General features: G+C 37.3%; 2 protein-coding genes across 2 annotated transcripts in view; both read left to right on the forward strand.

The window, feature by feature from the left end:
* Nucleotides 1–24,643: 24,643 nt before the first annotated feature.
* MAN2B2 (mannosidase alpha class 2B member 2) lies at nucleotides 24,644–58,886 on the forward strand. The gene is made up of 19 exons (XM_072406468.1): nucleotides 24,644–24,834; nucleotides 29,901–30,047; nucleotides 30,768–30,873; nucleotides 31,807–31,979; nucleotides 34,047–34,162; nucleotides 35,556–35,733; nucleotides 37,383–37,578; nucleotides 38,087–38,277; nucleotides 39,823–39,976; nucleotides 40,946–41,076; nucleotides 42,165–42,430; nucleotides 45,329–45,520; nucleotides 47,257–47,509; nucleotides 49,393–49,503; nucleotides 49,598–49,790; nucleotides 51,443–51,574; nucleotides 52,919–53,031; nucleotides 55,852–55,975; nucleotides 57,300–58,886. Exons 1-19 carry the CDS (start codon nucleotides 24,709–24,711, stop codon nucleotides 57,383–57,385), a joined length of 2,988 nt encoding a protein of 995 aa, XP_072262569.1. The 5' UTR covers nucleotides 24,644–24,708; the 3' UTR covers nucleotides 57,386–58,886.
* A 6,137-nt stretch (nucleotides 58,887–65,023) lies between these two features.
* The window catches only part of LOC140327824 (uncharacterized), an 11,259-nt gene continuing 4,193 nt past the window's right edge, over nucleotides 65,024–72,089 (forward strand). The window contains exons 1-2 of the mRNA XM_072407141.1: nucleotides 65,024–65,101; nucleotides 69,803–70,165. Of these exons, the coding sequence (XP_072263242.1) occupies nucleotides 65,053–65,101; nucleotides 69,803–70,165 (412 nt within the window). The 5' untranslated portion in view covers nucleotides 65,024–65,052. The remainder of the gene's footprint in view (nucleotides 65,102–69,802; nucleotides 70,166–72,089) is intronic.

Genomic DNA, 72,089 nt, shown 5'->3' on the forward strand with positions numbered 1-72,089 from the left:
CATCCCATGGCTCCCAGACCTGTTCGAATTTAGTGACAGGGTTCCTGAGCAGGGCAGTAAGGTATTCCATCATTCGGATATCCTGAATGCGGGCGTATAGTTCTTCTATTGTTTATTGTTAACTGATGTACATCATATTAGTTATTTATTTTTCCCTTTTTTTCTTTCATTATTAAGTTATTGTATGTAAATTTCGTTCATGTGTAAATCCTTCAATAAAAATGTTAAGTTTCATGTTCTTCGAAAAATCCACTGAATCGATTCTGTATTAGTTCTTCTGTCTGCTTTTAACGCTACGTAGGTTCTGCCTGTGGATATGGTCACTTAGCTCTGCACACAGGTAGACACAGTTTTGTCATGCCAGGGCAAAGCTTGTAGGGACTGGGATCGATTCTTGGAGATGACTATGGCTGGCAGTTTGCCCGCAGTTTTTAAAGGACATCTAGGATCATGTATATAATTTTTGTGGCAATACTCTGCAATTCTCACTCACTTCTGCCTTGTTTTCACCATTTTCATACTGTTTTTCCAATACAGCATTTTGCACCTACAACTTTGTCCTCCAATGATTTGAATTACCTGGAAAAGTTGTTCAGGCTTCTGATTTTCAAAATCATTTTCATGTTGTAAACTATTGCACTGTGCAATAGCAAATGTGTACATGTGCTCATTGTGTAGAAGAGTTATTAGCAAGGCAAACAAAGAATATAACAGAATGATGATCCTATAGACAACACAACAACAGGAGTGGGTAACACTATATATCCTAGGTGGGGATTTGGTAGAAGCATCTGGATAGGCTCTCTGTGATACAAACATCTTGCTGCTTTCACAAATGCTCCACAGAATTGAAAAGATCAGCCAATTTTTCATTGGCTGACATCCATCATTCCGGCCTGGGGTGAGAGCATAATGAATGGAAAACATCCAGAGGAAATGGCCATTATATGTAAAGCATTAGACTTATAGGAGAACTTAAGTCACTGTATGAAAAATTTCTGACAATTTTTTTTTGCAGGACAGACACTGTGGAATTCTATAAAAATATTTTTACAGGCTGCTAACATTTTTTTTAATAATAAAGTGATCTGCATGTGAGAAACTCAATTGCATGCTGTGGGTGATGGTTGAAAATACCAGACAAGACACATAACCACTGTATGAGCGTTCCCAATGATTGCTGGGTTAGAGGAAATACCAGTAATAATGACCAACATCAAATGTAGATGCTTACAACCTATTGTATTCAAACAGTTGTAGGGACAGTGAGCAAATGTACATTGCAGACAGTGGCTATCTGTTATCTACTTTTAGGAGCTCCAAAATGTTGCAAACCAGAATATAAATTTTGGTTTGGCTGAACCCAAATATAAGCCTCTGTATGGCTGAAGTTAAGCCTGATCTACCTTGAAATGATAAGATATCCTTTTTACTGCGTACTGGTGTTCTGTTATTTAGATTTACTCTCAGTTCCGTTTCTGTTGACAACATTTTAACAGACAGGAAACTTTCCAGGGTAACTTTCCATTAACAACACAGAAAAAATAAGAATGTTTTTCTGTAGGATGTCAGAAATACCCAGCATTGGACATTGATTTGCACAGCTCAGTGTACATTTCAAAAACCATTGCAAACAGCCAGGTAAGTATTTCAACCTGACTTCTTGCAGTTTGCTATTTTTAAAGTTTAGTTCCAATTTCAGGCCAAAATACCATTCCAATATATTAATACTTATGTGTGTTACTACATGTGTTGCATGTACACAGAACATCAAGAATCTGGATTAAGTTTAAATCTGGCACTGCTGTCAGAATTTCCAATCCATTCTCAATTTATCCAAAATTAGAAAAAAAAGGTTGTTTGACCGGCAATTAAAAAAAGTGCATTTGTTTTAGTACATGTCATACCTTTCTGATTCTGTTCTGTTTTATTAGGAATCTATTTACACACTTTAGCACATTTTTACATGTGAAGATGTGTTTTAATATAGGGAAAATACAACACAATATAAGAAAACTTACCACATCACTGTGCTGTATGGAGAGCTAATGGAATAAATACGTTTTGCTTTGTGCTGAGGTTTCCATGCAGTTGGAGGTATTAGGTCTGTCTCTGTCAGCCATGGTGTGATCACAATATACGAAGAGACTCAAATTGTTCTATAGAGTACAGTTTCAGTCTTCTCATATGGAAAAAAAATGTATCACTTAAGGTGGCCATACACTGATCAATAAGTGCTCTTCCAAGTAAATCATCAATATCTGCCCAATATTGATTACTAATCTGGCATAACCACCATGCACCCATCCACCATGGTAGCAGAGCCGTCTGTCACCCATCAAGAGAAATTAGGAAGATCTAGCTACAGAAAAAGAATATCTTTAAGACCCAAAGGAAAAACTGCATTTCTGTGCCCGCGGCCCATCGCACCATACTAACTGGGAAGGTGGCAGTACTGTCATAGGTGAATACAGCTGGCATATTACTTATTTTTAGCAAACCTTTCCTGAAAACATTACAGAAGCTGAAATTGCTGACAACTTGAATATACTAGTTGTCTGCTTCCCATGCTGATCCAATGGCTTTGGTATTTTCCGAATCACTGAGCCAGAACAAATACGCAGCTTAGGGGGCGGCAAAAAATTAAGGTTTTATTTCCTTACTTGTTCTGGGCCTATGATTCCAACTACTGAAGAAGAAGAATATCAGCATAACAGACAACTCTTAGATTGTAAGCTCTTTGGTGAAAGGTCTTCTCCTCCTGTATCATTGTTTGTATCTGGCTGTCATTTACAATTCTAATTTAACGTATAGTGCTGCGCAATATGTTGGTGCTTTAAAAATTAAAGTTTATTAATAATAACTTGTAATTGCAAAATGAGGAGTCAGCAATGGCATCCACTATGTTTCTATTAAGAAAGGTTTTCAAATGTTTAAAACAATAATCAGCAACACTTACGAAAAATCTGAATAAGTTTTATTAGACATGGGACCCGTGGATTGAATTTGGCAATGTGTAATCTCTAGGAGTGGAACCCCCTCCATACTCTTCTTCACCTAGTTGGTTTCCCCAAATACCTTCCCCCTTTCCCCCCTTTTGTTTTTTCTCTCCCGTTCGTAATACATATTGTACCCAGGAAAAAAAAAACTCACGTGAATCGTAAATCCCCTTCCCTTCCTAAGTGCTAAACAAATATATCAATTAAGCTTTAATTCGTAACTTCATTATGATAACTTCCATCTCTTAACAAGTGTCCACTTTTCTTCCAGTGAAATTTAATTAGGTGAAAAAAGAAAAAACAAAACAAACAAAAAAACACCCTGGGATAATTCTGATATAGAGTAAGGAGACCTTGAAGATTTTAAGAATGATTATGCTATAATAACTCCTGATTAAACTTTTTGTATACATATCAATGAATAATAGTTTTTGAGTTTTATTTGAATATGGAAATCTAGGCTAGTCTGGACACTTAAGAAATTATAATTACTTTTGATGACCCCCTTATACTATGTTTCCTTTCCTTTATTAATGTTGTTTATTTTACTAATGTTTGTAATTTATATTTGGAAAGGTAATAAACTTTTTTTTTGAAAAAACGTAATCAGCAAAACCAGCTTCTCAGAAATAGGAATACCATTAAGGAAAATGAAACCCGCAATTTAAGTGGTCGCTGCCAACCAGTAAAAGTTAAATGTATCTGTTTACTTGCTTGATTTTATTATGCCTCCTTAGATATAACATTAATGTGACCCTGCAGCCTGTTTGGTTTGTGCTTTCCTAATAAGTAGCTAAGGTTCCCACCGTCCCCAATGGTCCAAAAACATTTCTTTCCAACAGACAGACTGACGAAGAAGTGATCGCTTATGGTAGCTTTAGGGCTTGTCCTTAATTTCTGAAGCCATCATGAAAAATAAAGACAAACCCTATAGCGTGGCCTTAATTTTTGTGGAGAAAAAGGTTTGCAGAGCAATACAGATATTTAAATATACAAAGTGGAATTACAGTTTGTTATACACATAATTTTTCTAATAATAAATATAGTGTTTTTGTATTTTTTATTGCCTGCAATTGTTATTTAGGCTCTTTTATTTTCTTTTGAACTGCAGCCATGTATGACTGGACTGGTTTTAATTACATTGACATTTCTGTGTGCACCACCCATGCACAATCTCTTGTTGGAAATCTTTTCTCTACACATGGCATTGGCCTGGTTCCTGACGACATGACTGTTAAATGCTGTCCCCAGAGTAGCTGTGCCAAGGAAAATTAGCCACAGACATGATTTCTAATCGACAGAGAAAAATACTTTGTATTTCCTGTAGCTGTTAGATTTTATAGCTCTTTTCCAACATAATAGCCATAAACAAATCACTTTAGTCTTTAACCTGGAACCATTTACAAAGGCAAACATAAAAGTGTTACCGTAGCGGTTTATCATGAGATTCCTTTCAGCTCCTACATACAATGCATTTCATGCTTTAAACGGCACAGATATTTTCTTTTCTTTGACATATTGGATACAAAGTTTTCAGCTTTTGGTAAATTGAATATAAACCTAATCACTAAAGTCTCATGTCATTTTAAACATTTATTTAAAAAATAATTTGTAATCATTGTAAATCTGTTATCTTTAATAATAACAAGATTTTGTCTTTGTATTCCAGTGGCCGTCCTGCGCTGTGCCCCTGACACATGTGAAAAGTATAAGTAGCCATGCCAATGCACAAAGCACAGTTATGTTTTACTTATAACCCAATTAAAAAAAAAACATGCCCTTTGCAATGGTGCATATAGTTACTAAGTTATATAAAAAGTGTGGAGATAATAATCATAATCATTAAATACAAAATAGAAGGGGATATGGTAAAAAAAAGCATTTGAGGAATAAACATAACAAGACAACTGTTTATATGCAGTGCTTTGGAAAACTAAATGCCATCCAAATAGGGTTTACAGACCAAAATGAGATTCTTGTAGCATAGAGCTGATAGGAAAGAGAGGGTATTATATTGTAGGTTGAAGCTGATGTGGAAATGTTGAATGCACTTTATGGGCAGGGATTATCTTCAAAGCTTCTCCTTTGCACCACCACCACTGCCACCAGCAATAGGTTTCTTCCTGCTTTGTAAATAGAATACAGATTCTTTTGGTCATATGTATAGAAATCATTTAGTAAGGTGTGCACAAAAGAATTGTTACATTAAACAAATCAAATTTAAAAATAATTATATATTGTGGAGATTAGCTTCAAAACGCACTCGCTGCAGAGAGATACTTCCAACTTTAGTTCCAATATAAGGGCGATTTGACAACTTTTTATTCACAAAAGCACAAAAAAAACAGAAAAATCAAGTGTTTTCACAGAGGATCCAAGTCATCAAAGTATTACATGCAAAAAAAGCCCAAAAATTTAGCCTCCTGGCTCTGGTCTATTAGACCTAACTGTAGGAGACCTACTCACAGCTTACAGGGAGCACACAGCCGCTGAAAGTTCCCCGTTTTCAATAGCAGGTGCCTTTTTATTATCAGAGACCAGGTGCTTCATAGCCATCCTAAATTTCTAGACTGGAAATGGGAGGAGTGCCTGGCCCACGCATTCCTTTCAGGACACTCCGGGCCTGGATCCCAAATAAAGAGCTGCAATTCTGCAAGAATACAATTGGTTATTATCCTTTACAGGCATTTTAATCCCTTCTCCAGGGGCAGATGATGCCTGCAAATACCCTGCAAATTTGGTATCAAATATTTCAACACAAATATACAAACTTTATAGTTCAGAAAAGGGAAAGAAAATGGAAAGAAAAATTAGAAAAACTATGCAAAAAAAAAAAAAAACTGTTCTATCAAATGTCACACTTGGGCGATAGATGATTGTAAAGAGATCTTTATTGTTTTCAGATATTCCCCTCCTATTGTGTGTTACTCTCCCCACCTCCTAGATTGTAAGCTCTTCTCCACCTCCTGTGTCACTGTCTGTATCTGTCTGTCATTTGTAACCCCTATTTATTGAACAGCGCTGCATAATATATTGGCGCTATATAACTCCTGTTTATTACTATTATATCTGGTTTTCTCTTGCTCCATGCTCAAATCTACCTCTGGGTCTGTTCCTTTTAGGAGACATTCTTATAACCTGGCCATGACATCAAATTCACACCTGTTATGTCTATTGTATGAAAGTGGATCTTTCAGTACAAAATAAACTTCCTTACAATGTAATATTAATTTTTCCCAAAGTGATCTCTTTGAGTAAGAATTTAGGTTTCATTCGAGGACCTGTTGTCACGAATGACAGGGAGGGGAGGGTAACAGGAAGGTGTATAAACTACTTGGCCTCAAATACCTAGGGAAAAGGGAATGGTCACCCCTTGCAAAACCCTAATCCAGCCCTGACTCCTAACCATATGAGCATCCCCAGAAGGTAGGGATACCCATACCCAGGAACCTAGGCCCTGCTAGCCCTGCACAGCCCTAGCAGTAGGGTCTGGATTGAGACTGCTGGTCCCTTCCCCTATGAAGGACCCAGTGTCTCCCTGAGGCCTAGTAACCAACAAATACCTAAACAAAACACCAATACACCAAAAGAACAGCAACTTATCTTATAAGCAGAAATCAACAGGAACTCAGAATGGCAGGACACTCCAGCTATTCACACCCCAGTAGTGAATATTAACCGCACAGCATGAAGTGTGAGGCCAGACTAAATGGAAGAGCAGTAATGAGCCCCAGCTGCACCTGATACAAGGGGTGTGGACATTACAAACAACAACACAGCAACAAGTAAAACCAAAGAGGCTGTCAGATAATCACACATGCAGCTTGTCTGACAGATCCTCAAACTTCTGTCACGGAAGGGACCGTGACACCTGTAGCACGTCTACACACTGTATGTGTGAGATTAAGAGCTGCATCATCACCTATATTCCTTGGACTAGGTAGTTATGTATTTTGTTTTTTTTTTAGATATAGCTATAGTATACTATTTTTTTTCTTCCATTACCACTATTTTTTTTAATAGGGGGCTCTATGTAGATTGTACTAAACCCCTATGCATCTGGCAGTTTCAGTGATACTGCTAGATGGAACCCAAAAGTATCATTGACACCAGATTCTGTTTGAAAACGGAATACTTTAGCTTGCATTGAAATGTTTTAAATGCACTTTGATAAGCATTGCTATCTATTTTTTAATGAATTGATGTTCATAATTTGTAACTCGTTGCATTGATGTGCAGGTTTTCTTTCGGTTTACAGTAGTATTAAAAATACATTATTTTTCATCCCTTAAGGCAGACCTTCCATGCAGTGCCTGGACCTTCCATAATCCTAAAACACCTGCCTGCGGGTACAAAACAATCATGCCTTAACTGCCCGAGGCTGTCTGTAGAACCTGGCCTAGTCATTATACTATTGACACCCCATGCTAATCTTATTACATATGTGCATCACAAGTTCAAACTCATTTCCTGGAGGGAATAATTATATGTTACTGGTGCACACTCCAAATGTATTTATTAACAGACTTGTATTTCTTTATATCTGTAGAAGACAGACCGCGCTTGTCTGCACAGCCCATCTGTCTCATTACAAATTCAGTGTACATACCGCACACTCTAACATTAATTGTATTGACACGTAAGCCTGAGTGCTGGCTGGGCAACTTAGAACCATTTGTTCATTATGGAAAACCTGTTCTTTACAGACATGCTGACTGCATGGGTAAATGTGCTGACAGCACTGGGTGGAAGGTGCATTGCATTAAAGTGAAACTACAGCCTCCATCTATTAAATTTGTGGTTTATTATTATTACAGTATGGTTTTGTAGTTGTTGCTTATTAGTCAGTTACTTCAAACAGCTGTCACAACGGCACATGTAATTTTAAGTACTGATTTTATTTGTCAATGAGTACAGTGATGGATAAGACAGTTTTGGCCAAGCTTGTGGAAGATCTTTGGCATGAACCAGACTATCTTTTAAAGGGCCATAAATGGTACAAACCATGTCTACCAACATTATAGTACACAATATACATTGTGAAAGTGCCAGATACTAGGAAAATTATGACCTAGGTTAAAAATACATTTCATACGTGCGCATGGGTGTTATGAAGAACGGTTGAATCCAAAGTTGAAGAACAGAAATGCCATAAAGGATTAGGAAGAGGAGGGGATATGGGAGTTTAAAGCTGTGTACACACAAGCAATAATTGCCATTGGAAACGAACGATCCACAACAGATCGTTGGATAATTGTTAAAAAAAAAGTGCCCAACGCATGGTCAATGTGCAAAACAAATGAGGAATCTCGCTGGAAACGAACGACCGTCCTGGCGGATCTGATTGAGCGATGATACTTAGTAATATATTGTGTGTACGGTCATTCAGTGATCGTGGATTGTTCTGTGATACACTTTCTCCTGTGCATGTTACTTCCTGTATCTTTCAAACGATTGTTCACAAACGACCGTTCATACGATAGTATCTAGTGTGTGTACGTTATTGGTGAATTATATTTGAACGATCGTATCGTTACAGCATGTACAGAATTGTGCACAATACAATTGTTCAAAATTTTTGTGAATAATAGTTGGTTTTCAAACAATAATTTTTGCACGTGTGTACCTAGCCTTAGGCTTTGCATACTGTTTAGAGTCAAAAGAATGAACACCTGAGAATAGAATAATAATCTCATCATTGTGCTGTTTCCACTCCATTGTCCAGTCCCAGGCTGGGGACAGGTGGGTGATCAAGCTGCATTGTTTACTGCAATAGAGAAAAATTAGGTCACCAATATGGACATACAATCTGGCTGGTAGTAAAGTAATGGCATAGATGGGTGCACTAAACTTCTTCCTGGGCACAACTATATAACCTAACATGTGTAAAAAAGTTCAAGCCTGTGTTTATATAACTGTCTGCTTAAAGTGCAGCATTAAATTGAAACTAACTCCTAACCCTTAAAAATTGCGGGTTCCAATTGAAATAAAATACTCTTACCCAAACTGCACAATTTTTTAAAAACTCTCATGTGCCCTCGTTCCCTTGCAGGCATCACCATTCTCTTCTTCTCATTTTCTGCGTTTCGATCCTTCGTAATTTCCACGCATACCTGCCATTACTTCTAGAAACAGAATCTTTTTTTTTTTTAAATGGTACTAAAATGGTTTGGTAATAACTTGCTTTCACTTTTTGCTGGAGCCTTCACCCATAGAAAATGTGTCTTAGTTTTCCATAATGATTCCTGATGTATAGAATGCAGGAAATAAGCTTCTGATTGCTAAGTAAACAAACCAGGAATACTCTCCCAGACCGATGAACTCACAGTAGGCAACAAAATTCATTTGGTATTACATGTATGTCTCGTATTCTGACCTAACACTGAAGAATGGTGGTTTCAAGCACTAACGTACTATCGAATCTGTTAAACAGATGTAATTATTTCAGAACAAAGATAGGTAGGATAATTATAAGGGGCATCAAGAAGCAAAGAGAGAGTTTTTATTGTATGTAAGCTCTGTATTAGGTGTTGGAATGGCCATGGGAACTGAAACAATATAGCATGAAATATCAAATATATGGAGAGAATTTAAAGAAAACCTTAATTATAAATCTTTTAAAATACCAACTGAACTTTGCTCAGTGAGCTCAGCTTGCCCAGCAGCATCTACTTATGTCATCTGCAGATTTAACATATGACAGGTTAACATCTTTTTCTGCACACTTTATTCATGAGGCTAAGTGTTTGCAAACACCCCTTTGGTGCCTGTAGAACTGTAAGTCGTAAAGGTTAAAGTACATTAATATTGTGCCAAATCGCAGTGATTTAAAGGATAATGTGAATGACTGTTGGGATGTAATCACCCTGGAGACTGCAGTTAATGGAAATAAAAGATGACACAATAAAATTGATATAGTTAAGGGCAGCAGCTCAAGGTCTGTGTTCTAATATTGTTCTAATATTGTGAATGGTATAGAAAGTCAGCTAGTGGTCTATTGTGTAGCAGGGAGTGTACACATGTTTGTCAGAGCAATGTGTGATAACCTCTTATGGATAGCAAGAACTCTATCTATCCTATTGGTGACATATAAAAGCATGCTGGGGAATCGTACAACTGAAAATATAGGAAAATGTACTCACACCATGCCACGTAGAAAGAAAGCACAATATAAAAAGAACCCTATGTTCAATTCTTTCCTTACCTGCAGTACAATTGGAGGCATTGTAAATTCTGCAGCTCCCCTGGCAGTAATTAAAAAAAAAGGTCCCTGCATTAAAGCTTTTCTAAAATTAAAAGTATATCCAAAGCCAAAAGCAGCTCACCAGTCCTTAGATGTTGTAGCTGCATTCTTTTTTCTTGTTCAACTTTTTTTTTTTCTTTCTTGATTTTCACTTTGTGATTTAGCCAGTAACATATTTCTAGTTTGGGAGTTACACACTCAATGTATTTATAAAGGAGTCTCTTCTTTCTAGGTGGTCACCCTACTAGGACAGGAGATCTTTTAAGACTCACAGCAAAGTCATACCCTTTTTTTAAAAAAAAAAAAAAAAAATTCCTTATTTAAGGGTTATGGGATAGGAGAATATTATAACATAAATAAGTATGCACACTTTTTAACCTTCTGAGCGGTAACCTAGAGTGTGGCTCGGGTTAAAAAAAAAACAGCTGATAGCGGTAACCCCGAGCCACACTTGCGGATTTTATTGATGAATCAGGGGCACTGTACCGCATAAGACAGGACACAGCCAAAGCGGAAACCCAGCCTTAAAGCAATGTAGGAAATCTTTACCCAGTTGCCCACCCTAGTCTGGGTTATCAGTGTCTAAGGTTACCTGGAGCACCACTTTTTGTCTAAGACATTCATCACTATGTAAAAGTCTTTCAAATTCTACATGGAGGGGGATTTTAATTTTAGGGTGGATGGTAGGCTTCAATGAGGGCATCCACTGTTAGGGCAACTCCAGATTTGTAACCTAATTTTTATCAACAAGAGTTTTATGTCTATAACTAGTGGCTTAAAGAACACGTGAGTGGCCAATTACCATGCCCCAGTGCTGAAGAAATGAAATATAACATTGAAATGAGGATTGGAAAATGTAAGAGTTATTCCAACTGTCCTGTCAACTGTCATACAAACAAATTAAAAGCACAATTAAATGCAATGTTTAAATGCACATAAAAAATGACTCACCGCATGAGCATAGATGTGAATTGGCTTTATGTTGTGGCTTCTTTAAAACAATTACAACTATTTTTGCATGTCTATAATTGCCTGCTGCTCAAAGTAATTGAATTAAATACATATCTGTAGTTATTTTACATCCTACCAGGTGCTAGAATTCTAATCCCAAACATGATTACAATGCTTCAACTAATTAGGTATTTATAGAAAACAGAGTGATTAAGAAACAGTTTTGTTTTGATTGAATGTTTTGTGGAGGTTTTGCCCCCAGCAGCCAATCAGATATATTTTGCCTGGTTTCAGAAATGAGCTACACATTCAGTGCATGAATTTCATTTTATTTGGTTCTATATTAATGTATAATGTGCACAATAAGGTTTTTTTTTCAGAAAAGTGGAACTCCAGATAGAATTCTTGCTTCAAAAAAGTGTGAAACCAGTAACCAGTTGACAAGTGCCTGGAAATCCTCATACAACAGCAAGGAAAGCACTCCATTGTTACAAAACTGGCCAAGTTCCATGCAACCATGGTCATGTTCAGACTGCCAATGGTGCGGGTACTGCTTCTTCATGCCAGTGAACTGCTGAACAAGTAGCTTCTACCTGCTGCAGCGCATAGAGAATGCATAAGGGCTAAAATAGTCTAAATATTTCTATAGGAGTTTTTCTCAACCTCCTTAATATTGAACCCAGGCTAAAGATTATTATATCTACAGCTTGCAGTACATAAGCAAACCATGCTAATGGTCCATGAAAAATAAGCTTGATTGGTCAAAAAAAGTAAAAAAAAAAAAAAATTCGGAAAGTGCATTGGATTTCGGAGTGCACTTTCAAATATATACTGTTTTCTGGTGGCGCTATACTCTGTAATCAGCTGTTGGGTCTTGCTTGCACATGCTTTTCTGCTCATTCCTTCTCATTTATTTGCATTCCTCAGGTTCCGGAGGAATGACAACTTGTACACAGTGAGCAGGAGGAATAGAATGTTGTCCAATTAGTAATAGTTAATATAGATGGGTAGGTAAACTGGAGGAGGTCAGTTTAAAGGCTTTTTCACATGTTTTTAGATAGGACCAAGCCTAATGGGATGAAAAATAAAGAGAATGGAGGCAGCTCTAGAGAAACCTTGAAGCCTTGTTTATGACCTCTCTACATCGGGAGTCGTGGAAGTAATATTCTTACAGTCCTCTAACATGATCATTGTTATCAGTGGTTACTTATCTGAAAAATTATAGTAGATGCTTCACTATCAGAAACCTAGATTGTGTTTAGCTGCTCAGTAGCAACACCTAGATAGAGATGAGAATGGAACAGTCAAATAAAATTTTGACTTAAAAACTGAATTTCAAAATTCCCCTATTGTTTGAAAACAGAATTTATTAGGCTTGGGACCTTCTTCTCAATATGAGTATAAGGTCCTCTGGAATCTGGATTGCCAGAGCAGGAATAGGGAAAATGTAGTCCCTTTCATTTTGGCAAAACCAGAGCCTCAGACCACCCAAACAAGGGCATTGGTGGGGCAAATTTACAACGGTGTAAAAAATGTATGAAAGTAAAAGGGAAATTTTAACTGATATATATTTGCACCTTCTCCTGCTCCAATTCAAGTGAATAATTTGGGAATCATTTGTTGCGCATGTTTAAATATGTTTAATAAAAACTGTAATGAGATAATGTGAAAGTCTTTATCCCTGATCACCTGCAAATACAATGCAATCTTATAATGAAAAAAAATGTTAGGCAGAATTCCTTCTGTTTCAACCCCCTGAGCCTGTTGTCCTTAAATAAAATAAAAAGTCTACAAATAAGAAAAACAAATTGTACACAAAGACAGTCTAGCACCTTTACCTTCCATTGCATATCTTATTGGAGCGGTATGGTGACAAATTCTCTTTTATTGAAAAAGCAACAAAATTGTTTATTTTGCTTGGAACAAAAGCAGCATCAAGCTGCCACTTATTGCAACCTCCCCCGGAGCTGGCACTGATCCTGGACACCGCCATTTTCTTTATTAGAATTGTTTACTCAGTGACTGAATGTAACATCAGAAGATAAATATGCAGAGTATAATAAGGTATACAAAATAAGGATTACAAGGCAGATTGTTGTAACATGCTACTGGGAGTTGAGAATAATGTATAAATCCAGAGGCATACTGATCAACACAGTAGATGCATGCTATATAATCACGCTTTATTCAAATCTACACTCTGGGATAAACAAATATAGTCTAAATAAAGAAGGTTTGTGTATGATTTTCTAAATCTTGGTGTGCTTTGTAAATTTTTTTTTATCAGTGCAGTTATCCAGTTTAAAACTTTGTCTTTGTACAGGAGCTTCTTGGAACAGAATCCAGCCAGTGCTGCTGTCTCTCCTAATGCTGGGTGGCTGGTCCTGTATCTGCCCCATAGTTTTCTATAGACAACCTGTAGTGCAGTGGTTTTTAGCTTTTTTTAACATGGGGAATCCCTTGAAATAACTTTTAGGTCCTCGGGGAAGCCCCTGCTATAAGTGCTATATCTATAGCTGACAGTGTATTAGTGTGGTGGTCCATAGGAGCGGACTTCTTACATTGCTTCTTACAATTCTTCCAATGCTTCTTACATTGCTGGTCAATGGGAAGGCTGCTACCCTTACAGATAGCCACAAAAATTTGCAATCTATTAAGTTGACTTGAAAAACACAAATCCATTATTGGCCAAGGATCCCCTAGCAACGTCTGGAGGAACCCTAGGGTCCCATGGAACCCTAGGTGAAAATACTGTGTCCCACCCATGGTTCTTCTCTCTTCATTGGGTATGTACAGGTTGACGTCACTGCTAATTCAACAAGGTGATATCTGAGTTTACAAAGACATTTGGTGCCATTTGGACATTTGGTATATTCTATGTGGCCATTAAGGAATATATTTAAATGAACATTTTGTGCCTGGAAATCCAACTTTGAGATTTGGTCTGTAATTTGCCAACACTGTGCCATTATTACCGCCATTCATACATAATATAGGCACATAAGGTAATGCACATAAGGTAGACTTTCTCTATACAAAAACTCTAGATAAACATGTTCACCTGTTAGGTTAAATGACACAAAATCTTTGTTCCCAGCATACATCGGGTACGATAATTAGTAATACCCAATACATTAAAATATAATGTAACTGTATAAAATACAATATAATAAGAAGGTGTGTTAGGTAAAAGAATTTGGTAAAATATTCATGTAATCTAAATGAATGATATAGATTGAATGGATTGCCATTATATATAGATTTTCTAACTACACATTGTGGAACCAGTCTACCTAAAAGATATATTTTGCTTGGTGGGTTCTGGTGAGCTCCATATTATACATTAACTTTTTATTGCATTCTGGTGGTAAGATCACACTTAATTAGGTAAGATTCTAATTAATAGAGAATGGATTAAATAGATATATAAAAATGGTAACTAGGGCTCTGGATAGCAGGCACTCTTTTCCTTTTGTTAGTTTACTGAAAAGCTTAAAGGGTATTCTTTATAACAAGGCTAGTTTTAGAATGGGACAAACTGGGTAACTCACACCTTACCCATGGTCCCAATTGACAGAATAGCAGGGGGTTCAGTAAACTGGAATGCTGTGCACTTCATATTTGCCCAGGCCCCCATTCTGCCTAAAACCAAACAAATCAAAGGCACCAATGACAAAAATTCCTTCAGCAATTTAAAAAACAAATGATCCCTAATACTTTTTAATACATTTACTGTATTCCCAATCTTCACTTCCCGGTATGAAGTAAAAACATGAAACGATTATACTTTCCATTCACACATCAGGCATGATGGCCGTGTGAATAAATAGAGAGAAATACATAAACAAAAAGAGCTTTTCGAGTTGTTCCCTGTTCATGAGCTTTGACCTTTTCCATCTCATGGAATGAATTTTATTATCCTGCAGGCGGGATAACACATGAGCACTTGTGAATGGAGAGATAACTGCTGCGATTACAATGAATATGTCTCCTCAACAATATATTTCTGTCTCTGCAGGCAGATGATACAGACAGGAGATTTCACAGGGGTGCTGACTGTACATGGCAGGGTTACAACCAAGGCATGTGAGGTCAGTAGGCTACACAAATAAGACGCTCAGCAGTATATGTTATAGCAGACTGTTTGAGTGCATGGGTTTGTGTACAGACATCATGCTTCAAGGCACAGGGCTCCACAGGACACTTCATTTTTGTGATCTGTAAACTTCAGCATCAATTTATTGTGTTCATGTATGGTCAAGAATGTATATTCAACTGGCCTGGCTTTGGAAAAAAAGCAAGAAAACAATGAAAAATCTAGACAGTACGTCATTAAAGAGCAAATCTGCCCAAAACAAATTTTCCTGTTTTGGAAAAGATTGGCAGAGCTCATTACCTTTAAAGTGACCCAGTAAAAAAAAAAAGTTTAACTGTCTTTTCTGCACCAAAAGAATTTCCTATTATCTCCTGATTCCCTGCAGCTCTCACTGGTTCCTCCCAATCACCTCAACACCACTACTGTATTAGGTGGAATTTAAAAGGAGAAACCAGCAAGAGATCAGAAAACTCAGATAAACACTGCCAGAAATATCACAGGTTCTACAAATTGCAGGAAAAGGTTTCTATTAGACGGAGCTGTTTTCTGGCATATGGGTTTTGGAGCTTTTGATTTGTGAAAGGGTTGCGTTGAAGATGTCAAGGTAAATTTATTTTTCATTTGTCATCAACCTTTATAAGTGTGCCTTAGACTCTTTTCACATCTAGGTGTGTAAAATGCAAATACTGCTGCAAATGCATGGCAATGTATATATTGCATTGGAGTACAATTTATTTTGAATAACATCTAACATGCGAAAATACTACAGGTTGTGTTGTAGCACACCAGCAGCACACATGTGAATGATCCATGTACTGGCTTGTGTAAAACAAAAAACATGCATGGCATGCAGAGTTGCAGGTGTGTTGGGGCCCATTCATAATGCAAGCATGCAACATAAAATGCATGTGTCTCCTGTATCACTCTCTGTATTAGTCTGTCATTTGCAATCCCTATTTAATGTACAGCGCTGCGTAATATGTTGGCGCTATATAAATCCTGTTTATTAATAATAATAATAATAATGTGCACTGGTGTGAAATGACCGTTAACGTAATATTCTGCAGTCAACATATTTGATATACCAAATTGTACTGAACTGGTTAAAAAAAGGCTGTACTGCTGGCACTGCAATTTAATGGTAGTAATTCTACCACTACTGCCAGCCACCTAAGCAAAGAGTGTATTCATTAATATTATTTTATTATAGTTATTATTATTATCTGGTTTTATATTGTCATCATATTACCCAGCACTTTACATCCACAGTCATGTAGCTGTCCCTCGCAGGGGCTCACAATATCCCTAAAATAATCATTTGTCATTAACACAGTCCAAGGCCAGTTTTGAGGGGAAGTCTTTTAACCTAACTGCATGTTTTTGGGATGTGGGAGGAAACCGTATCCAGAAGAAACCTGCACCAACAAAAGAAGTACACATACATGCCAAGTGGAGCCCTTTAGTAACATAGACATCTCTTCCTCTGTCCACAAAAGCTACTTGACAGCAGATGGTACTTTCACAATATATTTTAGGTGAATGCTTTTTAATGTATGTACTTTAAATTTCTGTAGTTAATTATGTTTTTTCCTAATGTTTCCACTTTTCTGCACCCAACACTGTTTTTTCCAAAGATACGCCAAAGGGTGTATGTATGTGTTTAGATAAGCTCTGCTTCAGGCACAAAGTTTGAGAATAAAGGGACTGAAGTGCCCATAAGAATTTTGGAATTGGAAAAAAATGAGTGGTACTGTGTGTGTTTTTCACAGACAGCATGGAGGTTTGTAGATCAATGACAGATCATTTGTACAGTGAAGCTTGAAGGCAAATTATTTTTAAAACAAGCATTTGTTTGAAATAAGTAAATACTAGTGTGAAATTGTAATTACTATCTATAACCTTATTGTGAAGAATTTACATCACTTACTGCCTCTCTTACAGCCTAAGACAACAGGACAAGAAATTAGGGGATCAGTGATTACTGGAGTAGGAACTTACTGATAGACGTTCAGACTTGGACCAAAGGGGCCATTTAATATCTTTTAGTTGACAGGTAGAAGAAGGCAACAACATTGCAATACAGATTTCGGTTGCTCAATGTAGAGTCCAGGGGGTGATGTTCTGCATCCTATGTCTCAATTAATTTGAATTGGAACTCATGAAAATGCTTAAAAAATTGTGCAAGGTTCAGATTTTGTAGGTGTTTTTAATACCTAGAAAGTGTCCACAAATGTGTGTTAGGGGGCCCTCCAATAACAAAACCAGACTCCTTAATATAGTTGGGACCTTCATGGATAGGAAAAGGGGGGCAATGAGCATGTGCCTATCTTCTACTCATAAAAGGTCCACTGGAGTCTGACTTGCCAAAGAAGGAAGGGGGAAAAAGCATGTGGCGCCCTTCTTTTGGTAAAACCAGACCCCTGTACCAGTGGTTCTAATTGCTATCTTTGCAAGAAAGGGCTTCATCCCCACAATGCCACTTTAGTGTGGTGTGAGTATGTGGGCATGGAACTTATTGGAATATACCCAGTGTGAGAATCATCTAAGGTGTGTACCAAGCTTTCCAGAAAACTGGTCTTTTCAACTCTTCCTATTGAGCTCTTCCTAACTGTGTAGCTAAGCCTTACTTATTGACCAAGTGAACACTAGTACAGAAGCTTTAATAGACAAAATAGGCTATAGCAGATACCCTTGGGTGGCCAGCTATAATGGAGAGCACATTTAGTTCTAAAAAAGGTAGATTATAGTGGAGGTTCACTTTAACATATTCTGGCCTCTGTAGACAAGCCCAGAGGAGACCTAGGAATGTAACTGCTTTGTGAAAATTACTTGGCAACTTCCATCTTCATTATAAAACAGAGATGAAAACTTGTGAGGATGAAAGAAGATAATCCATATTGGCGGGCCAATGATGATTTACACTGAGCAGGTGGTACCAGAATTCTGATCTTATTATCAGTTTACCTAAGGGACAATGACTCTTTATACTAGGAAAGTATGTCCATGTCATTAACTACACAAATGTCATTAACCTGCATGGGAACATTTATAATCATTGTCTGTAAGTAAGTCCATAAATCGAGGGAATAAATATAAAATGAAACATGTTTCATCTATTTATCAGAGAAATGGATTCAAATTCCTTTTTGGTAGCAAATCCTCACCAGAAAAGTATAAAATTGAATGTATGTAGCATAAAATGTTCTTTATGTTATGGGGACAATCAATTCCCACTTAAATCTATTTAAATGGGAAAACTGATGTAGATAAAACTGTTTCCTATGGGGTAAAGTCACATGTGAAGGCATTTTTCTAAAAACACTGCATAGCTGAAAGGATCAGAACATTCCCTAATGACATTCATACTGCAAAGAAATAACAATTATTAGCTAATTTTTAATCAATTTGCACATTGCAATTCACAGTGTAAATATGTATTGGATGTGAATAGTTTTTGTGTCATCCCAACCTATAGCCCTGTTTTCTTTCCCATATACCAGCCAACTCCCATTGGCATCAGACTGCATTTCTCTAATATCACCTGACAGTAATTTAACACAGCATTCTTCCTTTTGAATAAAGCGTTTATTATTGTGTACCTATTGTTATAAAGAGATTTCATTAGCCTGTAATGATCTCATTTACAACCCATTTAAATTCATTTGCCAGCTGATAGTGTAGTCTTCTGTCTGTTTCAGTGACCCATCTGGCAGTTGGAATAGTAATTTGGCTACTTGGAGGAACAGCTGAAGTCCTAATTACTAGTGTAAAAAAAAAACAATTTTCCAGCACCTACTGCAAAGCCATGTGAAGCTATCTGAATCCACTGCCTGAAGTCCCAAATGGACGTCTTTTTGTACCCCATAGAACTTTAATCCCTCCTCAAAAATTGGATTCCAAGTTGTCATTGAAGTCATGGATAATATTTGGCCATGCTGTCATGACAAAGGGCTCACAAGCTGCAAATAATCACTTAGTGTAAAATGATGGATGTTTTTTTGTATGATCCATGGCCAAATATTGTCCGATCAACATTTAATTACATATTACTGGTCAAAGCTGTGACTAATTATAGGCCTACCAGGGTAAGTCATACAAGTGACAGCAGCTTGATTATAGAGCAAGGAACCATGAATGTTGGATGTCAAAAGCTTGTCCTTAAAACAGATGTACCCAAGCTCCAAATTGTGAAATAATCCAAGGCTGTGTCTAATAATATAAATGAGCCCCCATTTGGGGTCCCTTTTGTGTGTTACAAGTTATACCCCCAAATGCATTCACTTTTGGGGTTGACATCGCTTTACAAAGTCCATAGTCATGTCACTAGCCATCCCTCAAAGGAGCTCACAATCTAATGTCCCTACTGTAGTCGTATGTCATTTACACAGTTTAAGGACAATTTTTTGGGGGAAGCCAATCAACCTAACTGCATTTTTTTGGAATGTGGGAGAAAACCTGGAGGAAACCCAAGCAAATACAGGGATAACCTGCAAACTCCATGCAGATAAAGTCCTGGCTGTGATACCAACATGGGACCAAGTGCTGGAAAGGCCAGAGTGCTAACCTCTGAGCCACCTTGCCACACAAGTTCTCATGATTTCAAGCATCTTTCAGCCAATTATTGTCTTTATTTATTTTTTGCAATGTTAATGACACATCCTTGTTCCATAGCAGCAGTGCTTATGCACAAAAACCCTGGACCCTCCTCAGCCAGCAGGGACCCCAAGCCATTTCAACAAGGGAGACCCAAGCCATTTCTGCATAGGGGCTCACTCTTGGCTATGTCTGCCACCAGGCAAAACAGGAATGAGTTGACATCAAAGAAGCACAATTGGAAGACCATTGTCACTACATAACACGTGATCTTTAACAAGGACTTTCATTGCCACCACATATTATTATGGAAGCTTTAAAAGGATTATGCACAACTTTTAAAATGACATTGACATGTGCATACTTATTTATACATATAACATGTAATCGATTCATTTTGGATCTACGTATATAATATAATACAAATAGTAACAGTTATTTTTAGCTGGGAGCCAACAAGATTTGAAAATGACAGTCACATGGGTAAAAAAAGGATCCTTGTCAATGAGTTAAAATTTTACAACCTGAGCATCTTGTTTAGTATGCAATAAACTTTTGTACTGATTGAAGGCAATATTGACATTTTTTTTTACAACATATGCCAATTTCAGTAGTCTAGAACACTCATTAATTGTTAAATAAATACTGGAAATGCCTTGTGTCACCTGTGCTAAGCACTGGAATTCCATTAGCACTTAAATAACAATACACAGCTTGTCATAGTAACATGCAGACGAAGCATATCTGAGGGTTTCCTATTTATGTATATATGGAATACAAACCCCGCACCATACTATTGTGCAGCTCTGTTCCTTTGCAGCTGCTCGTTTCACTAGCTCTTTGAGGCTTTCATAAATGGATATGAAATATAATTGAAATCTATTATCTCTACAAGTGTCGAATGCAGGGAAGCTTTTCCTGGGGTGCTAATAACAAGGTCGGTTTGAATGTTAATTGTTTTTCGAATAATGCTCAGCCATCTGTCTAGTACAAAGAAAAATATCCTTTATATATTATACTATTGGATTTTACAAAAAGAAAATATTTTGGTACCTACAAAATTAAGATATTAATCTTCAGAGTTGGAATTTGTTATAGTGTTGCATTAATACAAACTAAGACTAGGCTAACGTTGACCCTGACAGTTACATTCTGTGCCTGGTTGTCACCATGTAGAAATCTATATAGCTACTAGTACTATATAGCTATAGTAGTCATAGCTAGTAGTATCTTTTTTATTAATCCAGGAGCTGTACATAGAACATCTCTGGAAAAAGAGGCTTTCCTTTTGGAAACCTAATAAATCTGCCTGTTAGTGGGAAATAGTCAATCTGTTTGGAGGCATCTCCTCTCTTCTGTGCACCTTTATCCCTCTTGGCCATTCAGCACTCTTTAGCTGCACTTTGCTGTCCCTTGGTGGTACTACAAAAAGCTTGGTTCTATATTGGCCATATTCTGTTTAAAGCTGCATTCAAGGTTTCAACCTTTATAACAAGAACTAAATAAATGTACAGTCTTCAGGGAACCCCTGCTATAATGAGTCTATCCAGGGATCATAATATATTAGTATGGTGGCCATTGAGAAGAATGCCTCTTACATTGATGTCACCATTACAAACTATTAAACTGACCTAAGTGGCACAAGGCAACCTCTGGAGTAACCCTAGGGTTTCACAGAACCCTGGTTGAGCCAGGGTAAGCTTTTGTTTCCTGCATTTCCAATTCCTACTCATTATCACTCTCCTTTGCTGTCTAGACAGACCACTGCCTTGTTCTCTCCTAAACACAAACTTTGCAACTCCCATGGCTTATCAGATTGATCCCCTTTGTATGACCTCTGGATCCTTTCCTTCCCTCCACAAACCTATTGACTTCCACCTGGCTGACTGTCTACCTATGTTTGATTTCGGGCTTCTTCTCTCACAACCACAGACTCTCTTACATTCATGGATCATACGCTTAATTCTCAGTGATTCATGTATGACCCTGATATGGACTTCATGATTTTATTTAAGAAGGATTCGTAAAATATACTACATGCAAAGCTTTTGCTTCATACCAATAAATTACTTTTTCACCAACATCTTATGTTTTTCCACATTGTCTCCAAATATGTGACCTCTGGACTCATCTCAACATACCTCAAGACCAACAGACCATTGTTCTATCATATGTTCTAATCTCTTTAAAGTTAGGAACTCATGATAATAACAATTCTCTATTGACACCTGACAAAAACCCTACATAAGCATCATTTATGTAAATAGGTTTCTAGAAAAAAGCTTAACTGTTTCTATATTGCACTAAAGTTATACATTTTATTGCTTAGATTGAAAGATAGACTCTCCCTTCTTGGGTTGTTTCTTTTATTTATGCTAATGTTTTTGCTGTTATAAACTTATGCACAAAGTAAACAATTCAGAACAATAGCCATATTTGATTATTCTCACATAGGTCAATAAAAGCTTCATGTATAGTGAGAAGTCTCTGTTCCTGTAAAAAGAGGATATGTCCAGCTTGGACAGACCCCTTTTTGCCACTAACATCTTCTGAGTTCCGTGTCCTTTCTAGTGGCCCTGACCACCAAGGGGTTCTCTGGTTGCTTGTCAGTCCTTGCCTATCCTTATACATTGTCCCTTAGATACATAAGTCCTATATTGGAGCCTGGGTAAAGCATTGGCACTCGGCCGGGACCTCAAACCACAATGTTATGTGGACAATTTCATTCACATTTTTGAATGGTTACAAGCTTATAAAATGATCCTCTTTTAATTTCTTTATTATTTGTATATCTTTATGTTTCAAACAAACATTTAATACAGCATGTTTTCCCCAGTATACTTGGCTTTCCAATAAGAGAGCCTAGAAATACCTACCTACTTTCCAAAACTTTACACAGAGCTATATAAGCTCCATTTAACAGCATAGTGGTAAAATTGCAAGATAAAAAAATCAGTTTATTTATAAGAAGCTGCTGAAGAAGCATACATGTTATAGGTTTTATAGGGGAAAAGGAAACCCCCTGCTCTACATCATGACTACAAACATTCATTTGTTAGAAATATTCATCATTTACACATCTCTGGTTTAAAGATAACTTTAGAGCAGCTCTGTCCAAAAATAAAAACATAAATAAAATGTATTAATTTAAATCTATAAAAGAGTAATATTATAATTTCTGACTCATAGTGAGCCAGCAGCAGTCTGTGAATGGGAGAGGTTGGCACCCTTTCTTGCTCATGGCAGCACATGGTAGCAGCAGATCATGGCACAATTCCCAAATGCAGCATGTCGCTTTTGTCTTGATTATCAGAAGATCTGTTTCACAGGTGTGTGCGAATATGTTTGCCTGTTGTTTGGTTCACCTCTCCTGCCCAGGTAATAACAGTTACTGTGTGCTGGGCATATGTCAGCCATGCAGCCTCACAGTCACAGCTCTGCAAACATTTAAAGCAGATCTATCATCACATATTTATTATTATTTAAAAGGGTGACTAACCCTTATACATCCCAGGAGGATTTGGGCTGCTCATTCTGTGCATTTCCAATCTTGGCCATGCACAGAAAGGGGTTTTCTGGAAGATAAAAAAAAATGTCAATCTAACGCAGTAATAAATGTCACCCAACCTCTCACTGCGCATTGCGAGATCAGCTGACGTAAGAAGAGTGCAGAAGAAGATGGCTGTGCCCGTCTGTGCCAAAAGTAGGAAGACTCCTAATCGGCACGGGACAACTGGAATCAGATTGCGGAGAGATCAAGGGCTCTTCGAAAGTAAAAGTAAGTGATATTTTTTTCTTTTAATGAAAGTTCCTCTTTAAAGAGGAAATAAACTGAAAACTGCCTAAAACAAAAAAAAATACACCTACCTTCAATACCGCAGAGCAGTCCGTCCGGAGTTCTCTTTCATCTTGTCCCGCGTCATACCGGCACCTGAACCAGAACCAGCGCGCCGGGCGCCGCCATTTTTTATAGGAATTACAATGTAAACATGACATTATGTTAGGAAGGACTGAACAAACAATTCATGAAGTAAATGAAAAATAAGGCGGTATCAAAGTAAAAAAATTACCTGGTGCATCTAATGTTTGGGAAGAAAAGGCCAAATTATAGGAGACAAATACATGAGGAGGGAACGGGTGGCCTACTTTAAGGAAAAGGGGAAAGGATAGAGAAGGGAAAGAGAGTCAGATTTTTTACTTAACATAAAAGGAAACTCAGAAAAATTTCTGAGTTTAGGTACGCTTTAACTACAGTTTACATGCAGCCAAAATGTTTCTTTCTAGTGTTGAATATAGTAGGAAATTGTACAACTCCCGTCCATTTATTATTTGTGGTCCATGACCTGTCCGGATGAATTTCCCTTTACTGCTTGTCCCAGAGACATAACAGGAAGTCATGGGAAATTCTGCAATGCAGGAAATTCTTTATTTAGACCCCCCTCACCTTACAGTTCCCCAAAATTAGATTTCACATTATTTATCAGACACAAGTGGGTTTTTATTCTGAATCTTCTGTCTGAAAATACTGTTATTTTATTTTTAGAACTCGTACACAAAAATGTGTGTTAAAACTCAGTATAATATATTTTTTTTTAAAATAAAAAACACAAACCATTCACATTTGACAATTTAGGTTTTATAAACAGACCCAGCAGCCATTAGTGTAGTATGGTGTGATCTCAGAGAACAATAATTACACATTGAGTTCCAGGAAGTAACAGAGTCAGGAAGATGCAGTGTTTTGTCCCTCCCTGCACACTGTAGCCTCCTTTACTTGTTACAATGTTGCAGATGTGATCACAGGCAGAGTTCGTGCAGCTGCAGCAATGATCACACTGGTCTTCCTCCTGATCTCCTATGGTGGGATTGTCACCTGTCATACTGCTGATCACATCCAAGTGTTTGTCATCCCTCACAGTCACATGGATGTGGGCTGGGTGTACACTGTGCAGGTACAGTACACATACAATGCATAGAATCATCAGCATGCTTTGCATTATTTACTAGGAGATTATCTACTGTGGGGGTATGGATCAGTGTGACATTGCATGATGAGAGTTGTAGTCCTTTCCTATAGCTACAGAGAAATCGCTGATGTGTCAATTATGTGTATTTATAGAGAGAGAAAAGTTTGGGTCATGTGACCTCATATTAGTTGTTTTCTTTTAGAGTCATCATAACAATATTTATAATTAAAGTTAGAGATTGCAGTAAACCAGGGGTGGGCCATTTATGGGGTGGGCGGGAACGCCCCCTGAAGTGAAATCCCTCTCCTCCATAGGCATTGCGGAGGAGAGGGATTTACCTTCAGCGTTCCCTATTTACGGAATATCAACGCCGGCCGCGGTAAATAGGGGAGCAACAGCAAGGAGGTGGCTCCGAAGCTCCGGCGGCTCTGGTAGTTCCTAACGCCACCTGGCAGATCTGGCAGGATCGGCCAGGGGGCATTAGGCCGGAACGGTCTATCGGCTAGGCCGTATCTGGCCTAAAGGCCGGAGTTTGCCGACCCCTGCTGTAAACAATATGCTAAAATGTTGTGTGTGGATATATATATATGTTACGTGAGTACATGAGTACTGTATGGCAAATACTCTGTGTGTAAAAAAAAAAAAAAAATATGTTGTGTATGTGTATAACAAACATGCCAAGTACTGAGTGTAAGGCTAGGTACACACGTGCAATATTTGTCGTTAGAAAACGAACGATTAACAACCAATCAAAGATTATTGACGATTATTTTGAATGATCGTATTGTGCACAATTCTGTACATGCTGTTACGATATGATCGTTCAAATATAATCCACCAATATTGTACACACACAAGATAGGATCGTTGGAATGATGCAGAAAGTGACATGTAAAGGAGAAAGTGTATCACATAAAAATCCACGATCACTGAACGACCGTACACACAATAGATAGCGAATGATCGTCGCCCAATCAGATCTGCTGGGACGGTTGTTCGTTTCCAGCGACATTCTTCGTTCGCTGGTATTGTGCTTTTTTTTTGGTTAACGATTATCGACTGATCGGTTGTTAATCATTCCTTTCCAACGATAATTATTGCACGTGTTTACGTAGCCTTAGGCTGGTTATACCAATATATGCAATCGCCTTTATATCTATCTTCAAGTATGTAATATAGGAACCTGCACGATTTCTACTTTTGTGATTGTGTAGGTTTGTTCTCATATTTGCAGTTTTAGTCCAGTTAAAGTCAATTGTGCAGAGATTACATCAGTTTGTAGATTGTACGTCAATGTATGAGTTTAAAAATAAACATCTGTACAATCTGTACAGGTACTAGTAAGCTGTTGCACAATTCTGGGACTTGTGGTTTCATTATTACAATTGTAAACAGTATTTATGTAGTGCCAACATATTACGCAGCGCTGTACTTTTATATAGGGCTTGTAAAGGACAGACTGATACAGACAGTGACACGGGAGGAGGAGAGGATCCTGCCCAGAAGAGTTTATATTCTAAGATGTGAGGGAATTATCACACAATAGGAGGGGATATATGGAAGGGTGGGTAAGTAGTGAGTGTTTAAGAGACAGAAGAAGATGGGTAGGTGAGTTTGGAAAAAATGGTTTTCAGTGTTCTTTTAAATGAGCAGAAAGTAGGAGCAAGCCAAATAGGACAAAGGGGACCATTCCAGAGAGTCGGGGCAGCTCTAGAGAAGTCTTGTATCCATGCATGTGAGGAAGTCAGTAGTAGGTCATTGGAGGAGCGAAGAGAGCGGGCAGTTCAGAAGGGTAAGTGGGACAAGAACTGTGCAGGGATTTGAAGGCAAAGCACAGGAGCTTGAATTTGATTCTAAGGTGAAATGGAAGCAAATGGAGAGAACTACCAAGAGATGCAGCGGAGGGAAGGATGGATGAGTCTGGCTGCAGCATTCATAATATATTGTAGAGGAGAGAGTCGGGTTAGTGGAATACCAGAGAGGAGGAGGTTACAGTAGTCCAGACAAGAGATGATAAGCGCATGTACAAGGAGTTTGGTGGTCTCTGGGGACATGCAGGGGTGTTATTATTCATTTTATAATATTTATTTTTTATTTGTCTATAACAGATATATTGTATTCTGATAATCGCAAGTAGACAATGCATGTAAGAAAAAGGAAGTAACAGTGTTTCCTTTTTGCATTTCACATGCTCTCCATTGCAGCAATAACACTGGAAGCAAATACAATAATGGCATTTAATGATATAATTGGCATTTTTAAAAGCACCCTTGGTTTTTTAACTCTGTGAAATTGCATACATTTTTTATGGTTGGGGTCAATAATCTGAATAGAATATTGGGATATGGTGAGCTGAAGCTAACATGAAAACCAACTAACTGATTCCTTTAGAACAGGTTTATTTAGCTAGGATTCCTCTGGAGGTTTCTACGGGCCTCTTAAGCAATGAACACTTTCTTTCTCTCAGATTGGTTTCAGTCTTATGACCTGTCCGTATGGTGGGACAGTGCTGATGACAACAGTAAATATCATTCCGCCATTGACCAGTAATAAAAGGGGGTCCTCCTACCTCTGATCACCATTATAAGGGGCCACATGCTGACCATCAATGTAAGAAAGCATGTTTCTACTGACTGCCATTGTAAGGGCGTGATTACAATTTTCATTCTTTCTGGCCAATAATATTATTCTTTTATTTGATTAAATGAATTTTGCACTATAAGCCGAGGGCATGGTAAAAATGTCAAATATGTCAGGTATGCCACATTCTGTGTTCTTTTATTTATTACTATATCACCTTACTGACCATGCTAACATATTGTGGGCTATAAATGTTACATTGTTGCAGGGTTTCCTTTATACATGAACATCGTTTCAAGGGCTTCCCTGTGTTTTAGGAAGTATGTATCCGCTACCCTATATCATGTGATTGACCGCTCAGATTAAGCACAACATTGAATTATCAGAGATATGTTTCCTAATTCAGTCCAGAGAATACAGGGGAGATAGACTTTGAGACTACCAGACCTAATGTAACTAGGTAATTAGGTGTTGCCAACCCCAATGGTAAGGTAAGTTTGAAGAACATAAAAAGCAGGGTTTTTTTGGAAATTTTGTAATATATATTGTAGGTAGGTTATATTTACAACATATAACATAGTCTCAAAACATAGAAATAGCATAAAAAACAATACCAGGCAGTTTTGTCCCATCCTCCCCCCTGAAATGGTGGAAGAGAAGAGCAGGTTAGGGACTAATGTCTAGACAATGCTGATCCTAAAGTCAGAGTGCTTAAATAGTCGTGAGAGATATGGTGTGATGTCCCAACGCGTTTCGCCCTTATAGGCTTCCTCGGGGGACTTTGTAGGTCACAAAGAGTCACTGCATATGAAAATAGCATGTGTATGAATGTCAGCATATACAATTAAATTATAGTGAAATAGTATAGAATCATTGTTGGAACGATATAATGTATAGACTGACAAATGGCTTATAGCTCACATAAGTATAAGCATATAAAGGTGATTTGGTAATATAGTAATTATTGGTAGCTAATCATGTGGATGTGCAAATACACAAACAACATAGAGCAATAACCAATATACATTATTGTTTAAATAAGTATAAGTGAATATGAGTAGTTTAACACTATAAATAAAGTATAATATACCAATATGGGAACAAATTCTATGTATCACAGTATAAAACAGGTTTTTACCTCTGGTTGTAATTCATTATACTATGGTGTCCAAAGTGGCCAGTTATTTATAACATGATGGCAGAAAGCACAGAGCAAAATAGTCAGAGTGTATCTCATATAAGGATAGGTATACATAGGTAGTGTTTAGGGTCTAAACCATTAGTCCCTAACCTCCTTTTCCATTCCACCATTTCGAAGGGAGGATGGGACAAAACTGCCTGTCATTGTTTTTATACACTATTTCTATGTTTTGAAAATATGTTATATGATGTAAATATAACCTTCTTACAATATATCCTAAAAAATTGCCAAAAAATGCCACTTTTTTGTGTTTTTCTTCAAACTAACCATACAATAGCCACATCCCTTATCCTACAATATAGTGCTGCTCCCTAGCCATCCATGCAATTTCATGCAGTTGCTGGATATAGACCAATAATTGACGGGGAATTTAAAGAAAATGGAAACCACTTCTTACTATTGGCACATCAGAGAAATAAACATAAATAAGGATTTTTGTCCCTGGATAGGATCACAAAAATTCACCCAAGATGTATGGTCATGGTGGTCTCATGCAAAAATCTAGCATCTACTGTATGTCTGCTCACCAATTGATTTTGTAATCTGCTGTGCCAGATAACTTAACAACTCACAGCTATTGTATTATATTAGGAAGAATGAAGCAGGTTGGCTCCCACCTATCTTCCCCTCTCCATTGAACAGAGCTGTTTCTACAACGCTCATTAGTTCTACTGTCACAGAAAACCATCACAACGAATCATTTCCAGCGACTATTATTGCACATCTATATTGGGCTTTAGTGGAAAAATAACCTGGTTTCTGATCAGTTCCCAATTATTGGTAATTGTTTTGTCTCTTCCCATGACACTGCAGAAACTGACAAGGTATACAGGTGGAGGAGGGCTCGTTTAGGTGAGTGAGAATCCAACCAGTGATGTGTAAGAAGACTTCAGACATTCTCAGGATTCAGGTTTTCTGCATTCTATGGACAAGTTACCAATATAAAGCTGCATTAAGTCGAATATTTGCTTTTCTGTTTCTAACAGTATTACTCTGCTCACCTCTGTGTTGATTAATTGATTTTCAGCTGCAGCAGTACAGGGGATTACAATTCAGGTTTTTCAGACTTTAATAGAACTTAACCATGATGGTGTTAAACAGGGTTCACTTTGTAGCCCCATCAGAGAATCATCATTGTGTTACTGACTGCTTCCTGTACTATCCAAATTTGTAATACTGATGCATGAAAAAATACACAATGCATTATTTAAAATAATGTTTAATTTGGGATAACATGGATAAGACTGAGAAATTCTGTATGTTGCTACAGGAGAGCATGCATGCCTATGCTGCCAATGTCTACACTACCGTTGTAGAAGAGCTGATGAAAGCCAAACATCGCAGGTTTATTGCAGTGGAACAAGAATTCTTTCGCCTGTGGTGGGACAATGTAGCTGGAGATCTGCAGAAGCAGCAGGTAAGGGCGAAGTTCGTTATAGAAACATATTGAGGCTCTATTGTTGGCTAATCCCTGGATTTATGTTAAACTGTAATAATTTTTTCCCCCATTCCCCTATTCTTCATCCCCTTGTTGTTTTTCTGTCTGTGTCATGGTTGGAAAGTTTCCCTTACTTCCACTATGGTAAAATGACAGCTGGTCAGGAATTGATAGGAAATCCTGCTATTGTAGTTAAGTCCCAACATAGGTCGAAATCATTTCCCACTTGTATACACTTAAATGCAAATCTAGCACCAGTTTAAAGTTGTGAATAAGCGCACCTAGACGTATCTCAGTTTCTGCTGCATAAAACTGAATTGAAGGTGTTGGCTGTGAAGTAGCTATATACCTAGGGCCCCCAAGGGATCAGGAACCCTCTCCCAATACCTTTACTGCTCCATATACAATCTCATCACTGGTGGCATTTTAAAACCCCTTTCATCCCATAGTGTGAGGATTGGGCTAAACTTTGTAAGCAGTATTTAGAAGTGTTATCCACTATTTAAAGTTTAGATGGAGATCTTTATTCAGGTAGATCCCAATATAGTGTAGGTCTGAGGACCTTGCTCAAGCCCTATTTCCAATACCTACCAGGTTTATGCTGGGAAGTTAAATTAACCTTGGCAATAGATGCCAGACTTCTTCTACATGGTCCATTTTGAAGAAATGTCTAGTAATTGAATGTGTTATGTTTTACAGGTGCATCAGTTGATTCAAGAGGGAAGGTTGGAGTTCATCATTGGAGGCCAGGTCATGCATGATGAAGCTGTGACTTGCATAGATGATCACATTTTACAACTAACTGGTATGTCCTGATAAACACTAGAGGGGTATAACATCCCAGTGTGGGATTCTATATAGAAATTAACTGGGTGAACATTGAAATGATATTTCTGCTTAATTGGGTAGGCGTGAAGCTGCTCATAGCCCCATTTTTATTATTATTATTATTAATAAAAAGGATTTATATAGTGCCAACATATTAGGCAGCACTGTACATTAAATAGGGCTTGCAAATGACAGACTAATACAGACAGTGATACACGAGGAGAGGACCCTGCCCAAAGAGCTTACAATCTAGTAGGTGGGGGAATTTACATACAATAGGATGGGAGATATGTAGTGGTAGGACGTAGTGATATTTTCAAAAGAAAGAAGATGGGTAGGCAAGTTTGAAAAAAATGGGTTTTGAGTGCTCTTTTAAATGAGCAGAAAGTAGGAGCAAGAGGAATAGGACGAGGAGGACCATTCCAAAGAGTCAGGACAGCTCTAGAAAAGTCTTGTATCCGTGCGTGTGATGAGGTTATGAGTGAGGAAGTCATTAGTAGGTCATTGGATGAGCGAAGAGAGCGGCTAGGGGAGTACTTTTTTACCAAGTCAGAAATGTAGGTAGGACAATAACTGTGGAGGGATTTGAAAGCAAAGCACACACAGGAGCTTGGATTTAATTCTAAGGTGAAATGGAAGCCAATGGAGAGAACTACAAAGAGATGCAGCAGAAGAGGAGCCGTGGGAAGGATGGATGAGTCTGGCTGCAGCATTCATAATAGATTTTTTTCTGTAGGACTACCTGTAATAGAGTTAAACCTCAATGGATGGTGGGAACTTTGGGAAATCAGTTTAGTGAGCACTGAAGTTTGCCTTGTTTTATAACTTCCATTAACATTAACATGCAGTGCCATGTTTATTTTGTTTGGCTAAGATGTTGTATACTAATCAGTGTTCCGTGTTTTCACAGAGGGACATGGCTTTTTGTATGAAACATTTGGAGTGAGACCTCAGTTTTCCTGGCATGTGGATCCATTTGGGGCTTCAGCCACGTCACCAACACTCTTTTCCATGGCTGGATTCAATGCCCACCTCATCTCTCGCATAGATTATGATGTGAAAGATGATATGCAGAAATCCAAGGTACCCATGAAGACTAGATTTGTTTTTTGTCAATTTCCTCCTTAGAAAAACAATCTGTAATGTCTTGGAGGACTATAAACATCTTTATATTAGCAGTCCATAATTTATTTGGCCACAGCTTGTGGCTGTTGACCTGCATATGGGTCGCAAGTGATTTAGTAGGGGAATGGGAATTATTGATGTTGGTTATGATGATTTTGCAAAAAATGTATTACTTATAAGGTTTTCTCATTAATTAAGAGAACCCGTTTTCCTTATTGATCGTAATAAGTATGGCATTGTAATGACTATGTACTGCAACAAAACAATGACCGCAAGGGGCTCATGGTGACTGCCAGTAGTGCAGCATTGTCCAAAGCAATGTGGCCAGCCTTGCCAAGTAGTTCTTTGCTAGACTTCTGTACGTATGAGACAGAATTGGTTTTCCCTCTGGCTGATCCCCATACAGAGCTTCAAACCATTTCTCAGTATCCTTAAACGCTTGCTTCAAACACTTTGACAAAAGAGCTTTCCGTTTGCTCTTTGGATGCTAGTTACAATATTTCTAGCTCAGAAACGTATAACTCAGTAAAAACCGACCTCTCTCCACTCACTATCCACTTTCTTCAAAATGATATGCCAACATATTAATATTATTAATATTACTAATAAACAGGATTTATATAGCGCCAACATATTATGCAGCACTGTACATTAAATGGGGGTTGCAAATGACAGACGAATACGCACAGTGACACAGGAGGAGGAGAGGACACTGCCCAGAAGAGCTTACAATCTAGGAGGTGGGGGAAGTTACATACAATTCAATCTTAATTCTCTATGGGCTTCTAGTAACGAGAGATCTTTGCCAAATTCTCCCCACATCACCCTTCTGTGAATGCTATTGGAATCTTTATCAAAATATGACCATTTTTACCAGCATCTTTCACCGATGCAGTGCACTTTAATCCTTATATATTGTAAAAAAACAGTAATAAATACTGTCTTGTACTAATACAATATGTAAATTGCAACCTCATAATGAGGGAAAATCTCCTAGGACAACATAAAATGTATATAAATACCCTAATACTTTACATTAGTTGATATATTGCCACAATCAGGTGCAGATTAAGCCAATCAGCCAAAGGGTTTTGGACAAGCTATAACATTGTCAGCGGAGCTTAAGTAGATGGATCAACATTTTTTACCCAGATTTAAACCACAGAAAAAAGTCATCATTGTGAGCACACCTTTTAAAGTTCTAGATCAGGGGTATCAAACTCAGGCCCACAGGCCAAATCTGCCCCGCACTGTAAGTACGTTTGGTCAGCGAGAAATTACCAAATGTCTACTAGAGCTGGCCCGCCAGTAGACAGTGCATGCACCACTAATACTACAAATCCCAGAATACTCTGGTACCCATAAGTGCCCCATCCTCCGTTGACATTCATTAGGAACTTTCCTCAATTGTAGATATTTTTTCAATAAATAGCAAGGTTGGCCCGGGACTTTGTCCAAATTTTTCATTTTTGGCCCACTGTGTATTTGAGTTTGACAACTCTGTTTTAGAATTACTAATCTGTTGCTGTTAGATTTGCATGGCATACATGTAAATCTGCACATAATTAAGAAAGAAATCTACAAAGTGAATATTGTATTATCTGAATAAAGTATATGTATTGAGTATGATCCTTAAAGCTAAAACCAGAACAGTGTTAAACAATTCCTTCATGTCAGTATATGAACTTGTGTCTCCTGGTGGTGAACTCTTTCTACTTGACTCTTGACTCTGCATAGCCAATTAATGATCAGCAGAAAAGACACTGAGGGTGGCTCTACCCTGTTATTTTCTTATTTATAAAGCTACATTAGGCTTTACACTGCAGAACCATGCTGCACTTTCTGGGATACATTCCAGCATTTTCCTTTGAGCCTAAGGTTTTCACAAGAAAGTAGGTGATTAATATGCTGTTTGTTGTAATTGCCAGAAAGGAATCAACACAAAAACTGTTGTTAGTCCCAAAGCCAGTATGTTATAAGTAATTCTTCTTTTTTAATATAAGTTGTTATGTTCCTTTTCTGCAGAAGCTTCACTTTGTTTGGAGAGGTTCCCGTTCTTTATCAGAAAAACAGGAGATATTTACTCATGGAATGGACCAGTTCAGTTACTGTACCCCATCACATCTGCCATTTTCCAACAGGTAATGTTAAGCATGAAGATAAGGATTTGAAAGATCCCAATAATCACATTCTGTAGTACGATTCCAAGTTAGTTTCAGTAGTTTTGAATAACATTAATAATGCTACCACTGAGGGTTGGCAAGGTAAACATAAAAGTGGTTGAGTTAAACAGCGGGTAAGCCTTTCTGTTAGCTGGTGGTGGTTATAAGGGACATATCTCCTGGAGGCTGTGGGTCCAAAAAAGTCTAAAACTGCCTTTGGTTAAAAGCTTTGTTAGTTAATGGTTTGGTTTTTTATTCTATATTTGATGTCTGGAAGAAAGGCCAGCAGCTTCTACACACCAAAGAGTTTTCAGGGTCATCCTTTGCTAAGGTTGGAATGAATTGAGGTAGAATTACAGAACCACACCTTGCTGGTGGAGAACCAGGTTTATTTTGTTTGTAAAGAATAAACTAAGTCACCAGATTTCTGGGGAACAGATCCCCCTTCCCCTGTCAGGGCATGAAAGAAAGTGTTTGTTGATGAACATTAATACTCATCAGCTAGTTGTGGCAGTCCAGCTTTCTTCTTTACACATGTTCTCATTTACCTTCCTAGCGGTAACCCAAAGTGTGACTCGGGGTAGAAAAAAGTTGCTGAAAGCGGTAACCCCGACTCACACTCTGGGTAGGTAATCCTATGGGAAGTAATAGTAAATACAGCCTTACCTGACGCGATCTCTGTCTTCTTCCTCCGGCCGGCTTCTGCACCCGATGAGTCACCGGGGAGTTCCCGGTGACTTTGGTGCGTGTGTACGTTGCCAGCGGGGCGGGTAATTCAAAATCCATTTGTATTGCATTCAATACAAAATACCTGTATTGAATACAATACATTGGATTTATATGTGTAAAATCAGTTCATTGTTTTCAAGAACATTTCTTTTACAGTATATAAAATAGTATGAGTATAATATGTACTTTTTTTAAATTAAAAAAATATATATAGATGTTTTAATTTATTCAGTTTATTATTTTTACATGGATTTTTTGTTTCAAACTTTATTATACCCATACTATTATATTATACTGTAAAATAAATTTTCATGAAAAACAATGTACCTCTTTTAGACATATAAAAACCGGAAAGAAATGAACCGCTATGGAGGTTAAACACCTAGTCATGATGGGCTTGATTTATTAAAGCCTTCCAAGACTGGAGAAGATAGACTTTTAAAGGAAATCTATATTTGAGGTTTTCTGGATCACTCAGTTGCACCCATGATAGTTTTGGAAAGCTTTACTGAATCAGGCCCAATGTGTTAAATGTATCCAAGTATCCAATTTTTTTTAACCAACATACTGTAACAAAATTACAAGACTTATCAATTGCTTTTGTTTTGTATCTTATAATATAAATTTATACTCTTACTTCTAGATCAGGGTTTTACTGGAATGGAGTGGCACTGTTTCCTGATCCTCCAAAGGATGGCATTTATCCTAACATGAGTCTTCCTGTAACCCGTGATAACATTGACTTTTATGCAGAGACCATGGTACAAAATATTAAAATGCGAGCAGAATGGTTTAGAAGCAATGATGTCTTATGGCCTTGGGTAAGCTCTTTACAGCTCTAATTGCAGGTCCCTCATTTTTAAACTTCTAAGAGCAGAAAGGATTTATTTCAGTAGGAATTTATTGATTTTATTTAGATGGTAGCAGAGTTCATTTTTGCATTGTTTTTCTTCAAGAAAACACATGTTGATAGAAATACAGAGCATGTAGACCCTGGATTCAGCTGGCTTTGGGAAAAATTTTCATTGAAGTGGGGCTAGATCCACACAACAATAGCTGGATTCTTGCTTTTATCTGGCGGTTTTTATTCCAATAATACTTTTACTTACCTTATCTCTGATCACTAATTGACAGACTGCATGCGGCCATTATTGTCTGCTGTGGGTAAATTGCAGCAAGGGGGTCTCCTGTTTCTGCTCCCCTCTCCACAGTCTGTACAATGCCCGTTCTTTTATACTGTTGCTGCTGGAAAGATCAGGAACAATGATCTTGTATGTGACCAAATATACCAGTGCACTATGTCGATGTGTAGCTTTAGTATAAATAGATCAAATGATAAATAATGCACATGGTAAGAGCAAGTTAGGCCTAGTAAGCATACAGAGTGCATGATGACTAAACAAATGCTTAAAATAACAGATGAAAGAGGAACCACATCACTCATAATCAACAAAGAATATATCCAGCTACATTTACAAATTATTAGGTAATGCCAAGGGATAACAGTATGACCATAGCTAGCTACAGATGGGCAAGGTTGAGGAAGGTATATGTCCTCCCTCCTTTTCCCTGACATCATGCCTGGGTAAGTGAATAATAAAGAGACAAGTAGAGCATAGAATTGCCTGCTAGTGATTATTAAATATAATAAAGCCTTTGGAAACAGAATTGAATGCACAGTGTCTACAGGTAGGTGTCCATTACTGTTAATATACCTGCATTATAATTGGGTCTATTTGCCCTGTAAATGTAGGAATATATCGTGCTATATGGATCCCCGTGTGATTTTACAATCAGTGTTAAGGGACAACCAAAGTATCAGTATAAGCCTTTCAGACATTCTTCTGTGTTTCCTAAAATACAGCATTCTTTGATCCTTAATCAGGCTTGTGCAGTGTGCAACAGAAGTCTTTTCCTTCAACTGGAGAAGTCATACTCATAGGCATCTAGGTTAGGTCGTTCTTCTAACAATTCTATTTTTGTTTGTAGGCACCCTAACCCATAGAGACTTTATTTCTGCAACACTTAAATAAAGGAACTTATGAACACAACTAAAGGTTATGTCCACACAATCATTTACTGTTTCTATACTTTGTTGTAATTTAAAGAAAGTCTGGATTCTTATAATTCTAATATCAGTGTTCTAAGCTTTGCATTCATGAGCACAGCTGTTTTAGGTCAGGTAATAGTTTCAGACGTACCAATAAATTCTTCTATTCTTAATTCTTCAGGTCTCCCCTCTATGTATTTCATTTTTCTATTTAGCTGTTTGCCTGGAGTTCAGCTTTAATTTATTATAATCAACTGAGCACATTACTGTTGAAGGGGACATGCAGGAAAGAATCTGGGGAATAGCGTCAGGATCCAGCTATTAGAAGAGGGATGCTAGGAGCTTGTTATAAAAGTGACAAGCTAACATCTGTACTATACAAGTTTTATGCATCTCAACTGGATTGTTTTCTATTTTCAGGGTTGCGACAAGCAATTCTTCAATGCTTCCATCCAATTTAATAACATGGATTTGTTACTGGAATACATAAATAATAAATCAGAGTTTGCAGTGACTGTGCAATATGCAACGCTCGGAGAATACTTCAAGAGTATACACAGGAGAAATCTGACCTGGGAGGTGCGCAAAAATGAAGACTTCCTGCCATACTCTTCAGGTATGTTACACAAATCACAATATAGATCATAATTATTATTGATTCAGATAGTTCTCTCTTTTTCCATGGTGCTGTACAAAGCATAACATGCAAGGATAAGTCATTTAAATGGCAGAACCACTAAAAATAGAACGAATATTGGAATAAACACAGGGGGTCTGTTTATAAAATCACAAATAAAATCAAAGATTTCTCCATTATTATTTCCTCTGATTCCCCCTTTTATATTTACATGTTTATAACTGGTGATTGGTTTATTATATTACCAGTAACCATAATTACACTAAAGTGGCAGTCAGAAGTTTTTTTTTCCACTTGAATAGAGTTCTGACGGCCAATAAAGTATTATTATGTCACCAACGAACTGCATCAGATGTTTTCATAAATATACTTACAAAGTAGATCATGGACTATAGGAAACTATTTTCTTAATATTTCTTTTCGTATCGTCAATCAACATTGGTTGCATTTTTGGTTTTAAATATTAGTTAATCATTTTCCCATGCAGATACATATCAAGCTTGGACAGGCTTTTATACGTCACGCAACATCTTAAAAGGCGTAGCACGCAAGGCCAGCTCGCTGCTGTATGCGGGGGAATCTGCATTCACTCAGTATCTGTTGAAGCATCCATCAGGAACTGTTTGCAAAATGTGGGCTCTGGAGCAACTGCGGGCCCTCCGATGGGCTGTGTCAGAGGTAAAACTGCATTAAGTTGTCCGAGAAGACATCTGGCGGAAAAAACAAATGAGTATTTATAAGAATCGGTTATTGAAGCTTGATGAGTGAAGCCTTACTTTTCTGAAATAGCTACAGTTTAAGTCTTTGGTTGATCTGTCTCCTGTCTGTGCATATAACTAACACACCGTGTTGATGCCAAACATTTTCCTCTATGTAATCCTGACATCACATTTGTCATTTCACAATGCCCTATTCTGAATATTTGTCATAGACTAAATCTTCATTTCAATTCTCCATACTGCAATGTAGATTTTCTGTGGAACAGCACAGACTCATTTGCTCTCTGACACCTTCATGAATCAATTTATGAACAGTCTGTAAACAGATTTTCTAAGCATTAGGAATCTCACTTTCCATCTCTAGAGGAAACCAAACCAAACCTGCTGCAGTGTAAACCAAGCTAAGCTCTCCTAAATCTTACACCTGGGATTTTAAACATTTCCCTTTTTCACAAGGTCATCTTTTATATTCAGTAAATTTTCTTAAATGAATGATAGTGACCATTTTGAGCAAGTTTAGAGCAGCCATTCCCAAACAGGGCTCTGTGGAACCCCAGAATTCCTCCCTTTTTACGAGTCAACTATGGTTTAATTCCCATAATATGGTGGCTGCATAGTTCTGGGGCCAACACTATTTGGTAGAGCCAGCTGTATAACACTAAAAAGGTTTTTAGTTGTTTATTTTAGTTGTATTCTTGCCACCACTGTAAGGGGAAAATTATTTCCACTACCCACCAATTTACAAGCCTTGTTCTCATTGACCACTGGTTTTAGCAGGCGTTCCCTGGGACCTGAAATAGATTTTATGGTTACAAGGGTTGTGAAAGGTTGGTCTGTAGGCGGTTCACTTGTTGAGCACACTACAGCATACAGTAATAGGTCAGGCCAACATGATTTATTGGGCAAGTTGTGCCCGTGAAATTAACTATGGACTATGGATGATCGGTGCTGACAGCACATGGCTGGGCTTATTGGATACTGATAATGCGTTATGAGCTACTACTGAGAAATAGTAATACTGTGCCCATACACTGCTACACTGTGCTTCACTGATGAAAGTGTATCCTCTCCAGCCATAGAGAACTTTAATAAATCAGCTACATATTATTAACCACATGAAGAACAAAAATATCCTCTTTAATGGATTTAAAAACATCTAAATAGATGGTATACTGTGGAGAAATTAAGTTCTTCCCTGACCTCTAGCAGGAATTACTTTGTATTGGCGTTTTGCTTAACTGTCGACCAGTCTCTGACATCAGAATATTTAGTTACTGCATAATAAGGCCCATGATTTGGAATAGCATGTCCAACATGCTCATATAGGTGACAATACGTTACATTTACTTTTTAAGTATTTAAAAAAAAAAGGTAATTTTTCCTGTCTGCTCATGAATACATATAGCCTGGAAATGTCTCGTGTGACAGTTATTTTGGTACTACAACCTGTTATTTAATAATTTAGAATTCTTATTATAAATAATCTTGATGATTTTCTTTTTAGGTTCAGCATCATGATGGCATAACAGGGACGGAGTCTCCAAAGGTCAGGGATATGTATATGGAACACCTGCACCAAGGAATGCTTGGAGTCCGAAAACTGATGGAAGCGATCACTCTGGACCATTTCAGCTCTCAGGATGATGATCAGTCAAATGGTATTTTTTTATTATGGAAATGACAAATTTTAATTGACCACACTTTGTGATTTACAAATTAGTTTGGGATGAAGTAAGGCTAGTCTTGGTGATCAATCGTTGCTATGCAGAATGACATTGTGATGTACTGCCTGGGTACAAGACTGGAACCTAAATCTGTAAATCTAAACCCTTTTTTTTTTCTTTTAGATTAATCAGCGTTAAAACTATTGTTGGATTAGTGTAAATAGTTCACACTCTGGGGCTGTCACCCTGATACAGGCTTCTCTACTTTGTGGCTCACTGACCTGGATCAGATGCACAATGGAGAATTTCTGTCTCCAATGGCTGCATTCTTGTTACAGAAGAATGATTTACAAGTTAGGAAACACAAGAAAGGCAAAATTGGTTCATTCATAAGTCATATAATTCATGTCTCCTGTTGTTTAAGTTTATTTTGATTAAAAAGGGGTAATCATCAATGACCATGTAGGGTGCCCAAAAGGGGTAATAGGCACAAACTATAATTAAAAGGGCTTGTTTCACAGAAAGAACGCTTTAGAGTTCACTATAAGTATTTTTGAACCCTTTGTGTTGTTCAACTATGTTTACGATGCATTCGTACATAATGCTGATTTATGCTAAGGTGTATTGCAGAAAGTATTCATATTGGTCTCTGTGTATTTCAAGGATTAAAGTCTTATGTTTCCAGTACATTTACACAGGTAAATATTAGCACACACACTGATTAGTTTACTAGCATGATCTGAAGGAGAAAATTCCTTAGTAAATATTTACAGACTTAATGCAAGTAGTATTTGGTACTCTAATCTAGGATCCCATGACTTCAAAACTGCTGTGCTTACCACTCAGCTGCTCTACATTGTGCTGATATTACAAAGGGTCAGGGCAGTCTACTAATACAAGTAAAGCTAAGTACTGTGTACAAAAAACAAAACTTTGTAGTTACTTTTATTTTTTAATTTTTAGTTTTATCAGGTTTCATGAATATTACAGTCTACAATCCACTAGCATGGGATATAACCACGTATGTCCATGTGCCAATGAACATTTGGGTCACGGATGTGTATAATGAAATGGGACAGGCTATTCCCGCACAGGTATGTATTCCTCATACATATACAGTGTTAGTGAAGCAGTGTGAAAGTCAGGGATATGCGATAAATACTGATTCCAGGCATAAATCTTATTTAGATGTAGGAATGCTATCGGGAACAAAATCTTGTCTTGACTTACGTTATTACCGGCAAAGCAGAGTGGAATGCTAAACATAATCACTCAGTTGTCTATCTGGTCAACCTCTGATAATGCAACTGCTGTGAGAAGATCATCTAGACTGCTCTTTGTTGCGGATACAGCCAATAGTGGGCTCCTGTGCATAACTGATTTGGAGTCCCTCTATTTACTGCTATAGTTTATAAAGCCAATATATTTGGAGATCGGGTTGGGAAACGTAAGTCTCACAGCAGGCATAAAGCTGCTTCATGCTACCAGTGCTGGAATCCGTACCAATAGCACCAGGCACATGTGGCGTCTATCCCCCTAAAAGAGTTGCTATGCTTATATAGTGTGAGGGGGCTTTAAAGAAGTGTGCCAGTATTGTGGCGATCTGTGAACACGTCTGCCATTATAGTGGTGGTCTGTGGGTAAAGTGTGCCAGTATAGTGGCAATCTGAAAGTTAAATGCATCCTGTTTGGTCTGATTAAGGGAGAATGGCACTAACACTGGGCATGACCCTGGATGTTCAGTGTTAGTGCTATTTTTCTAATAAATGATGCATACTTTTATACAAGTTGCTGTGGTTGATTCATAAAGATATATGCAAAGTACCAGTAAATAATATTGCTTAAAGTTGAACTAAAATAAAAAAAAGAAAATGGAAGGTTTGCTATGTTTGCAGACATTTTGTTGTGTCTAAGCATCTAAGCAGTACCATGAAAGCCAATTTGTCCTAGATTCCAATAACTATAGCATTACACTTTGTAGTATTTGAGACTGCCCACAGCCATATGTGTATATTTTAGTGTCAGAAAATGTGCACTGTTTTGAGCTCAATGCTCTCCATGTGGAGACTCTGACCCGAGGAAGCAAAGCCTGCCTCGAAAATTAAATCCAGTAATTATTTACTGTTACAGGTATGGTCAGTCTTGGATTTATCAATATTTATTTTTTATTTCCATGCTGCAGATTTACAATTCCAGTGATCCAGGCCACACTTTCAATTTGTATATCCTTGTTGTCCTGCATGGTCTCAGCTATGGAAGGTACTCTTTAAAAACTGGAAATAAAGAGTCCAGCCAGGGGACAGTGACTGTGGGAAGATCAGTGAACTTTGGTAGACGGTTCTTAAGTGACAAACACAATCATGAAAAGATGAAAATTCCAGTAATGAATGACTGCAACATACTCTGGATTAACAAAAACACAAATCTTTTTGATAGTATCACTGACAGGTAAGATGCCTCACTTTATACAAAGCATAGTATAAGAAGCAGGAATGTTCCTACAATCTTCATAGTTCTACTACAAAACAGAGCTGCAAAAACCTCTAAAAATTGGCTGACCAGAGCCTCCTATTTCTATGCATGTGTCCCATGGTCCTATTCATTCCTGCAATAGGCTGCAATCCTGCCTGCTTTTCTCTTAGAAGTGACAGAGCCATAAGGTGAATGTGCATTGGTTTATACTTGATTTTGAAATTCCCATTTTAAGTTTAAAAAGTCAAAATGCCTCTAAATGGTGTATTGATCAGTCATGGTATATTAAATGGCATTTGGCCATTCAGAATTGAAACATATTATTTTACAAGGACAGGAAATGGTTCAGCTTTTTGGTTAAGTTCTCCGAACTTCTGGCTTTTATTCTTTGTATGTACTGGCTTCCTTTAATTGTATTGAATCTTCTGTATTGTGACCCACCTAAATACTTGTGCAGCTGTAAGAGGAGCATTACAATTGAGAATTATGGAATAGAAGCCAAGGTAAGTGTTAGATTTTGTCCACAGAACCCACAGAGTATATATATATATTTAAAGGGTAACTATTCAAAAGGTGAAGTTGTCCCTCATAGTATATAGGATGTCTATCACACTTTAACATAACTCTCACATAGTTTTGATATTATTATTATTATTCAGTATTTTTATAGCGCCAATATATTACGCAGTGCTGTAGATTAAATAGGGGTTGCAATTGACAGACAGATACAGACGGTGACACAGGAGGAGGAGAGGACCCTGCTCCAAGGAGCTTACAATCTAGGAGGTGGGGGAAGCAGCACACAGTAGGAGGGGGATATGGAATAATGGGTAAGTAGTCAGGATTTATTGAGACAGAGGAAAACATGGGTTTTGGTTGCTCTTTTAAAAGAGCAGAAAGTAGGAGCAAGTCAAATAGGATGAGGAAGACCATTCCAGAGAGTCGGGCAGCTCTAGAAAAGTCTCTGAGCCATGCATACTTACATAGTAGGTTAGGTTGAAAAAAGACATAAGTCCATCAAGTTCAACCACTAGGGAAATAAACATATCACAGATATTAAACCCCATGGACATAGTTGGTCCAGAGGAAGGCAAAAAAAAAACCCTGGTACAGTTTGTTCCTTCCTAATTCCATGAGGCAATCAGATGTTCCCTGGATCAACAGTCACTGTTATCTTTACTTTAAAGCCTTAATACCCAGTTATATTCTGTGCTTATTTACCTTTGTGTACACAGAGCTAAAAAAGTGTTCAGTAAATCTGCCTTTTCATTATCCCCAGTTACCAACCCAGCGACATCCTTTAGGAGGCCTACATGCTCAGATCTGATCTTTTTCTATTAATATATTTTTTAAAAAATGTTTGGGATTTGCCTTACTTTCCTTTGCAATCTGTCTTTCATTTCGAAGTTTTGCACTTTTTATCTCTTTCTTACATCTTTTGTTATATTCTTTAAAGTTTTTAAATGATGAAGGTGATCCTTAATTTTTCTATTTTTGGAATGTCCTTCTCTTGTTGCTTATGGCTTTTTTAACATCAGCTGTGAGCCGCACACTTATTACCCATTGGTATATCTTTTTCAGTGTGCTTTTGTATAACAGACTTGAAACATTCCCATTTTTGTTCTGTGTTCTTTGAGGACAATATTGTCTCCCAGTCCAAGTCACAGAGTGCCGACCTTAAGAATGAAAAATTTGCTCTCTTAAAATTAAATGTTTTTATCTTTTCTGTTTTTGCTTCCTGTTTACAACTTACATTAAATTAAATCATATTATGGTCACTGCTACCCAGATTCTCTTTTATATCAACATTTATTATAAGCTCTGCATTGTTGGAAAGAACTAGGTCTAAGAACTACATTTGCTTTATAGGAATGCAAAGTTTTCAGCAAGTCATCCGACTCATAAATTTGCATTGTGACAAAAGGTAGTAATGAACAATCGGGTAAATAACATTGCAGTGTTCATTAGAATTTCAGCAATACTTTCTCATAGTAGTTAGGATTTCAAATGTATCTTTAACACTTCTTGGTAGAACTTTTATAAAGTGTGATTTCATTTTTGGCTGATATTTTCTTGTAACACGATTTTTGTGCAAACACAAGTTAAATAAACACAAGGTTTATGTGCAAAGCTACTTGCTTCTACAGCAGCTCACTAAAGTGAACCAAACAACTTCACTTCCTTCCTGACTACCATCAGACCAACCAATATCAATGGTCACTAAGATAACCTGTAATTAACCACGGCAGTTCATTTCTTGCAATGTGAGTTAATAGTAGGTCAGTATATGGATGATTTGCAAGGTATGACTCAAACAGTAAAGGCGGTTTTGGTTTTCAGTGCAGATAAAGCTGTGAGAGCTGTACATGGATTTTTTTTCTTTGTAATTATTAATCACTTTTTATTATTATCATTAGCAAAAGGTAATAAAAAAATTAGAAAATTGGAATAGTAGTTAGTGAAAAAACACAAAATGCCAGGTAAAGATGGGGAGGATGGTCATTACAGCCCAGGTAATTAAATACATTTAAGTTCATTATCCTCTATCTTTACAGTTTAACCTCTAAATTTCTGTTTTATATGACTATGCAGTCCAATAAAAAATGGGTTTCACCAGGTTGCCCATTGCCCTCAAATGACCTGTTTGATCCCCTCTGTTCCTCCTTTATACAAATTTGTCTTCTAAAGCCTTTCTACAAAGCATGGATAAAATTATATAAAGTTTTTTTAACAAATTAAATTTTCACCATATGACATACATGTGGCCATACTGAATGTAACTGTTTGTAGTGCACAGTTATTTAACATGCATTATTAGTTCTGGCGATTTATTCATTTTATTGGTATACATAATATCTGTGTTTAAACTTCCAGAGAGAGGAATTACACAATGCAAATGACCCAAGAGTTTCTCGAGTACCATCCTAATGGGGACACTGGAGCCGGCCCTATATCGGACAACTACATGTTCACTCCAAACGGATCAGCCCTTCCAGTGGCAAAGTCTATTGGACTGGAAATTGTGACAGGGAAACTGGTGACTGAAATCAGACAGTATTTTTACAGGTAATGTTGTAGACATGGTTCAATAATAATGTCCATTTTTGGTTGTTGGCTAATTCTGTTCCAATAGATATATTGATTTTATTATCATATACGGAATATAAAGCCAACATATTGTACAGCACTTTGCAAGGTACATAGACATTTTTTACAACACAAATCCAAAATACTTTGTTCAACAATCTATAGAATTTTCCTCTGGATCATATAATTACCAAGAACTGCAGAGACCAAGACAAAAAGCTGGGATTTTAAGGCATATTTCAACAGTCTAGATCAACTCAATATGAAATAAAATTATATTATTATATATATTTTGTATAAGAAATATAAATATTAATAATACCTTCAAATCATAGAAATGTAGTTTAACCTCCTGGGTGGTTAATTTCTCTCCGGATTTATATGTCTAAAAGCGGTACATTGTTGTTCACAAAAATTTATTTTACAGAATAATATAATAGTATGAGTATGAAAAAGTTTGAAACACAAAATCATGTCAAAAAAAATAAATTGAATGAATTAAAAAAAAGAAAAAGTTTTTATTTTTTTAAAAATAAATAAATATTATACTCATACTATTATATTATACTGTAAAATAAATGTTTATGAAAGACAATGTACTGCTTTTACACATAAATCCACTATATTGCATTCAATACAGGTATTTTGTATTGAATGCAATACAAATGGATTTGAATTTCCCGCCCTGCCCCGCCCGCAATGTCCTTACTCACCAATGTCCTCGGGAACTCCCCTGGTGACTCATCGAGTGCAGAGGAAGCCGGCCAGAGGAAGAAGGAAGACGGACATAGAGTCACACTCGGGGTTACCACCCTGGAGGTTAATAAATACAGTTAAAAAAACCTCACATTTGTACTTCAAATTCTCATTTCACAGATTCAGTCTCATACTGACGCTGATTCTACACGTTTCGCAGAACAGAGGCTGCCTCTTCAGGAATTAAAGAGACCTACAATAGCAAAATTACCAACATAAACCATCAATAAGCAGCATTTTCACAAGTTTTCATAACTCACAATATCTTTTTTTTTAAATTTAAGCACAAATAAATAAAACTATTACATATAAATCCCATGAACATGTGAATCAATTGTTGGGTTCAAGAATGTGGGGATTGATCAGATACTGGTAAAGGGGTAGGGAGGACCCTTTCTACCTTACAGATACTAACCCCATCCACTAGGGGCTTTTAGCAGTACCAATGCTCCAACAAAGCGGGTTCAGATTTTGAGGGGTCCTTACTTGGTAATTTGATTTCAACAAATAAAATTAACAAAATCTTCATCTTTCAAGGTACATGTTAAGTTATTCTTATCCTTATTTGATCGAAAGTAGGTTTCTGGGAACCTTTTAATTTATCACTGGGGGGCAAAACCTCTCATTGTAAAGTCATTGTAAATCTAGTAATAATTTGTCACATTAAACTAGATTTGTTCTTGTAATCTTGAATATGTTTTGCAGCATTTCAAGCTTTGGAATGTCTTCAACATTAAAATAACAAATTGAGTGTGACTACCTATTACTTGATAACTTCTCCTTTGTTCCTATTTTCACTCTTCAATATTTTTAAAATGGGCCTTAGGAGTCTTATGTTTCCTTTTTTCATCTTTTTGTTCTATGCATTGCTGTATTAAGTAAGTTGCAATACAAAGATTCTTTAGCATTGTACCTCTATGTACATACCCTTACCTAGTCTTTGGTTTTATCCCCTTCAGTGATGCTGTTGATGAAAAATACAACTATAAAATCATCTCCAGACTTTACAATGTCCCTGATGGTTATGATAAATCTTTGCTGTGCCGGCAAATTGAACAGCAATACAGAGTGGGACCTTTGGATTTTAACCGGGAAGCAATAATCAGAACACAAACCAGTCTGGTGACCAACAAGAGGATCTATACTGATAACAATGGATACCAAATGCAAATAAGAGATTTTAAAGCCTATGACTTTAACACGGTGGCCCGGGTATGTAGATTTTTTTTCTCTGCTATGTATGATATAATGCCTGTGGGGACAATATCACATTAAACCTATTTTGTTCCAAAAGCTTAGTGAAAAAAATATCTATTACTTTAAAATAAGTAAACACAATTCTATCTTAAAATGAGCAGGTCCTTAGTGGAAATGTAAAAATTTGCTCTGGTCCATAAAGGGTTTTTTGTTTGTGTGCGTATATGTTATGGATTAAAGTGGACAGAAAGGGAGATAGAAGCCATTAAACCCCTAATACATACAACATAGACTATTATATTGAGGCAGCAGTGAGACGAGGAGGATTATTAAAATGCATCCTATAGAGGCTACTAGAAGTTTGGTCTGTCTTACAACATGCCCTTAGCACTTCAAGAACTGTATACATTTTTAACTGTATGTTTTGTTTTTGTATGACTACAAAAAAATGAATGTCTTATTAAAAATGCAGAGTGTCTTATGGAGAAAGTTAGCATGAACTTTTGTGGCCAAATGTGAAAACCTTAGCTGGCTGGTAACAGATTATCTACAATGACCTATATATAGTTATGATGGTTGTGAGACATTTTTAGGTATGATGGTTGGTAATACATTTTATTTGTTGAATCCAGTTAATGGGGGTTTCTAAACAGTGGCTGATGCCATTATGTTATATACAGTAATACAACCATTAGTGGATACACACCTTGACCCAGGTGCCACCAGCAGTGGAAGACCTCAGAGACAGTGATGTGTAGAGTATAGAAAGAGCAGCAACCAAGGAAAAGAGCAGCAGCTGGATGGACCCTCAAGTTTTATACATATTAGGAAATACATATTATACATATTATACAGATTATATATATTACATAAATACATACATGTGATCCTGCATCACCAAACAGCACAAACAATTCTTTCTCCTCTTCCAACATATTATTTCAATAAATTAAAAAAGCAGGTTGGGTATTTTATTTCATTACAAATTTCAAAGAAAGGGGATTATATGTATTTTCATAAAGCCATTTATTTCAAGCTCCATAACTTTGTTTTAGCCTTTTTTGCCATCAAAAGCACAGTACAACAGCTTCTATACATGTGAAGAAGCAAAACAAAAAAAAGAGTTGTGCGATGTCAGGCCCGCAGCATCGCGCTCGTTCACACGTATCCGACAAGGCATCGGAAGCATTTACATAGGCGCCTATGGAGAGGAGTTGAATTCGGTTAACTCTTGCCTAACAGGAAAGAAATAAGTGATTTAAAAATATGCTTTTTTCTTAGCGCACATAAATGTTTAAACCATTAAAACAGCGCAAACATTTTTTTTTAGGGCTATGGGTAATATGTGTGCCATTAGAAAGAGTGATTTTTTAGGGGAACAGTGACTTTTAATGCAACCTCGCCAGTGTAAAGCTGCCGGAGATGCGCGGCTCCGGCCGCGAGCTTTTTCAGTTGCTGAATAGCGCGACGGCGTACGATTTCGGATCGCGAATGCGCGAGCGATCATCCTATTCTGCTTGATGAATCAGGGGCATTAAATCCTAAATTGTATCCTTCTTGGAGAGATTTCAGATCATCTTCCATGGAAACGGGGACTAATTTATACATACATAGTCCATGGGTAGTACACTAAGGGCATACAGCAATTCAAATACTAGAATACAAACAGAACATTTTGATTTGATAGAATGGTGCAGAATAGACAAGATGCAGTAGGGGCAGAGTGGCAATTCATATGACATAAGGTAGCTCATATTGAATTAAAAGTGAATGCATGTGTCATTGTTACTAAGAGCATATACAGGGAATGTCTTCAGTAGCGCATGTACTACCTACAGTTTGTTAAAGCAACCTAAATTTATCCAATCTAAAGACTAACAAGGTTTTTACTCTCATAGAATTACTACCCAATGGTACGTATGGCTTTTATAGAAGATACAGACACCAGACTAGTCATCATGGCTGAGCGATCACATGGCGTCTCAAGTCTGGACAATGGCCAGGTGGAGGTACAATAATTTTTTCCTAATATTGGGAGCATTTTCACATTCATTGATGATCTACGTGCTGATAATTTTGATGATGAATGATTTATTTCCCTAGGTCATGCTACATAGAAGGCTCTGGAATAACATGGAATGGGACCTGAACTATAATCTAACATTAAATGACACTTCTGTAGTGCGCCCAACGCTTTGGCTTTTGATTGGATCTAAAGCAGTAACCACTTCTTTGTACCAGAGATTGGGGCTGTCTCTAGAGAATAGGCCATTGGTCATGTTCACGCCATTTAAAGGTAAATTAAATATATATATGTACTGTATTTTTTGCTCCATCAGACGCATTTTTTCCCCCAAAAGTTAGGGGAAAATGTCTGTGCGTTTTTTGGAGCGAATATTGCTGAACAGGCAGTCTCATCTGCAGTACCTTCAGTGGCCTCCGTCAGAGGAGTTTGAGTGTGTGTGAGCGACCAGCTCTGTCCTTCCAGCGCAATTCAGCAACACAGAGGACATGGTCAGCAAGACAGCCACCGCTCACACCCCTGACAAAAGCCCACGACACAGCTGCGGCAATGACACTCGACACACAGGACAGGTCGTGTCATGGAGAAAAAGGAGACATTCATGGGGCTGCTCGGTGTAGGGGGACACAACAGGCAATGCCTAGACAGGAGGGGGGCGTAATGGTAGGACATGCTCCTCATGTTTTCCTCCTCTATATTAAGGTGCGTCTTACAGTGCAAAAAATTGTATTTGTATCTGTAAAAAGAGCACAGCATTATTTGTTAGCTTCCACTATATTGCTTTAGATCAAAGCCTCTAACAAAATGGTGGTATTAAGTAACAGAAGTGGCTTCTCTCTATGTATGTGTAAATCCCAGCTTCAGCTACTGAACTTCATAAAAAACAGACTTTTGAAAACAAACAAGCTAAGCTGGCTTGGAGACATATGAAAATGAGCCTAAAGCTCTACCAGTGGCTGGATGGAAGTATATCCAATAGCAATATATTTACCAGACTTACAACAATTATGGTTTAAGTGGGGAAAAAAAACAAAGAAATGTTAGAGCTTGTCGACTTAAAAGGGCAAATGAAGGGTGGTTTTCGCATTGGTTTGAGTTGCTTCTGAAATTTAGTGCAGGTGAATTTGACCTGCTGACGTTGACAAAAGCCAGCTTGTTCCTAAAATACTTACTTATACTGCTGCTTAGCAGGTTTTTCACTTGCTTGCAAAGCTACTGCTCCTTAGCAAGTTTTTCATTCGCTTGCAAAGCTACTGCTTCTGGTTCCACCCGTCGGTCCTACATCTCTGGTGTCATGTACGGCAATATAATGATGTCGCATGGTTAGGGTGTTCCACAACAGTGCAACCTTCAGTTCATTGCAAGGGTGGGGGAATTCAGACATCCACATAACTGGAAGTGTTAGATTCTGTTGATGCCACTACACATTTCTTTATTACTTTTATTTTACTGGTGATTAGGGCTAAGTGAGCAAACTAATAAATGTCAAAGTACCAGAGATGAAAAGGAGGAATTCTTTTTATCTCTTCATCCACATGGGAGGAAACTCCTTGTTGCTTTCTCAATGTGTGGCTCCAGTATGGGTATACTTGCATTTATTATACTTTTTTTATTATATAGTAAGTGCATTACAGAGAGGACAGCCAAGGAATTAAACTGACAGCAGGCTCTGGCTGTCATGTTAGGTCAAGGCTTGTAGGAATGGTATCCCTACTAGGATGACAGATAGCAGCAAATCTTTACCAGGGATGTAATCCTTCTATACTTCAGTCATAAAGGGAAAATGTTCATGTTCTACATTTTAAAAGCATCTCAGTTGTGTATTTTATGTCCCAAAATTCCATTAAAATGTTACCAATGCAAAGAAAGATTCTGCCTAAAGTGTTACATATTGCTAATTGTGTCCAATATGTGTTCTCTGTCAGGAAAGTCAGCAAGTGAAAAAATGTCTAATGTCCCCATTGAATTACCACCCAACATTCACCTTCAGATCCTCAGTATTCCTGGTTGGAGATATTCTTCTAATCACACAGATCAAATTTACAACCTGAACAAAGGTAAGTCTTCAACTGTGGAGTCAAATACAATGCTTTTACCTATTTTGCTGAGAGAATAATCTTTTGTGCCCTGTCTTAAGATTGCCTTCCATTTATTATGGCAACTTCATTTACTTAACTTGGGACAAAGAAATGTTGTCCATTTCTAGGTGTAGAGGAAGTGGAGACCAGGTTTACTGGTCTACAAGTTTATGTTCTTCCTGATGATGGCGCTAATTGACCCATCGCTGTCAAATTTAATTACATGTCACTATTTTTTTGGAATTGAGTGATGGGGTATGAGAGGAAAAAAGTATATGATTAGAGTATATGGAATTGAAACAAACCTGTTGCTTTCACCTAAATGGATGAAGTGTGGGTTTTATTAATTGTAGTTTATGAAAAATACTAAATGTTAGCTATAGATAAATCCTCAGCCAAAATACATTGCAAGGTATTTTGCAAATTTTTTTTGTAGTTGTTTAGTCTTCGGTGACCTATGGATGCTGAAAAGTCATGTGCATACTGAAAAAAGAGCATACCACTGTACTTCTTGTAAATGAGTGTTAGGTGGAGGAGTCTCACCACAAAAAAAACCTTGGGTAAAGACTTAAAGAATTCAGGTAAGCAGAAAGTTTACTACAAGAGCAAAGGAAGACCATTTCAACCTTTATAAAAAAAAAAATGGGGGGAAAAAGATATAGTGTTCATATATCCAGATACCTTGCAAGGGAGGGCAATCATTTCCACAAAATCCTAAAAATTCTGGGTAGTTTAGGCCAGCACAGTGCATATATATATATATATATATATATATATATATATAAATTTTCACCAGTGTGTAAAATTGTTAAGTGACTGTGCTATGAAGTGAATTCATGAATGACATTGTGTTTATTATATCAATCATATGCAGATCATATAAATAAAAAGTGACATCACAAGTTGATTTTTTTGTTAACATGAATTTTTTTTTCTGTTTAACCCCCTAGTTCATCCCCTGCTACATTAATTACCTATTATTTTTTCCTTTTTTTGTTCTGTTTTTCAATTACCTCTAGCACCAGCTACAAATGTGCTATTAAATGTATAATCTACTTCATGATTTTTACTGAATAAAAGCATAAATTGGTTGTATGTTTGGTATTGCCATAAGGTATTTTCTACTTCATTTGCCCTGTTTGGGTACATTTTCCCAGGTCCCTTTGTGGTCACCAGGACAGAAAGTACAACAACTAAGCCTCTCTGGCAACAAAAAATGATTAAACATTTAGGATTCTCCCTACTTTGTACAGAAATATAAATTCAAAATTGCAATTATGATATTGATTTTTCAATCATGCAGTCTTCTTTAAATACTGACAGGTAATAGAAAGAAAACTGCTGCAGATTTTCATCGAGTACTTCTCAGGATCCAGCATCTCTATGAGGTTGATGAAGACCCGGTTCTCTCCAAACCATCTAGTGTTAACCTCAAGGTGGGTTCTACTTCCTGCACTCTATATCCTGTGCTAAATTACCAGAAGGTGTGAAGTCACAAAAATGTGTATATGTGAATGATGGATGTATGAAGGGAACTCAGTTCTGTGCGCTGCAAAGTCTCTTTCCATGAAAATAAAACTAGAGTGTTTAAAGGCAAATATAGTTCATTCTACTGTTTACTTGATTTGTGAAGCTTTTCCTGTCCTTTGCTTAATTCTTTAACAGGTTGCTGTCCCAAAATAATCATGGACGTGTCAGGTGTCCTTTACCTGTTATCTACATTCTTGTTTCAAGGCAGTGCCTCACAAAATAGTAAAGCAAGGAAGTTGGAATAGTCAGCTTCCCTGTTTCTTGATGGCTTCTGTTTAAAGTTGTCATTAAGTTCATATATATAATGTAACATTGGGAGGAGGTATGGAAATCAAACTTCTTTGACGGGGAGATGTCAGTCTAGAGGAGTGAAGGTTCTTTAGGCAGGTTGCTTTTACAGGTATACAACTCTAGGTAATGCCTATGTATGATGCTGAGCCTCCATGAAGAAACAAAAATCCAATGAATCAATGGTTGTTTAGGCTTCCTGCAGCTTCCATTGTACACAGTGAGAAGCTCATTTTGGGATTACAGTAAATAAGTATGTTATAGGAAGCTTTGTGATCCCCATACATGAACTCTAACATAGAATTTGGTATAGCTACAAAACAAAAAAACATTTTAGCTGTGGATAGAGAGAGCAAGGTTGTAATTTACTGGTTTGATGGCTTTTTTTCTTGGGAATAGAATTTGATTGGTTACCACTGGGACAAGCAGATGAAGAAATCTTCCAATGGCAACAAATTTTCCAGGGACAAATATCAAAGTAGGGTTTCCTCTTATAATGGAGAGATTTTTGCTTGCTTTCTAACTTTACCCACAGCGCAGGAAGTAAAGCCAAAGCGCCCCAATGGGAACCAAGAGAGCAATGAAAACTAATTGCGATCCTCTGCACCAGGGGTCGGCAAAGTTTTTGGACTACTATGCCATTTCAGGAGGTCAAGAAGGCACACTAGGTAAGAAGAAACAAGGTGTCCAAGGAAAGTTTTTTTTCCAACTGTGACTGCAAGCGAGCGGCCCCAGTCTTCCACTCATCCGCGGTGTAGTCTGTATATGTGTGTGCATGCTTGGCATCAAAATGCCTTGCGTTCCGACAGCTTGAATGTGTGCTGTTGGTGTCGTTGCACACTAAACACGGGGCTTTGTTGCCGCGTTGGACGAAGAATAATTCAACAGTCCATTCGGGGTTGAAGACACGACGCTCAAGGTCAATCCTCAGGAGACTGGTAGCTGGGTGTTGCTTCTGCTTTTTAGGCATAGTAGTTGGGGTTACTGTGCAGGAACTTGATGATATTACTCGTGATTACCCAACAATTCAATTGGCCTGGATCCAACAATAAATAACTAGGGGGGTGTTAGGCCGGACTGGAATACTGGCTAGACCATATCCGGCCTAAAACCCGGAGTTTGCCGACCTCTGCTCTACACAAAAACCATGGTGCCCACGTTAAAAAGTGAAGATACAAAAGCACACCACAAAAACATGCACCGGGGTGCTATTGTGATTCCTCTTCTAAAGAAGAAGGGCCACCCGTGTTCCCCAGACCCCCCGGGGCACAATGCTCTTGACAAGAGCTGGGTACTAAGACCGCCCAGCTGAAGCCAAGTGGGCCTACTAGCCTGTCTGACATGTTCCATTGTCTGTGGGCTTGGCCTAAGCCTACCCACCAGATACGAGGCTGGGAGCTGCATTGTTGCATTTGTGTTGCCACAAGAACTGTCTCACTCATCTAAATAGTCTGATGTGCCTATTGTAGTTACTCAGCATTCTGATGTGTTATCATAATAGGAAACAGACTCATTGTGAAAGTGTCTGATTGTGATATAAATGTGAGAACATTGTGAAAGTGGCAACATTGTCTGCCAATCTCAGTATGGAATGTTACAGTTTTATGTAAACTATATATACGTAGGTATAACTTTTACTTTTCTACTGTGCCTGGGTCCAAAATACAGCAATCAAGAACAGCACCGAGCACTATAATATTATAAAGATAAGACTTGACAACTGCTAAGCTTCACAAAGTTGCCTTGTGGGTGATATGGTGCTGAACTGGACTTTCCTTTTAACATATGATTTTTTATTATTTTTATTTGTGAAATATTCTTATCTATACCCAGAATTTGTTCAAAGGAAACATGCCACTAACCCAACCAATTTAAACTGAGCATGCAATGGAAGATTTCATAATTTAAGGTTACCTTTAATTGAAACTAAAATGTTTTTTTTGGCCATTTGGTGGTTCGGAAAGTAAGGCAATATTTATTTTTCACTACTGCACTGTAAATTCTGTAAAATCTGTAAAAAAAGTTAATCTTATTTTGATATGCGGTTTTCTCTGCTGGGTTTAGACTTTTTGCTGCAGTTATTCATATATAGCGCAGATTTTGCTCCTATGCAGTTTAATACACAAAGATTATGGAACTCCACTGTATGTTTTGCGGCATACCACAATGGAGTAATTCTAGCCTATTATTTTCAATGGGTTGCCCTAAAACAGTGCATGGTAATGCACAAGAGAACTTGTGTTACAAAAAACACTGCAGAAGTGTGAGCCCAGCCTAAAAATAACCTCTGCCTATTTATCATTATTTTTTTTTATTTTTTTTTGCTGAGCTAAATTACCCAAGTTACCTATACCTATATAACGGTTGTATTATATTTTATAATGTATAGTTATATTCTGCTGGTAAAATGAGTGTATCAAATAATGTATTGTGTTTAGGCTCTTCTAAAAGGACTGGGTGATGTGACTTATGTGGAGGAGCGCTCACTTACTGGAACATGGGATCTAAGCACCATGGAGCGATGGCACTGGAACACCAACCAGAGCAAGATGAAGACAAAAGGTAAATCCTGTGTTTTTGTTTTCCTTTTAGACCAAAAAATATAAAAATATCTCAATGCTTAATTGGATGTATTAGCTTTTTAAGTCGCACAAAAAAGAGCTGAATGCTGTGCTCAACACTTTTTTAATTTAAAGCCCACAGTGACATGCTTTCAGCTGTTGTGTGTAAGCAGACCAATGATTGCTGATTCCTGAGTGTTTTAATTAGAAATATAAAACTTTTTGTATTGCTGTTTACTAGATTAATTTTCGATGTCTTTGGGTAGACAACCAGAACCAGATATAGTATTTAAAGGGGATAAAGGTATGGTTCAACTGCCTCCAGGGTAAAATACTGTGACAATATTGCAGAGCTCAGCTAAGCTTTCAAATAAGTAAACCCCAACAATGAACATTTTCTTATTTGTTTTCTTTTGCATTGTTTCCAGTTCTCTCTATACTATAGAACATTTCCCCTTTTGTTATGGAAAAGAGGGATTTTCTGTAGAAATACCACACCTACTGTCCTAGGGTGACAACGATTATTATTTATATATATATATATATATATATATATATATTAAAGCGAAAAAGGCTTTGTATTTCTCTTTTTCTAAGATTTGAATGCTAATCAACCAAATATGAATGAAAAATGCTATTGTGCTTATAGTCCCAAAACTATTGTTGCTTTGGCTGGTTCAGATAACATTCTAAATCTTACTGTCCTCTGCCAACAAATTTCAACAAAATAACTGGTAAAACCATTGTTCACCCATTTAATTTACCCCGAAAAAAAATCTGGCACCAGAATTGTCTGTAAATTCCTTTTCATTGCTAATGTCATCTATTATCTAGATGATCGAACCATGTTTTCAATTTCCTCATCCATTGATGTCCAAAGTCACCTTTTCTAGGAACAATTATTAATATTATTATACAGTATTTATATAGTGCCATCATATTACGCAGCGCTGTACAAACCCCATAGTCATGCCACTAGTTGTCCCTCAAAGGAGCTCACAATCTAATGTCCCTACCATAGTCATATGTCATTATTGTAGTCCAAGGTCAATTTTGGAGTGAAGCCAATTAACCTAACTGCATGTTTTTGGAATGTGGGAGGAAAACGATGTACCCAGTGGAAATCCACGCAAACACGGGGAGATTCTGCAAACTCTATGCAGTGTCCTGGCCGAGATTCGAACCTGGGACCTAGCACTGCAAAGGCCAGAATCCTAACCGCTGAGCCACCATGCTGCCCATCAATTGTTGTTTGTTTTCTGATTATTTTCCAACTCTTTGGTTTGCTTACTCATTGACCACACATAATGCTTTTTATCTTACAGATCAAATGCAACCTGCAAAGACCATCAAAGATTTTGTTGTCATCATAGAACCAAAGGAAATAAGAACTTTATTTGTGTATTTTTAGTAACCCCTATCAAAGAAAGATGCTGAGTGGGTTAGGTGACAGAGCTATTGATAACTGTTAAAATGTTATTATAAATGGAGCCTTACTTGTATTGAAACTGAGATACTTTTAATGTAGGTCTGCTGTGCAGCCCATAGCTTGATGGTAACTACTGTGTTAGGCCAAAGGCAAATAAAGAAATGAAAGGAATGGAGTTTTTTGGTTGGAAAGTGTCAAAAATATCTTTTCTCAAAACACTGCCTTAATTGTAATTATTTTCTGTTATATTGATATTTATAGGCTTTGGAATATTCATCATTTGGTGCTATTCAAGCTGAACTCCAGGAAAATATAAAATGCACAAAAATGCAGCATTACTGTTAATAAATCTATATATATTTATAGATAGATAGATAGATAGATAGATAGATAGATAGATTGATTGATTTATTTAGATATCTCTCAGAACTCTGAGTAGAAAAGATAGAACGGCATCCTTTGGCAGTTTTGTGGACTGATTGAATGAGAAGTTCATCAATCTGCTGCTTTTCCTTCACTGTCCGTTTGTAGGCTGCATGACGGATAAGTTAGAGTTCCAAGGAAAATCAAGCCTCTTGTCCTGCAGGCAGGGCTGTGCTGTGTATATCCCAGGAATAGATGTACAGAAAGACAATGCTTTGCCAACTATCAAACCTCTCATATAGGCATGTCAGTTGTTTGCCAAAAAATATCTTATTATCCTAATATCTTATTATATTTGTATTTTTCCTAAATGAAAACTTTTACTGAGTCAAATATGGGGGAACCATTGTTACTTTTCTCCTATAAAGGCTAGTTGTTTGACCATTATTGGCCTAAATACTTGGTTAGTCACCAAAATGGAATGAGATTAGGAAAGTTGGTACGGATTCTAATCTGCACGCTTGTTCAAAAATTATAGCAGCGAAGCAAAGCAGTCATCATGACAGCCAGGCAACAAACATTATCAGCAGGCAAAAAAGCAGCAATGGCCTCTGTGTGACTCATATGTCTGGTTTACTTTAAAAGAAATGCCCAAAGTAGTACAGTTTTCATAATAAGTATTCTGTATATTAATAATTCTTTATATCACCTGTGCCTGACTATGTAATTTATACTTTAGCATGAGTAATCTCTGCAAAATTGTCTTGGTTACTCTCCAAGGTCTGCATTACCCTTTTTATAGAAATGTATATAAATTGTACTTTGTTGGTACTTTATATGACACCATGTGGTTTATTGTAGGTTAAACTACTGATGTATTTGATTTTTTTCCTGGGTACATGTAATTTGTTGAATAAATGTACAATTTTTACATTGGAAAAAAATGAGTTTTTTTAATTTTTCTGTAGTATTTTATATGAAATACTGTGATCACTTGTACTCATAGACCTAAAAACATGCACTGTATATTTAAATAAATGTATATTTTGTTAATTTACAATATACTGCACTAATATTATAGTATTTCCAATAAATATTATTTTCAATGTTTTAAAAAATATCCTTTTTTTATTATATATTTATTTTTTGTCCACTATATAGCAAATATAAAAGCACCTAACACCTCAACACCTACCACCGGTTCCGTATGCCATACACACACACACCAGACCTTCACTGGCGACTTACCTCTGGCTGATCACATTACACATATCAGAACAAAGCAAAAGCATATTGCATTATATGTAAATTTATACAGAATTACTACTGTATGTATTGGTGCCTATTGGTATATTTAACAATTTACGGTGGACTAGTCACAGAGATGATGGAGGCATCTATTGCTGAATTTATTGTAAAGAATGCTAATTGCTTGGATGTAAAGCTGATCTTTGTTGTAAGCAGTTGCAGTCCCACTCCTGAAATAACCTGAGCTGCGCACTTATTCTAGGTCAGTGGTTAAAGAAGAATGAAAGGCAATACAGTACTTTTTAAAACTAGGTCAGCAATGGTAGCTTAGAGCGTTTTACAGTAAATTGTCTACTTTAATACCTTTCAAATACAGTGGCCAAACTACTTTTTTGGGTTCTTTACTATGTCAATTTGCATAAAACAAACACATGCTTTTTTTTAATAAATCACATTTTCTTTTCTTTTTATCTTAGTGCCAATCAGTTATAATGTCTTATATGATGAAACAAAACCAAGTGGTAACAAATACATACTACGGAAAGAGTGCATTTAAGTAACTTTTCTTAATTGGTCTTCAATATTATTTTAGGTTAAATTGTCCTTCTGTATAAGTTTATATCTATATATTTTTATAACAAATGTGTCTGTCATAGCTATGCTTGTGTATACTATATGTGCCATAAGGAACAACATGAATAAAAGAGAAGGGTGTTTGGCACTAGGGATGAGCGAGAATGCCTCTGGCATTCACACGGAAATTACCTTAAACTTTCAATGGGTCCCCGAAATTTCTGCAAACTGATTTTGCAAACCCATCGGAAGTTCCAGGAACTCAGTACAAGAGGATCCTCCTGTGTGCGATCCCAGGGCACCAGAGGTTAATTAACCTCTAGTGCTCGGGCATCGCAGTGGATTTCGTTCATGCACCCCTGGGAATCCTGTGTGTGATCCCCGGGCACTAGGAGCTAATTAACCTCTAGTACCTGGGGATCGCAGTGGATTTCCAGGGCACTGGAGGTTTATTAACCTATAGTGCCCAGGCTATGCAGTGGATTTCCAGGGCTGCATTCACGCTTGAGCGTCATCAGGATTTTCCTTCCCTCAGCCAATCAGAGATCACTAGAGGTTTTGAATGGGGAGACTTGTCCCCACTTACCCTCTAATGCCGGGGATCGCACACTGAGCTGATCAATGAATGCAATAAATTTTTTTTTATTATTAAGTTTTGAATTTTACAAACAAAAGCACAATAAAGTCAACATAAAATAACAACAAAAAACAAGAAATTAAAAAAATTATCTAAACAAGGGGCAGCAAGGTCGGGCATAAACGCAATAACATTGATGGGTTAGTCAGATGAAATCTGGGCCTCACAAGTGCCATAGCCCTGGTAAGAGTAATAAAAAGAACTTCGGGAGATTAATGAATTAGGGCACATAACATACCATCTGAAATTGTTGATAAAAATCTAGCCGTACACAAAAAGAATTTTGAGCAGTAGGGTGAACCCAACCTGCGTCCCCATTATAAAATAAAGACAAAGACAAACATAGAACAAATATACTACTGGGAGAGGGGGGAAGAGGAGGTTGACCAGCTCGGTGACATTAGCCTGTAATCTCTCGTACTGATAACTGAAACTATACATTACTGATTATTGTAAACAATCCAAGGTTCCCAAATATCTTCAAATTTATCCAGCGTGTTCTGCAGGGTGTGAGTCAATCTGTCATTAACCATAATCCAGTCCAATTTTGTGTGTATGGAGTCCAAAGATATCGAGGGAGATTTCCAGGCTTTGGCCAGAGAGATTCTGCCTGCCAGTAATATTAATCTAATCAACTTTTTAGATGGACCAGGTAGGGACCTATCAAGCCTGCCAAACAGCGCTGCTTCAACAGTGCTGCCAATCGTTTGATGGAGAATATTGGATATCAGATCAAACACTTCGTCCCAATACCTTCTGGCTATCGGACATGACCACCAAATATGCAGCATGGAACCTCTAGAGTCACAGCCTCGAAAACAAATGGGGGAAGTTGAAGGAAACATCTTCGCTAGTCTGTCTGGGGTGAGATACCACCTAAGAACCACCTTATAGTTGGCTTCTATTATTGCAGAATTCAGAGAGATCCTGGAAATGGAATCCATCCTATGCCACCAATCTTCCAAATCCCATGTAGTACCCAATTCAGACTCCCAAGCTCGCGCAATGTTTTTTTTAAATAAAATTCTATCTGGTTTGGTGAATTTACACCGGCCGTTCTCGCTTACAATTTCAGTAAGCGAGAACGGCTGAATTCGCCACGAGATCGAGTTTTAAAAACTCGCTCGTTCATCCCTATTTGGCACATTTGAATAACAATCTCTGTGATTTTCTGGGTTACAGACAGAAGGGAAATGACTCAGTAAACATACAAAGATTGTAAAAAAAAGTATACTGGGTAGCTGCCCACAAAATATAAAATCTACAGGAAATTGGGGAAGGCAAAATAGTGGTTTGTAGAGTTTAACTTGTGCATTCATTTATTTATAGGAATGGGAAGTTTAAAATTCAGCTAGCAGAACATTAAAAGTCACAGAAAACCCTTAGATTCTAAATACCAAAAAAAAGAACCATACAACTCATTTTCTTTAGCTTCTACCCACAGCAACCCCTATTAGGGAATTAATAAGGGTGAATGGTAAAGTACTCCTCATCCTGTCTGCTGCCAAATGTGCTGATTTGTTAAGAACCAATGCTGTGGTATAAGTAACTGAGCTGCTTGTAATGTGCCAGCTGCCCGGAGCTGCATGGGATCGCTCAATTCTGAGGCAGGTCTAAATCTACCCTTGGGAAGGGGAGGCACAACTGTTGAAAGCACTAAATTCCAGTTCTAAAATCACAGGGACACCATTGAAAAACATCTACATAAAAAAATCTCTCAAAATACCAGAAGGTTACTATTAACAAGAGAAGAATTACGCTTTTCTATTATGCTATATTCTACTATATTATTAAACTGTATTAATAAAGTGCCAACATATTGTGCAGGGTTGTACAATGAATAGGAGTTACAAATAATAGACAGATACCAACAATGACGTAGAAGGAGGAGGGGACCCTGCACAAGAGATCTTATAATCTAAGAGATGATTTACATATCTGTGTCATTACATCAAACAAATCCCTGTAAATAATAAAATGTAAATGACATTTTTTGGAGCAAAAAAGTAAAAGTTTAAAAGTAAAACCTTGTTAGGTTGCTGACATCACATGCAGATCAAATGACACTCCTTTAATCCAAACATAAAATATTTAGTATATACATTCTAACAACAATATTTTTATATTGTATTTATCAAAGAAGGATGCATTTTGCACAGGAGCTATTGTCACAGTTTCCTTAGCACAAAGTGTGACACATCTGGCAATGTGACGGAGTACATGTATGTATAAGTTGGACTGAAGACCTGACAACAAGACCTTGGGACACCGGCAGTTGCCCAAATTGTGCCACCATAAGTATAATAGATATACTTTATAGACTGAGCTGCTTTGGATATTTTTTGCAAGTTTTCCCATCCAAAATTCAAAATGTAGAATAGTTATTTCATTAAGATAACCAATAAAAGCCCCATTATTTGTTATATTATATGCACATCAAATCATCTAGTTTCTGATCTTTTCACTTATTAAGAATTTATAGTTAACACAAACTAGATAAGGATAAAATATAGCAGAAATCATAAAAAATGCGGAGTAATCTCCACAATAAAAAATATTTTTTTGGGCTTTGCTGCAGGCTTAGCCCACCACATTTATAAATATAGGGCCATGGTGTTTAGGTAACAAAATTGGTGTGATTGGTGAATTGGTGGTCACGTGACAAGCGTTTTCCAGTTATGGAGTTCTTTTTGCTCCATTGAACAAAGAACCCCCTCGCCACCACCACAACCGCTGCAACCTCCTCAACATATATTTTATGATTGCAAAAAAAAATATAGCAGTTAAAAATCTTTGTTTTTTGTGATATTTGTAAAACCTGTATCTAAAACCTTCATTTTGGATAAAATGCACACAAACATAACACAAGTCCAAGTGTTTTACATTTTGAAGATGAAACTGTGTTGAGTAATACCAAGTATGTTAAGTTGTTAAAAGCTTTATATTGTCTTCAGATGATTCTTAAAAAATTTTCTCTCCATAATCTCTCAACCCTAGAAATATTTCTCCCATTCTAGCATGTGTCTCCATATGTGTGTGCATGGGACAGAGGGGGCACTTTTACTGTATACTGTTATTTTTATTATATTTTAATTTTTGTAACTCTGTTTGCTGAAGGGGAATGAGAAGCTCCTTATATCATAGGACTAAGAAGGGGTGAGAGGCTCCCTAATGATGTCCCTGATACCTTCCCTGCCCCTCCGATTCTTAGCATCATCAACTCTAGGTGAGCACTGGTACCATATGGTGGTTAGGGTGAAAGTAGAGTCCACATATTGATACCCCATAGATGTAATGGACTGTTTTACAGACTCCTAGTTCACATCTGGCAATAAAGCCTAAAGGTGCATACACACTTCCAATTTTTATCGTTCCAATCGAACGACGAACAATCGATTGGGCAAAAAATCGTTCGTAAAAAAGTAACCAACGACGCAGACGAACGAGGAAAGACGACCGGACCGGCGGATCGGATTGGACGACGATCGTTGAACATCGTTAGTGTGTACGGTCGTTCGTTGATCGTCCATGTTCAGAGCATGCGTGATGAACGAACGTCCGTTCACTTTCCTGTCGTGCACATAGTTCCTCTATCGCTTAAACGATCGTATCTATTGTGTGTACAATATCTACGAACGATCGTGCCGTTACCTCTATGTGCAGTATCGGTGCTATACGATCGTTCATATATATCGTGCAGGAACGTTCGTCGTTCGTTTTCCGAGGATAATAATTGAAAGTGTGTACATAGCTTAAGTCTGATAATGGCTGATAACTAAGTAACATTATCAAAGGGTCAGGACAAGCTGTGTTCAATGTTGTTGTTTAGAGATTCCTGATAGTTGCCTAAAACATGTGCACGATCAGCAATCTAGTTTTTCTAATCGCTGTCATTGTGTACAGGGTGTACCTTGCGTTATAAGCAAAGCCATCAGTGTGAAATTATCAGTAGAAATAGGAAGAATCTACACCACAAAATATTTCTTTTACAGAAAATAATACAGGGGTTTCCTGTACCTCTGGGTTTCTTCTTTAATGTTATCTGATTAAATTATTGTTTGTCAGCTTGTATATAAAAACATACAATATATATATATATATATATATATATATATAGATAGATAGATAGATAGATAGATAGACAGATATCAATAAAGGTTTTAGGACTGAATATTTTGGTCCTCTAGATATAATATGTGATTTCTGTGTTTCCTAATTTTTTAAGCAGTGTATGAAGCATGGAATGATTTCCCATGGAGGAGACTTGCATTTTTCTGTGCAGAAGCATTATACCAATACTAGCCTCCCAATGGCAGAGCCGTATCATGCCAGATATGGAAGAAAATTGACAGTAGCGGTAATTGAACAAGCAGGACCACGAATGGAGAAGGGCACAGTAGGAGGTAAGGCTAGACTAAGGATATGTTTTAAAGAAAGAGTCCATAAAAAAGTGAATCCAATATGAGTTGAAAATAGCAGTTACATGGCTGAAAAGAATCTTTAATTTTTCAATAGACATTTAATTCAGTTGTTAACTGACCCCCTTGTGCCTTTTCTAGCTGCAAGGAGCATGTGCAACCCACATAACTAGTTCAAGTATTCATGTCCAAATAAAAAGATTATGCTACGTTCCTTTATTGTTTTTTTGAAGATTTAGCAATAATTATTTGTACTTTATAATAAAGTTGTGGAGAAACTTTTTACACTTTTACAGCCTACAGAATATACAGTACTTGTACATGACCTAAAGGAAGGAGGTGTTACTACTAAAAACCCACATCCTCCTTCTGCTCAGTGTATCATAATGAGAAGACACAGCTGAGAAGCTATGAAAATGATATTCTGGTTTTATTTCGCTTTTCACCTATCTTTTCATCGTAAGTCATTTTAGATTTTGTTTCAATTGATTATTATGTTTTTATCCTACTACGATTTTTTTTATATTCCAGTAAGAATAAATGTAGCAATAAATCTAAAGTGAACATAGTCATAGGAAAAGTATGATAGTTGCCATTGCTAGGTTCCTACTGAAAATAATATTTGCATGGCTGTATCTGATTTCCATACTTTTTACGAACCTGGAAGCATGCTGTAAATGCTTTATGAATTGCTGATTTTAATGCTAAGATTCCAGCCCAGGTAGTTGTTAGTACAATGTTTTCAATGCTAAAGGTGACCTCTGATCCCTAACCTTTGGGCTCATCCTTAAGCTGCGTACACACTTGCAATTTTTGTCGTTGGAAAGGATCTTTCACGATCCTTTCCAACGACAAGGGGCTGCAAGATGCATGAACGGTGCTGTACATAGAGCACCGTTCATGCTCTATGGAGAGGGGAGGGGGAGAGCGACGGAGCGGCACCCTGCTGCGTGCTCTCCCCTTCCCTTTCATTACGATCGGCTGTCGTCCATCGTCCGTGGATCCGGCAGGTCGGTCGTCCGGACGATGGACGACACCGACTGTACACATGGAAGATTTTCGCCCGATAATTGGCCGATGCCGATTATCAGGCGATAAAAATCTGACGTGTGTACGTAGCTTAACTCTTCACCCTTCAGTAAATTAAACTTTTTCATCTTCTTTTAACAATTCACCCTAAAATGTTTTAATTGTCACTTTACCTGGCCCCAATGCTTAACCTAACCTTTTAAGGTAATCTTTTCAGTAGACACTATTCCAAGTACTACATTTAACAAAAATACTATTGGTTTCTTTGGGTTTGACCATCTTATGCACCACTCTAAGTTCCACATGTCCAAGCCAAGGGTGCTTTCTGTGATAGATACTAATTAAGTATCTTAGTAAAAAAGTAGTAGGCTTAGTCAAAAGGTAAAAAACTCTACAGTCATGTGAAATGTTAAGTACATTCCATGCAAATTGTTGATTTAAACAGGCAAACAGATCTTTATTTAAACAGTGTCTATGATAAAAATTTGAACAAAATATTATCAAATTGACTTGTTTTTTTTTTTACAATCTTAATGAAAATGCAGAGTTGTCCCGTTTGCCACCACTTAAACTCATGAAATTAGTATCAGGTGTAAAGGATTAGAACTTCAATAGCATGGAGGCTGCACTCTTCTTATTTAAACTTTGGATATCAAGAATCTGGTGTTCACTCAACTGTGGGTATGTTTAGAACAAATCAAATTTAGACAGTTGGTAGAAGAACCTCATACCAGCTGTGACGTACGGTCCTGGAAATTGGAAAGTTTGGGGTTGCTTTGCTGCTTTAGGGTCTGTGCAGTTTACATTTATCAGAACAACTGCAAATTCTGTCTCAAAGTGTTGCTGATAAGAATGTAAGTTCGGTCCACCCTGATCCAAAGCACACTAGCCAATTTACCAGGGAATTGTTCAGAAGATGAAAAAGAGGGGTAAGCAATGGCTTAGTCCAATCTTTCTCAACTGTTTTAACATGAAAAACCCTTGAAAAAACTTTTAAGTCTTTAGAGTACCCCCTACTACAAATATTATATACACAGCTCACAGTATTTTGGTGTGGTCGTCAGTGAGAAGAATTCCTCTTACAGTGCTGGCCATTGGGAAAAATGTCACCCTTACAGGTAGCCAAAAGATCATTGACGTCCTTAGACCATCTTGAGAGAGACAAACTGCTCTATGCTCAGAGAAGCCTTAGCAAACTCTGGAGGATTCTTAGGGTTCTACAGAAACCTTACATAGGTACATAGTTTGTCAGTCCATCAAGTTCAACCTGTAGGAAATAAACATACTACAAACCTGCATATTCCAGAAACATATTTACATATTTGATCCAGAGGATGGCAAAGCCTGTTTCAATTTGCTCCAACAGGGGAAAAAATTCCTTCCTGATCCCTTGAGGCAATTGAATGTTCCCTGGATCACCAGTCTCTGTTGTCATTTCTTTAAAACCTTACTACCTGGTTAAAAAGCACAGGTCTATTCAAATCCATGATTAGAAGCCTATCAACATTTTAGCACACAATTACATTTTTTATTTTTTTTTTTGTTAAAAAGGGCAAATTGTTCTTGTGTTTTTTTTTTTTTTGCGTGAATATCACCTCAATTTCTAGGTACAGTTTTAGGAGAAATATAATATTTTCCTAAATAAATATATTGAAAAAAATTGAGGTCTGCTTCATGTAAAATAAAAAAAACCTGATTCTTTGTTATGCCATGCACTAAAAGTATACTACTAATAACTGGGCAACTAAGTACACTATGGGGTCTGTTTATGAAATAAAACATTCTTTGGTGGAGAATCTTCCAGACCCATATGTTTCAATAGCAGTAATTGATTTCCCACTATTTTCAGTAAATGTTAGATTCATTGCATTATATATAGACCCATATGTTCATATCTCTGTGAAAATTCTAAAAGTAAGCTTGTATTAACGTTGCAGTGGAGTATCCACTCAAAATGTATGTAAAGGCTGAATTGGTTATCAAGTGTGTTCTCTGGGGACAGTTTCCTACTTACTTTTTGTAGGAGATGCAACAGATAATAGGAGGATTTTTTTTTAAATTGAGGAATTCTATTGTTACATATTTGATACCAGAACAGACATCTCCATTGCAAAATTTAACTTCTGAACTTCAGAAACTCTGTTCTGTAACAGCTAAAGATCACTATAAACCAATAACTCATGTCTCAGTAACAGTGGTCACCACGACAAATCCCAGACGAATCCTTTCATTCTCTTTCCCAAAACGAAAAAGTTGTATTTATATATATTTATTTTTAATAACTTTTAAAAAAAATTATAGTTGTACATGTTCAATATAAATATGTTCTGGGTCCAAATCAGTTCTTCTATTTGATCAGCCGAGCCACGTTTCCCAAGGAACGACTGTAGTTAAGCCACTGCTCTACAACTAAAGTAAGATCCCTAACAATAGTAGGTTAACAATTTTGTCTCAGTTCTAAAGTTATTATTTAAATATTTAATTTAACATTTGATCCATGCTGCATTTCTAATTGTAAAAAGGCACCATTCAGATCTGTTATTTCTTTTATGTTGCTATAATGCATTGCATATTGACATCAATAGGGCATCCTATGCATAAAGACCAGTTGTCAAGGCACTGGCACTACCAGATATTGGCCATGCACCTTTTTGTTCTGGTCCTGGTGCAGCACAACACATGACAGTATGTTACTGCGCATTGTGTTGTCCTGTATTTCATGTGTGTCAGAGGTACATCAAGTTAATGTAATGGGTGCCACTGACAATGAATACAACCTCAATCCACTAATGCATGCACCTCCATAATGCAGAGATCTGAATGGACCTTCATTAATGTTCCTTAAATTTGCTATTCACAGCATAGGAAGCCCGGGAACAATATTTTTTTTTTTTACTACCACTGGAGATCCTTGGTTAAAATGCAAAAATAGTTCTATTTTAACCCTTTGTGAGCAAAGATATTGGAATCAATTGGTGTCCTAACTTTTTATTTTAGTCTGTGCCTGTTCAATTTTTTACTAGCTTTTTATCTCCTTTGCACACCAAAATCGTTTTTACATTTTGTTGTTGAAATCTGTGAAATGCATGCAACTGACAGTCTAAGGCAGGGGTGTCAAACTCAAATACACAGCGGGCCAAAGTTTAAAACTTAGACAAAGTCGTGGGCCAAACTTGAATCTGAAAGAGCACCACTACTACAATTCCCTGTGTCAAGAAAACAGTCCAATGCGGGGCTTAATTTTATAAGTGGCTGGAACTCCCTCTTCACTGAAATAGCGCCGCTACTACAATTTTCTGCGTGCATAAAACAGTCCAATGCGGGGCCACGCATAGGCAGAGAGGCCGGGAATTGTAGTAGTGGCGCTATTTTAATGCAGCGGCAGGCCAGCTGCAATTCATATTTAGGATTCCTTTGGGGGCCAAAAAAAGGACGATGGGGGCCAGAGTTTGACACCCCGGTCTAGGGTTTTGGTCACACTGTGTGCTGCAGCAGGGTACACTTTAGCTAACGCAGTGTGCAATATGCAAGAACATTAGACATTTATTAGAAAAGTCACTATATGCAATTTGGTGCAATGATACAATTCAATGCTCTAGACTGCCCCATTTCTTGTTATGAATGGGGGTCAGTGTCACAACAGACAGCAATGCAGTTTGATTGTGGTCTTACTGTCTCACTTAGTCTTAGTGTTAATTAGCAGAACCTAATTGGTATATAAAAAATTGTGTGATCAAAAAAACATATTTTATTAGTATATTTTTCTTAATTTCTATACTTTTCCTCAAACAAGCAAATGTATTCTTTTAGTTTTTAAATATAAAGTATTTGGATTTTATCGTTTTCATTACTTTTTTTGGTTCATTCATGTCTGTTGCCCCATCAATTCTACCTACGATTATGCCCGAAGGCCACTCTGGATATCAGCCTCATCTTTGTTTGTTTGTTTTTTTTATTCTCAGTTTATTGAGAGGAACTGTTGTCAGTAAAATAATTTCAGGGCTATTATAAGTTGGGAGAGCAAGAGGAAAATTTCTCTAACATTTTGCACTTGGGAAAAATATGCTGATATTACTTTTTTTGCATTTTCCTAATTCCAAAATAAACTAAATCTGCATTCTTGTTTAACAGGTTTTGCTTCTGGGAAGCTAATGGTCACCCAGAATCCAAATGAATCACACATACCCAAAGGGAAGTCTATCACTATTACCTGTTGCTGGAATATTACAGATTCCCGGCGTATCCGCGTAGAATGGAGAAAATGCTCCAATTTACAAACATGTGATGATAATGGAACTGTTTTGTCTTCTGGTTTGTGGAGTCCAAATAAAACGACTACTCTGATTTCAATTACCAAAGACAAAGCAGTGTTGACACTGGAATCCATCACAAAGGAAGATGAAGGACTGTATGTCTGTAAGATTATTTCAGAAATCCCCACACTGAACACAGGACAAGGAAATGGCACTCAGTTACATGTCAATGATAAACCAAGTGAGAATACATAACTTCTTCATAAAATGTTCAAAAAAGGAATTGATAATGATTGGAAAATGTGGAAAAATCTGGACAAGGAAATAGCACTTTGTTACATCCATAATAAAGCAGATAATGAGTGTAAATGCTTTTATATAGCTATAAAAACAAGAAGATATAGTCACATAATGGGCCATACATAGAGATGCCCATCAATAGTCACCGTACGATATCACCGTATCATATGGAAAAGTTGAGACACAAACTTGTCAAAAACTTTACCTATTGTCCCTAAAAGGTAAAACTAGTAACAATCACTGTAAGCCCCACTTTTTTGTGATGGCACTCAGTTACATGTCAGTGATAAAAATAGTTAATATACATAGCTTCTATATAAAATGTTCATCAGCTCCTTGGGTTCCCCACACCATACTTATCAAACCATATCTTTACAGAGCTGGTTTTATGTTCAGCTGCCCAGTCATGCTAAAACACTATAGATGGGGCAGTACGATGGCTCAGTGGTTAGCACTCTGGCCTTTGCCATGCTAGCTCCCGGTTCGAATCTTGGCCAGGACACTATCTGCATGGAGTTTGCAGGTTCTCCCTGTGTCTGTGTGGGATTCCTCTGGGTACTCTGGTTACCTCCCACATGCAGTTAGGTTAATTGGCTTCCCCCCAAAAATTGACCTTAGACTGTATAAATGACATTTGACTGAGATAGGGACATTAGATCGTGAGCTCTTGAGGGACAGTTAGTGACAAGACTATGGACTTTGTACAGCGCTGTGTAATTTGATGGCGCTATATAAATACTGTGTAACATTAATAATATAGCTCTTCCTCAAACTGTTACAGACAGTGTACCTCTATACCATTTCTTATCTTAGGCAGGAAAAAAGTAACAATATAGTTTACATATAAATGTGAAAAAATATACGAAAAGGAAAGAGAAGAAAGGGGATAAAAGAATATATAAAAAATAGGGACTAACTAAGGCTAAATAATTGTAATATGGGTTATACTATATATGCAAGCCCCTTGGAAATGACATAAGTCTGTTATTTGTACATAATGCACACCATAACAATATTGTGACAATGTATTTATAAACGAAGTGTGCAGTGATTATTTCACTATAGGAAATTATACTGGGAAAATGGATATAGCAGAGCCCTAGCCCACTATATTCCTAAATTGTAAGCTCTTCTGGGCAGGGTCCTCTCCTCCTGTGTCACTGTCTGTATCTGTCCGTCATTTGCAACCCTAATTTAATGTACAGAGCTGAGTAATATGTTAGCACTATATAAATCCTGGTAATAATAATAATAGTAATAGTAATCTCCCAAGCCAGATAGCTCTCTTGCCTATGCATTGGCCCAGTGCTGTTTTAATGTATAGGGGGGCAATTTACCATCCTATTTGAAACATAGAGTGGTACAAAACCTACAACTTGCTCTTTTGTTGCCTGCAGACATTCAACCTTCCATCCTCAAGCCCTATGAACAAGCAAATTCTGGTTGGAGATAAAGATATTACATTTCTAATATTAGTCCGGGATTCCCACTAAACCTCAGCCCTTGAGTTTTTTAAATGTAGGTGGTTTTTTCATGCCTAAGAATTATTTGGCATTATTTCCAGGTCAGAGGAATTTCTTTTTGGGTATAACACATGAACATTTCTGATAAGACATCTTCATGCTGTAGATGGGTATATTATATCCCAGTGGTTTCCAATGATTCTGATCCATTCTTATATTTTATGCATGGTTATCCTTTGCCAAGGTTTAGTTCTACTTTGAGGTCTTTAACTTTTAGAACAATAGCTAGTTATGGTCCTTTAGACTTTTGGGAGGCAAACTGGGTCTGATTTATTAAAGGTCTCCAATACTGGAGAGGATACACTTTCATCAGTGAAGCTGGGTGATCCAGCAAACCTGGAA

Source organism: Pyxicephalus adspersus, chromosome 3 (assembly GCF_032062135.1).
Source record: "Pyxicephalus adspersus chromosome 3, UCB_Pads_2.0, whole genome shotgun sequence".
NCBI lineage: Eukaryota > Metazoa > Chordata > Amphibia > Anura > Pyxicephalidae > Pyxicephalus > Pyxicephalus adspersus.

Coding starts and splice junctions, on each gene's coding strand:
- MAN2B2 (XM_072406468.1), top strand. CDS start 24,709: ATGATCACACTGGTCTTCCTCCTGATCTCCTATGGTGGGATTGTCACC. Junction 24,835..29,900: donor GCTGGGTGTACACTGTGCAG/GTACAGTACACA, acceptor ATGTTGCTACAG/GAGAGCATGCATGCCTATGC. Junction 38,278..39,822: donor TCCGATGGGCTGTGTCAGAG/GTAAAACTGCAT, acceptor TTTTCTTTTTAG/GTTCAGCATCATGATGGCAT.